The sequence below is a fragment of the Phalangium opilio genome, unplaced genomic scaffold, assembly GCF_054372755.1.
Source record: "Phalangium opilio isolate 3A_F unplaced genomic scaffold, DU_Popi_V2 ptg000043l_1, whole genome shotgun sequence".
Taxonomy (NCBI): Eukaryota; Metazoa; Arthropoda; class Arachnida; order Opiliones; family Phalangiidae; genus Phalangium; species Phalangium opilio.
The window spans coordinates 1734542-1805181 of record NW_028324167.1 but is presented as its reverse complement, the minus strand read 5'-3'; the positions used below and the strand labels follow the sequence as shown (position 1 = coordinate 1805181).

Genomic DNA, 70640 nt, shown 5'->3' with positions numbered 1-70640 from the left:
ACCCCACGCTTCACAGCACCCAAAGAAGACATTTCGCCGTGGAGAACCACTCGCTGGGTACGACCGCATAGGTACGACCTCAACCATTCCAAAGCGTCTCCAGTGACGCCCGCTAATTCCAGTGTATGCAGCAAACCAGTATGAGAGACAGTGTCGAAAGCCTTTGAAAAGTCCAAATATATTACGTCAACACCTGAACCATCGTCTAGCCATTTCGTCCACGTAGTTGTGGCAACGAGCAAATTGGTAATGCAAGACTTCGAGGAAGGAACCCATGTTGAGCCGGGCTGAAGAAGTGGATGGTTTCCAAATGAGCACGCAACTGAACGTGAACAAGCCGTTCGGCAATTTTAGGAATGTGATTCAACACACTTATAGGTCTGTAGTTTGAGGGATCCGTACGCGACCCATTCTTATGTAAAGGCGTGATGTTGGCCTCTTTCCACTGGTCCGGGAGAGTGCAAGTAGAGAAGGAATAAGTCAATAGCTGATGAACTGGTGCCAGTAACTCAAGTGCAAGACGTCGTAGCAAAAGAGGGTGAATACCGTCTGAACCAGGAGACTTATTCGTAGGTAATTGATGGAGTTCGACGAAAATAGCTTCAGGTAGACAATAAAAATGGGCAAGAGTACGGGTAGGTACAGTAGAGGGAAGCATAGTGCGGTCGACAAACGAGGGACAAGAAAGGTGACCAGAATCCGAAACCACCGATACGAAGAACTCATTTAAAGCATCAGCCGCATCCCGAATAGATGTGGTTTGAGAGCCATCTGATCGAGTTATCTGTGTAATTTTGTGACGGCATTTTCTAAAACGATTTATGTAATTGTAGAAACTTTTCGGATTTTCCTTTAAACGGGTGGCCAATATGTTTTCTTGCTTCCGTCGGAGTTTGCGAAGATGATTAGTGTTGGAGTTTCGAAATGTCTTATATAAATCGTACTGGGCATTCACAACGCGCTCACTGGCATGCTGACGCTTTAGTTTAGAAAGTTTATTCCAAGCTGCTTGCTTAAGTTGACGGGAACGAATTGTACGAGCAGCTGGTAAGGGCTTTGGCAATTCCCTGCGAAATGGGATAAAAGCAGTTATCCCAGCCTGCAATACCGAATGGAAAGCAGTCCACAAGGCATTGATATTGTCAGCGGAAAAGACGTTGCCCCAGTCAGTGTTCAAAAGGTAGCCGGAGAAGGAATCATAATCTCCCTGGTAGAAGTTGCGTGTAGGGCGAAAAGTATCGGACTTGGCACTAAGGCTGGTTTCAAAAAGCACAACGCAATGATCACTAGTACCCACAGGAGCATGTATCGTCGGGTTGAAGGATAGAATGGGATCCGAGCAGAAGATAAGGTCTAGGACAGAGTCATTCATAGACGCTCCGCCCAAACGCGTGGCATCCAATACGATTTGGGTCAAACTGTTGTCGATAATGCACTCTAAAAATGACTTGGCATGCTGGGAGGCCCCCGGGTAGGGAATAACCGATGTCCAGTCCAGTCCAGGGTAATTGAAATCCCCAAGAAGAAGAAGCATATGATGGTTAACGTCACAAAAGTCTGTGAGGGCCTTGATGTAGTTGGTAGTGAAGACATGATTGTTGTACATCGGATTCGGTGAGCGATAGACAACAGAAACAACCAATGTAGTTGACTCCAGTACAAGTAAAACGGCCAATGAGTCAACACCCGCATAATCACCAGCCTGAGGGAGAATAGGATCCAATGCCCGAGACTTAAAAGAGTCCAATAGGTATAGGGCAACACCACCACCTCTTGAAACACCGCAGCGGTCCGCACGGTAAAGCGTAAATGAGGGGATGTTGAATTCACTATTTAAATGCTCGGATGTCCACCAAGTTTCAGTTAATGCGACAATAACGGCGTTATGACGAGAAATTAGAGTCACAAGTTCAGTAAATTTATAGTTATTGGCGATACTGCGTGCGTTTGTTAACAACCCCGAGAAGGAAGACCGAGTATCATCACTTGATAGGCGCTGGAGCGGAAGCGACGATAGCGGTGAGTAATGCGAAAGAGAAGGTACTTGATTATGTCGTGTAAATTGTGGCGAGGAAGAACTGTAAGTCGACACGCATCGTAAGAATAAATCAGGTGAGGGTACGAAAGGTGTAGCGAGATAGTTTAGGTGAGACCCTTTCGAAATAGTAGCAAACGGAATTAGTTTTTTGGCGCAGACGCAAACGGTGGTAAACTTCCCAACGGCACAGCAGTTAGCGGTGTAGCACGTGACAACATAGACGTAGTGGTAACAGTAGCAGCAGTGGTCGAAGTTAATGTAGCACGGGGCGAATGAACGATGGATCCCTGATGTATTACAAGAGTGGTTTCGCCCCCTGCACTGCGACGTTTAAGCTCCTGGCGCAGTTCAAAAAATCTTCGTTGTTCTTGAGGCGGTCTATCCAGCGAATAAGAATAATTGAAACCGTAATGACGATCCTTGCGTAAGGCATGTAGGCGCGAGAAAAAGTATCGACGGTCATGAACTGTCAGAAAACGAAAAGCCAATGGACGCGGCCTTTGAGAATCCTTTGAAAAACGCCCCAAACGAGAAAAGTGAACCTGTTTGATGTCCGAGACGGTGTAACCGCAGTCACGTAGAAGGGTCCTGCAGAAGTTCTCGTCATCATCAAGTGAATCAGTATCAGCTACGCCATAGATCAAAATGTTACGCTTCCGCCGCTCAACATCAAAACGATCAGTGGTATGGGACCCATTAACGACGGATCTCCCATCAGCTCGAGGAAGTAGATTCTCAGCGCAAGGTGACGGAGTCGAACGAAGAGAAGCCTTGAAATTGGCCGACAATTCTTGTAGACCGTGCGAGTTTGATTCACTTTTAGCACCCACCGAGTGTATCTCATTTCTCAGGGACTTCATTTCACTGCGAAACTCATTCAGGTCAGATACAGCAGTTGAGTTGTTACAGGACTGAATATGTAGATGCAACGAACGAGAAGTATTCTCGCAAAGGACTCGGACAGAGTTAATGTCACCTTGCAGAGTAGTCAAAGAGGTGGTAATCGAACTTGAGTGTTTGTAAAACTCCTCAGAAAGGTTGGACAGGACCTCAGGCAGCTTCGCTATTTCGGGAGGCAAAGAACCTCCGGATGAAAGTCCGGCACTTGAAGTTTGAAGCGTTGCGAGAGATTCTTCGATGCGTCGTATGGCAGATACATTGTCATTCACAATTGTACGCAGGTCTGGAACCAGGAGAACACAACTTGGGCAAAGAAACGGTAAATGCTTTGCCTGGGTGGCATCCAGACTGCAATGGTCCTTGCAAAGGCTGTCAGGCAAATGAACGCATCCGGAATGGCAAAGAGAACGACACAAACCACAAGTAAACGCAGTTTGTCCATCGGCAACACTTAACGAACACATCGAGCACACATGATGGTCACTTGTGGTAGTACATGACTTGGTAGTGACGGACGACAACGCCCTGCGAACCGAACGACCCCGAGTCATAATGGTAACATCAAGGTCAGAATCCGCAAAAGTGGAGACAACCGAAGTGGAAAGAGAGCGTCTTCGAGGCATATTAATGGGTGCAAGGTTGTAAAATTGAAAGAAAACACTAAGCCTTGGCTCGAGAAGAAACGAGTTTGAAAGTTGAATTTAAACTTTTTTAAAAAACGGCACGAGCAAAAAAAACATGCGACCGCGCGCCGCGTGAGTTTCCCGCTCAATGACATCAAATTCCCTTCTAACAAACTCAATTTCAACATGGATAATTAATATACCCATGGATTAAATAACTCGACATTCAATAGTTTACAATTACGTTTCGGCTTAGATTCAATTTCTCGAGTTACCATTAATTCAGTTCTTTTTAAAATTAATTTCAATATCAAAATTAGTTAAATCCTCACGTTAGTCCTTATTACCGTTAATTTTTAGTTCTATTTAACATTAGTTTGACTATAAATATTAATTCTAACATACCGAGGCAACATTCATGATTAATCACAATTAAATATCTCAAACCAATAACCACTTTGTCAACGTGACCAACCAAGGCTTAACTACGCCAATTTTTTTCAACAAGCCTGATAACCGAGGCTTAGGTACACTTGTATTTTAAGTAAACAGCACACTCACTAAACATTGCAGATCATTCGTAACTAATAATTACGTGGCCCCTTACATACCCTTTCAATTTCAGAAATTTATGTTTAACCCACTTTTTAAAAGAAACGAAACCTTGGGCACTGCCATTCCAAGTAACTGCCAACTAACACTTTTTGCGACTCTAGTTCCAGCAACAATGAAAAGGTTATTTTTTTCACAACAATTTCTTTCCACCCCCACCCCCATAAAAAAGGGTGAAGCGCCACCTAATAGAGATATGTTACTGATCTTTAAAAATTCACATATCATTAAACATATTTTCCAAAAATAATAACAATTAACATTATTTGTTAATTAGTTTCCGTTCTGAAAAAAATAACCAGCAGTTCAAAGGTTTGAAACTTGTTAATATTACTTATGTTTTAAAATGAAATGTGAAAATTTTCAAATATAAGAATCTTCTGACACCTAGAACGTTCATGCTTCAAGTTGATATATAATTAGTATACTTTCGAACTTTTAAACTTTATCATTAGTTTTGGCTAAAATATACCCGTGTCTTTGACTTTGTGCTCCGCTTTTAGAAATATTCTTAGTAGTCTTTGTATCACAAGGTTGCTTTTAGAAATATTCTTAAAAGTCTTTGTATCATAAGGTTTTTAAATATTTTTAGGTTAATAGTTTCAAATATTTATAACTACAGTAGTCTTAAATGGGTAAATTTTGTTTAAAAGTTCTTTCTTTAAGGGAGACTAAATTTGTCAGCCATTTTTTATCGATTTATATTGATAAAATAACCTCAAATCATTAACTTAACAAAACGTTTGCGTTAATTATATATATATAGATGTTCAAAGTTTCAAAAGTTGAAATGCTGAGTTTAACTCTCATTTTTGGAAATAACTTTCTTCTACATTCTAGCTGCCTAAAATATTATTTCAACTTATGACCCATGGAGGGCAATGTTTCACTTGTTGCTATTCATGTAAAATTCAGCATTTGGGTAACTTATTCTAAAAACATTTTACCGTGAAAAACTGAGACATTTTAATAAAGGTTAGATAGACTTACCCCTGAGATATAGACGTCATTTTGATTTTTATTGAAGATTATTAAATAAATGTTGATCAACATTTCTTTTGAATCTTCATAAACACTCTTGGTAACAGAAATTTTTCCATACGGTAGTATATATCACAGTGTATTTAATTTGAGGGTTAATTAACACCGCACACTTTGTGTGATTGATGTAAAATTCAGCATTTAGGTAACTTAAAAGACTGATAACTGATAATTACGTGGCGCAATTATGGGTTCGACAACGTGACCAACCAACACGAATTTTCTCAACAACGACATAACCGAGACGACTATTAAATAAATGTTCATTAATTCTCACGTTATCAATTCAACAATTAGTGTTAACAACTCCGACAATTTGAGGGTTAATTAACACCGCACACTTTGTGTGATTGATGTAAAATTCAGCATTTAGGTAACTTAAAAGACTGATAACTGATATTTACGTGGCGCAATTATGGGTTCGACAGTGTTAACAACTCCGACAACGTGACCAACCAAGGCTTAAATACACCTATTTTTAAACAGCCGTTCAAACCGACCCTGTCCGTCAATCCGGTAACTGATAATGACGTGTCGCAATTAAACTATACTAACTTCCTCAATCGGTTAATTTTAATTTTAAACTTAGACTATATAATCATTTATAAAATTATCACTAATCTAGCTAAACTTGGGGTCTTGGACTGCTCGCTTAACTATCAGACGAGTTTGACTTTGACTCTTTATAAACACGTACCAGGGATGCCAGATTGAAAACCTTGAACCCGCCAAAATGAAATTGGAAACAAGCCCCAAAAAACCGCCAATCGGTATTTCGAAAAGAAGCCCAAAAAAACGGACTAAAATTCAATTCAATTCAATTCAATCAAGTGTTTATTGCGTGTCCATAACACCTTTCGGCTTTTTACAATGGGTCACGACGTCTTAAATTAAAAATCTAAAATTTAAATTAATGTAAAACAAAATGTAAACGTTTCGTATACAATATCTAAACAAATAAAATAAAAAAAAGAAAAGAAAAATATTCAATTAACCAAGTAAAATAATTTTCAATATAAAAAACAAAAAATAGGTCCAAATCTTTATAATCTTTCTAGTCATTAGTTTTCGTTGTTGCGGATTATTTTTTATTCAATTAAATAAGTTATCCTTCTTTTTAAAATATGTTTTTATATAAAAAATTGAGTGAGTAAATAAGTCTAGATCTTTATAAAGGTTTCCAGTTACTTGTATTCTAGAAATTGGATTGAGTTGCTGCGGTTTGTTGTAATAAAAATTGGATTTTAGGCGCGTGGGACGGTTAGGGACATTAATACAAATTTTCGATAGCAAATAAGGACTGTTTATTTTGCTTATTAATAATTTCTTTAAAAAACATAATTCAAGCATATGCCGCCTATATCTCAACGATTGGAGTCCCAAGTATTCCATTACCTTATTATATTTATATTGAGTTTCACATTTGAAATTAAAATAATAGTACTCTATAAACTTTCTTTGGACTCGCTCAATTTTATCCAGATTTGTCTTGCAACAACCTCCATAAATTAAAATATTATACTCAAGTATGCTTCTAACGAGAGACATGTATAATAGTTTAAATACTTTTCCTGAATTTAAAGATTTGGCAATTCTTAGGGACATTGATAGCGTCTTTAGACCACGAGAAGTAACTTGAGATATTTGTTCATTAAAGTGCAATTTATTATCAAGAATTGTACCTAGATCTTTATGGTAATCAACTCGAGATAAAACAATACCATCAAGAGTGTAATTAAATAAAAATTTATTAGTTTTTCGTGTATAAGAAACAATTGTAGTTTTCTGACTATTAAGAGGTATTTTGTTGTCTTTACTCCATCTATTAACGCCATCAATGTCACCTTGCAAGGCTAAGAAATCAGTATGCGACTTAATAATCCTATAAAGTTTAGAGTCGTCAGCAAACTGAGAAATCTCTGAAGAATTAATATATTCCGACAAATCATTAACATAAATCGTAAATAGTAAAGGTCCTAAAGCAGAGCCTTGTGGAACACCAACAGACGTAGCATACGACTGCGTAGTCATTTGTCCGTTACACTTAATTATATTAAGTCTGTTTTGTAAAAATGATTTTAAGATTTGCAAGATATCACCACTCATTCCATAATTGCCAAGTTTACTAAATAAGATTTCATGGTCCATTAGATCAAAGGCTTTACTGAAATCAAGAAACACACAATCGACTTGCTCACGCTTAGTCAGACTGTGTGTTACCTTGTCCATAAATTCCATGATATTAGTAGCTGTTGAACGACCCTCACAGAATCCATGCTGTGTTAAACTCATTACTGGTTTAAACCAGTAACTAATTGACTTGTGTAATACCATTTCAAAAATCTTGGCAAATATGCAGATTAGGGCAATTGGCCTATAGTTACTACTATCTAATTTAGAACCTTTCTTAAAAACGGGAACTACAACCGAAGTTTTCCACTTATTCGGAAATTTGCCTTGACTTAATGACTCATTAAAGATATGCGTCAGGATTTTAGCTAAAATATCCGAGCATCCCTTAATTATAAAGGCCGGTATACGGTCAATCCCTGTGGAAAACTTAGGTTTTAATTTAGTAATGGCCTCTCTTACATCCAATTCTGTAATTGTTAACTTATTGAGATAAGAGCAAATCTTAGGTTTGTGTATAAATTTACTAGTGTTAACATCAGTATGAGCGACATTAGTGATATTATTTACATCTTTCTCTAAATTAAATTGTTCACGAAATACTTCGGCAATTTCATCAGGAGCGGTAAGTAGTTTTTGTCCACTCTTGATCGATATGTTATTGTCAACTGGTTTCAGCCTGGAATTAGCATAGGTCCATAGTTTTTTTGGGTCTTTTTTAATATTATCGACTATTGTGTACGCATTCTGTTGTTTGTCGTTTTCTAACAATAAAGCCGCTTCCTTTCTTAGTGCCTTACATTTTAGAAAGTCAGCTTGATTTTTTCTCCGCTTAAATTTTCGATGAAATACTTTTTTCTGGGCAAGCACTTTCCTTAACTGTTTGCTAAACCAATGAGGGTAGCGAGATTTAGGTAAATATGATTTTACTGGAATATATTTCTTCATAGAATCGCGCACTGTATCAGTTAGCGTGGCCACCGCCACATCAATGTTTTTTTCACGCAGCGTTGAGGTCCAATCGAACTGATCAAGATACTGTACAGCCCATGATAATCGCCTGCTTTGTAAGCTAGATATTTCTTTGACTCGTGTTTTGGAGAAAATTCGGCTAGTATATTGATAATCATTGGTGGATGGAATTTATCCGGCTTAACCAAAGGCGCCGAGAGTGTTTCGCTACTGATATGGTTAATGTTGGTAAGTATTAGGTCTAGAATGTTACCGTGACTGTTACGCAACTCGTTAACTTGTGTTAAATTTAGTGTGTTTATAAATTCAAGTAAAAGCTGTGCCTTCGGTTTTACTGCTGATATGCATGCCGTTGCATCACCATAGTCCCAAACTACGCCCGGTAAATTGAAATCTCCAACAATAATGACCTCTCCTTCAAATGCCATTAATTTGGACTGAATGGATTCAAAATAGTTACCAAACTCCCATTTGGAGGCAGAGGCAGGTAAGTAATGATTGCCTATAAGTAGCTTTCCATGTTTACTTGTTTGAATCTCGATCCACACGCAGTCGTTTATATGTTCTAGGTCAGATCGGCGAGTTACTTGAATGTTATTACGGCATGCTATTAATGAGCCTCCGCCTCGAACATCTCTATCATTTATTGAAGGACGATCTGCACGAAAAACACGATAAGTGCTTGGGAAATAGTCTTCATTGAATGACGTCAAATTGAACCAAGTCTCAGTGAGACAGATGATATCACTCTCACTCAATGTAGCATTTAAATAGAATACTTTAGACTTTGTTCTTAGCCCACGGACATTTTGGTATGTTATACTTAATTTACCATTTAAGTTATTTTTTAATTTAGTCATAAAAGATGATGGCATATTATTCAAGTAAGGTTAGAGGTTCATATTCCTTTAAGATTAATCTTTTTCCTCTTCAGGGTTTGTAGAGTCAATTGATGTGTTACTTAGGGCTATTGGTTCTTCTAATATTAAAGGGTCACCTGTATTATTGTTGTTGTTTATAAAAGGTAATACACATGTTTCGTCCAATATTTTATCGTGATTTTCATTATATTTTTGACTTTGTCGGAGCCAGCCTCTGTATACGGAATATATAGAGTCACAAGGCCAAGATTCCTCGTTGTTCAGTTTATCAAATTCATCGTTACCAAGCGCTATGTGGTACGACGCGTAAGATGGAAACCTAGTTTTCAACCTTGTGACTACCTACGTTTTTAAAGAATGTTCTTTAATAAGCCAATTCTTAAAGTCCATCTCTGAAAGATTTGGATCAATACGTGATACGAAAAAAGCCTTTTTCCGAATGACTTTTATTCTTTCAGGCAAAGATTTTATAGCCGAAGATGTGTTTTTACCAATTGAGGTAGCATTTTTTTTCTGATTAGATATTGTTCTCGTTGCTGCGTATTTTGATCCATTATTATTAAACCCAGTATTATTATTATTAGAGTTTATTGTTCTCCTCAACGGCCGATGTGAAGTCTTGTTACTTACGGGGTTTTGTTTGTTTCTAGTTACCACGTCACTATATGTACACATTGGAGAAGTAATATCTGAGTCATCTTTTAACAAAACTTTAACAATATTATTCACACTATCTGTAAGTGTGCTAATCTGTCCCGTAAAGATGGAATTTTGTAATTTTAGTTCCTTTAGTTCGTTTGTAAGAGGATTCAAATCTGTAGACGTTTTTGGAGCTACCATATGACTAGTTGAATTATGTATTAATATGTTTGTTTGTGTTTTTAGTTCCTTGATTTCTGTATGAACAGCTGCTACGATTTTAGACAGATCATTGTTCAAATATGTGGTAATTGTTTTGTATAGTATAATATTAATTAAATTAAAGTATAATATTAATTAAATTAAAGTAATAATATTAATTAAATTTAAAGTATAATATTAATTAAATTTAAAGTATAATATTAATTAAATTTAAAGTATAATATTAATTAAATTTAAAGTATAATATTAATTAAATTTAAAGTATAATATTAATTAAATTTAAAGTATAATATTAATTAAATTTAAAGTATAATATTAATTAAATTTAAAGTATAATATTAATTAAATTAAAGTATAATATTAATTAAATTAAAGTATAATATTAATTAAATTAAAGTATAATATTAATTAAATTAAAGTATAATATTAATTAAATTAAAGTATAATATTAATTAAAGCATAATATGGTAAACTTTGCCTGCTTATTCGTTTCTCTCTACATTCAAGACTGATAAGGTATTAGGAAAAGAACTCTAAGCTTCAGACGTGACTTTGAGGCCGACTTAACGTCATATTAACGTGGTAGTGGGCGATTATTTAATTTCTCTCCCTTAGCGCGAAACACGCCTAGACTCGAGATGGATTTCTATCCCAGCTCATATCTTATAAAAGCACTTGTACCTTACAAGAAACGGTGGCGCAGTTCTAGCGTGCCGGGTTTCCGAACCGTAGCGTTGACGTTGGTGCGTTCGAGTCCCGTCGGGGATTTGGAAATTTACGAAATAAAATAATATGAAGGTTAGCTACCCTAGGTCCATCTGTTAGCGTTTTAGAGCATTATTTATGAATTATGAATAAATTTGAATAAATTAACGCGAAAATGGACAGGGTTAAGACGCCCAACCAGCCGTAACATAGGTAATAATGGGGGTAATATAGGGGGGAAAGGCACTAAAAAAAGGGGTAAATGGGGGTAAAAGAGGGGGGAAAGGGGGAAAAAGTGGGGGTAGTAAATCATCGGTATAAATGCATTACTTTTTAACGCCATCTATGGCGGTAAAAAGTAAAAATGCGATTCACTTGTCGGCGTTACGCTATCACGCGTTATCATAGCGCCAAATGTCGGGGATATCGTATCGCCATCTGTTTGCTAGCGTTAGAGCTTTATCACGAACGTTATAAAACGTTTTTCCGATATTATACCCGCAAAAATTCAAAATGGCTGCCATCCGTGATGCTTGTTCAATTATTGCGCGCTGATTAAATTGAGGAAAGAACAAATTTAAATAGAGAAAGAGTTTTTAGAGATGATACCCAAGCGTTTGAACTGCCGGAAAAATATTTTCGAATGATTTTTTTGTTAGCTACCACTAACCATAGTTTAATTGAGGCTCTGCGAGTCTTACTGGGCCAAGGCCCACAATTTTTCAATCGATAGTTCAGTAAGCATTTGTTTTCTGCTTTTATTATGTAGGTTCAATACTTATAATAGATTTAAAATGTTGCTATTTTATTATAAGAAGCTATTTATTATAGTACTGAATAATAATTCCAATGAATGAATGAATGAATATTTATTTTCTCTCCATTACTACAAATGGATCCCTTTTAGATCAGGGAGGAACAATGGTTCGCAAGAACGATATCAAAATTAATAAGCGTTTCATGTTACAGGTTTAAAAAATAAAAATAAAAATCGTGTACAATGAACAAACAACTGGGAAACCCTCTCAACATCAATAATTAGTCCGTAGTATTGCGGGAACGGAAATTATACCAAGACAATAGTATATTTTTAGCACAGTCAATAAAATCAAATTTCAAGTGTTGAGTAAAACCAAGAAACTGTTCCATATAAGCCCTTTCATTTTGACAAAGGATCTGAAATCAGAGTATGAACTTAAACTTGAGATTATAAAGGAATGTAGAAAAGAATTTCATAACGAAATTGACGAAGCGGCCATTGAACAGGCTGTCCGAGATTTCGAAAGTGAAGCTATTGAAGCTGATCTTACTAATATTCAATCTGAATTGGAACATCGAAATGAAAAAGATAGATCTTTAATTGTTGAAAATTCTGAATTTCCAACTAATACGGTTCAGGAGTCTATAGGAAATATTACCCGTGATATTCTTGATGGTAATGCGGAAAGAACTATTGCTCCGTCAGTGACGTTAGTCAGTGATTCTGAGTACAATGTACTTGTTAGAATGCTGAATGTGAAACAGAAAGAAATATTTTATGAAGTTCTGCATCATTTAAAATGCAAAGAAACGCCTTCACTGCTATTTGTTACCGGTGGCGCTGGTGTTGGAAAAAGAGTTTTGAAGCTGTTACTAGATTTTACATTAAGCAGCCAGGGTCTAATCCCTCGGAAGTTAAAGTTTTGCGATGCGCCTTTAATATAGGTGGCACTACTTTGCATAGTACCTTTTGTCTACCCGTTTGCCAATTTGCCGGAAACACTTCCAGGCTAGAAAGTGAAACTCTTCACAATTGTAGATTGATGTATGGTCAAGTGAAATTGGTAATTATTGACGAAATATCAATGGTTGGAGCCAAGTGTTAACGCGAGATTGCAAGAGATAATGGGTGGTCCAGATTATTTCGGTGGTGTATCTGAACTGTTAGTTGGAGATTTTAACCAACTTAGACCAGTCCGCGATCATTTCGCTTTTCAAGGTCAAAGTGATAATGACAATCCCTTTGCGTCGTTAATTGGAAGAACTCCAGTTTGCTTCATTTGCTGCAATTATCTCTGCTTCAGTGGTAGAGGATGCTACTGCTGCTTGTCTTTGACTTAACCAGGAGATTGCTCCTCCGGAGTACTTGGCTACAACCCCAGAAAATGAGCGTCCTGTCTTCAGACACAAAATCTTTAGGCGTGTTTTTGGTAGTGGTTTTTTCATGTCTGCGGTCTGTTGCTCCGTGAAGATTTGTTGAATAACAAGCTCTCCTTTGGATATCTTTTCTCGGATGAAAAAGTGCTTGATTGAGATGTGCTTTTTTCTACGATGAAATATCGGATTTTGTGCCAGTCCGACTGCTGCAGAATTGTCAACTTGAATGATTGGAACCTGTCTTAGTTTGACAATTCCTTCAAAGAGCCTGCTAAACCAAATTGCTTCTTTAGCTGCTTCATTTGCTGCAATTATCTCTGCTTCAGTGGTAGAGGATGCTACTGCTGCTTGTCTTTGACTTAACCAGGAGATTGCGCCTCCGGCGTACTTGGCTACAACCCCAGAAGTTGAGCGTCCTGTCTTCAGACATCCTCCATAGTCTGCGTTGCTGTAAACCTCCAGAATGCCTTTCTTTTTATCTTTATGATAAACTATTCCCAGGTCCAGGGTACCTGCTATGTAGCGAAAAACTCTCTTGACTCGTACAACACCTTCAGATGATGGATTTTCAAGTGATCTTGACATAAACCCTACGCTGTACGCCAGATCTGGTCTTGTACCGAGCATTAGGTACATCAGGGCTCCAATTGCTTGTCGATATGGGAATTTCTGAACCTTTTGCTCAGACTTCTGCTCATCTTTCCCAGCTTTAAGGTCTCAGAACCTTTTAGCATCGGAGTTGAAACTGGTTTACATTCTGTAAAATTGAAGCGCTCTAAAATTTTCCTTGCTTGCATCTTCTGATGAATTTTTATTAAATTTTCTTCTTGTTGAATTTCAAGTCCCAAAAAATACGATGCTACTTTTGAGACAATCTTGAATTCTGATTTCAACTTTCCAATAAAGCCATCTAATTCTTGTATGTCTGTAGCTGCAACTAGACCGTCATCGACGTAGATCACCAGTAGGATCCTTTGTCCATTCTCCTCTTTGACGTATAAGTATGGATCGGCATCACTGACCTTGAATTCAAGCGCGTGAAGGAAGGTTCCAATGCGCTTGTTCCAACATCTTGGTGCTTGCTTGAGTCCATATAGGTTCCTCTGAAGTGCAAAGACCCTTTCAGATCCGTCTTCGTAGCCTTGGGGCTGTTTCATAAACACTGTTTCTTCAAGTTCCCCATATAGGAAGGCTGTTTATACATCGAACTGTCTTAGATGCTGTAACGTTGACTAAATCTTTTGGCTACCACTCGTGCTTTGTACTTATCAACTGTGCCATCAGGATTCCTCTTCAGTCGGAAGACCCACTTACAGGGAATCGCCTTTTCACCCGAAGGAAGGTCTGTCAAGCTCCAGGTCTAATTGTTCTTCAGTGAGTCTATTTCTTGATCCATGGCTCTTTTACACTGACTCTTGTCCTCACTTGTGAGAGCGTCTTCGAAAGTCTCAGGATCTTCAGAGATGTTGACAAGCTCCTCGAGTGAAAGAGCGTAGTCGTCAAGATGTTTTGGCTTCTGGAGCTTTCATCTGTCTCTCAAAACTCGTCCTTTTGGAAGATTAGAGAGTTCCTCTTCTTCCGTGTCCGACGCATTGGTGGGTTCCTTTTCTTCAGTCTCGGACTTATCTTCGGTTTCAGATTCTTCTTCACTCTGATCCTGACTTTCTGGTTTGACATCTTTGATTTTTAGATCGGCTTCGTTATTGCGTACCGTTGATTTTTCTTGGAATTGAACGTCTCTTGATAAAATTATTTTATGCTCTTCTTGGATATAAATTCTGTAACGTTCGTCTCCGTCGTATCATACAAGGTATCCTTTTGTTGCTTTCTTGTCCATCTTTTTCCTCTTGCTTGCTGGAATATGAACGTAGCATGTAGATCCAATGATGCGTAGGTGCTTTATTCTTGGCTTCTTTCCCATCCATAACTCGTAGGGACTTACTCCTTCTATGGAAGACTTTCCTGTTCTGTTGAGAGTGTATGCTGCTGAGCAGCTGAGGACACTAACTCCGCCCATATAGCATGTGGAAAATGAACATCAGAATTTGAGTGTTTAAATGTCCTTGGCATCTCAACAATTGTTCGGTTTTCTCGCTCGCTAACACCATTCTGCTCCGGTGTGTATGGCTCTGTCAGCCTCTGTGTGATTCCTTCTTCTGCAAGGATTACTTTGACATCTACGCAGAAATTCTCCGCCAAAGTCGCTTAACAGTTCTTTTTTGTTGTGACCCAATGTTTTCGAATGCGCTAGAAATCGCTTCAGTGCAACGCTGACGTCAGACCTTTCTTTTAGGATGAATGCATAGCGAAATTTCGTAAAACTGTCCTTGAACACGACCAAAAATCGCTTAATATTGAAAGACTCTAGAAATGGTCCTACTACGTCCGTTGAGATCAGTTCCCCAGGATTCATTTTCTTTACTCTGGTTCAAAAAAGTGGACGATGTGCTTTGGCAAAGATGCATGGTTCACACATTTCTTTATTCTGTTTGACTGTGATTCTCAGTTCTTTCTGTAATAGCGCACTTTCATGCCGTTTGTCTTGGTGTCCCCACCTCTAGTGGTATAATTGTAAAGTGGAACTTTCTGCCTCAGTGATATTTACTGTTTCTACTTTTTCTGGAGGAACTGGTTCGATGGCTGCCTTGTAGAGATTGCCGCTTACTTCACGACTTCCATACAGTACTTTTCTCTCATTCACTTCGAGCCAGCACTCGGTTGCCTTGGAAGTGAATTTACTGTCTCTGTTCCGGTCTTGGGCTGCCAAAACAGAGAATAACTTTCTCGCGGTGTTGGGGACAAACCAGATATCATTCAGAGTCATCTTCAAGGTTTCTTCTCCTGTGAATGACATGATTTGAATGGTGCCTTTTCCAACGGCTTTGAGAGCTTCTTTTCCAGCTGCTTTGATGACGCATGGGCTTTTAAACTCCTTAAATTCGATGAATAGATCCAGACAATTTGTCACATGCTTCGTGGCTTCATTGTCGATCCACCAGCCTGTTGCATTCGTCTTAGCTGTGTAAACTTCGTTGCTGATGCTTTCGTCACAAGTAGAGACGAGTGCTACATTGCTGTCAAGGGTATTACTCTGAGGGGTGCCCTCTTTCTTCTGTTTTGGTGGTCGTCCGTCCACAATCCATTTCGTACAGTTTATTACCCAATGTCTTTTCCTTTTGCAGTAATTACACGCGCCCTTTCTTCGATCTCTGTGCACTTTTGTTAAGTGACTTGCCTGATTTTGCCACTAGCGATACTTCGTGAAGCTTTTCACTTGCTGCATTCTTCTTAAAGGTCCTCTCAAACATATGAAGCTGACTAGTTAACTCATCAAAAGTTTCGATAATAGCATCCAGCTTGACTGAAAATGTGCGAATTCACTTGGCAGAATTTGGAATGTTTTGCACATTAGAATGAGATCGGGAAGTGGACTTTGATCTCTTGCTCTTAGCCCATTGTTTAACTCAATCCATAGATTCTTTAACTTACTGACATCATCTTCAGTCACCCAACTGAAGGCGAAGAAATCTACTCAAATCCGGAACAACTCATCCTTTGACGTGGCTTAAAATTGCTGTTTCAAAGCTTCCCACGCCTCTAGTGCAGACTCTTTATCCATAATCTTTTGGTAAACTGCATCTGTCACAGAGCTTGAAATCATTGATTTGGCGTAACTATTTGCTTTTCGATACACAGTGCTTTTCACCTTGTGCTCTTTAGCTTGCACCTCACTTGCGTCATGCGACAGAGGGTTTGGTTTTTCTAATTTCTTGTCAATGACGTCCAAATCTCCCTCGTGATAGTCTAGCAAGTCGCGACTTTTTCTTTTCCAAATTGGCCAGTCTGTCTCACCGACCAAAGGTTTAATATGCTTTGTCATTGTCAACTCCACCTTGAAATGCTGGATACGAAGCCACGCTAGGCCTAACTTGCCTCACCCTTTTACTATAGTTTTTACTTCACACGACTACTGTTGCAGGGCTGCGTACACTGGTCCCATAACCTATTGAATTTACTTGTATAAATTATAACTCTACAAAACTCTCTATTTAGTAGAACTGTGTTTTATTTTTAGTACAGAGGAAAAGCAAAAATAATATAGATTCTTAAGAGTGGTGTTCGTACGTTCTCTTCCTTAGAGAGAGAGCGAGTTAACAAAAGAAAAGGTAAACAACATGACTTTGGTAAAACCTTTCGATTGATTTTGTTGTCGATATAGTATCGCAATCTACACGTAGAAAATTATCAACACTTTCCCTCGTTGACTACTTTTCTCAGACAAGTCCCATGTTTCCACACAAAATCTTTAGGGGTGTTTTTGGCAGTGGTTTTGTCATGTCTGCGGTCTGTTGCTCCGTGAAGATTTGTTGAATCCCAAGCTCTCCTTTGGATATCTTTTCTCGGATGAAAAAGTGCTTGATTGAGATGTGCTTTGTTCTACGATGAAATATCGGATTTTGTGCCAGTCCGACTGCTGCAGAATTGTCATCTTGAATGATTGGAACCTGTCTTAGTTTGACAATTCCTTCAAAGAGCCTGCTAAACCAAATTGCTTCTTTAGCTGCTTCAGTTGCTGCAATTATCTCTGCTTCAGTGGTAGAGGATGCTACTGCTGCTTGTCTTTGACTTAACCAGGAGATTGCTCCTCCGGCGTACTTGGCTACAACCCCAGAAGTTGAGCGTCCTGTCTTCAGACATCCTCCATAGTCTGCGTCGCTGTAAACCTCCAGAATGCCTTTCTTTTTTGTCTTTCTGATAAACTATTCCCAGGTCCAGGGTACCTGCTATGTAGCGAAAAACTCTCTTGACTCGTACAACATCTTCAGATGAGGGATTTTCAAGTGATCTTGACATAAATCCTACGCTGTACGCCAGGGAGTCAGACATCTATCAGACCTTTGAATACTAAACCACACGAGGTATACTACCAGATACGCAATCGACAACCATATCCGCGGTACTCATCGACAGGATATGTCCTACGAGTTAGTTAGCGTATAACCTTCGACAAGACGCAAGAAGTTGGGCTAAGGTTCTACATTAGAGCGCAGGCCGCCATGAAATCTGGACGGAAATCACTTCTAAAGGAAGGGTCAAATACATTCACATTGCATCGAGCCGCCTCGAGTTATTTCGCAAGAAACGCGCGCTAATTTTTTTAGAAAACCGGGCATTACCGACGCCAGCTAGGCTTACTGTTCCTACGCCTTGACGGGGTTCGGCCATTCTCAAGATGTATCCGAACCATGGCGGTATATAAACTACCTAAGAACTTGCCCCTCAGTTGCAGTGTCTAGGCTCACCAAAGGACTGGCAACGCAAGCGTAGCGGGCGTTTTTCGGAAGGGGGGGGTATGGCGAAGCCAAAAGTGCCGTTGGTTGGAAGACGACCCCTGAAATTGTTACTCTCATGCCGATGAACAACACAGAGCAGGACGCTTTACCACCAGGCAACTGAACGTTAATATTGAATTTCAATGGGAAGGAAGTAGTTAAGGTTTACTTGGGAGGTGACGAGAGGGGGCGGTTGGGTCATGTCACCTCCGGCAGTCGGCACCTGGAGGGCTAGGATCGCCGACACGTGTCGTATTCCCTCAAACTTTGTCGCCCAGATGCTTGGTTTACAGGAGTGCGCCAACTCTACTGACTTGAACGACTTTCACACTTTCGCTCGCAATTATTCGCCCGCCGACGCGATTTACAAATAATGCCGTTGCTTGGAAGTCGAACCCTGAAATGGTAACTCTAATGCTTTTGAAGCAACGCAGAGCAGGAAGCTTAACCACCAGGCAACCAAACGGTATATATTAATAAGCTCCTTTCACACTCTTGTGAGGGTTTGTACTTTGATAAGTACGCGCTGCCGCAGCCCGATGGGAGCCTCGAGAAAAGGAAGTAGTTTAAGCTTACTTGGGAGGTGACGAGAGGGGGTGGTTGGGTCGTGTCACCTGAGGCGGACACGGGGCAGTCGGCACCTGTAAGGCTAGGATCGCCGACACGTGTCGTATTCCCCTCAAACTTCGTCGCCCAGATGATTGGCTTACAGGAGTGCGCCAACTCTCCCGACACGTGAGGGCAAGTCAAGCTTAACAAATATTAGGCTGCGCGGAAAAGCCAAAGCTAGCACCGGCAAACCTGACGAACGTAGGAAGGACCGATCTCGCGTTTCATGTCGCTACTCAATAATCTCTAGGCAATGTGGACGGAATTGAGACCCTACGAAGTACCACTACGTCCGTAATTTCCGAAGAGATTTCAAAGGGGCTGGGCGGCTCCCGGAGAAGCCGGTTCCCCCTAGGCACGCTCTGATGTAGGATCGCAGCTTGGCTTTGTCAAAGGTTACAGCGCTGGGATTCAATCCCTTAGCTAAGGCGTAGGCAAATCCTAAGGACAAGGGACCTCAGTTAAGGACGTCTTGTTGATGCTGTACCCTGACAAACTCCACGTTTAAGACAGGGCCCGGATACTTGACGATATTGCATATCTGGTAATACGCTTTGTTCGAAAAGAAGCTGGGTGAAGTATTTAAAATCCGGACAGTTCTCTCGACACAACCAACTGTCGAGATAACCATCCAGTGATCCGCAATTAAACATATCGTCACGTACTGTTCGCAAATGCAAGCCCTGGCCCAAGACAGTGGGTTGAAAGACCCGTTTGTCGGGAAAACTATTCGCTATTAATTGGCAAAAGACATCGATAATGGTATTCGAATACAAACCGTCAGGGCTGTTGAGTATTTCCACTTCCTTTCGTAAGAGAGGGGCGCTTTTAACCGCGGTCCGGTCCTCTAAGACTTCAATTTCGGAAGAATCCGACGGGGGCCCTTTAGTACTTAGCAAGTTTCTTAACTTTTCCCCCTAATCTAGCTGACCCGAAAAGGAGAGCAAGACCTCGTATTCCTCCAACCCCTCATGGCTAACTACCCGCTCGAGAACCCGCGTGGCAATTAGGGTGTCGGTCTTTTGCCTGACAGTTAAATCGTGAGGTTCTATGATATTTGAGCCTGAGGAAATATCAGCGGCGCTAAGAGGCTCGAGTGGAAAACGGGCAAAACTGACGTAGAAGAAACTAGGTCATGATTATGAACTAAATTCGCCATGGCCATGGCCCACGCGCGATAAGCGCCTCTAATCCGTTTCAATGTAAAGCTTAACTTGCAATTACTTGCATTGTGGATTTTCCTATTAGCGCTAGTCGCTCGGTAATGCGCGCAAACGTAAGTATCCTTCTCGTACTGGCCTTTTCGCGACTTCATGAGCGAGCTTCTACGAATAACTAAATTATGGCGTTTAAACAACTCACCCGAACGGGTCTTGAAATCCTGGAACGAGTGAAATTCGTCTCCAACGGAAAAGGAAGTAAGAGGATTCATAATGGCAATCGTGAACAAAAGCGTCAAGCTCAGAAAGACTTTCTAGTCTCAATTTTAGTTTCGAGGAAACTTGAGACTTTCTAGTCTCAATTTTAGTCTCGAGGAAACTTGAGACTTTCTAGTCTCAATTTTAGTCTCGAGGAAACTTCGCCTCGATTCTTATCTCACGAATATCGCCGCTATCGTTGGTCAATCAAAAAAAATTCACATTCTTAAAAAAGTCGTTTCCGCTCTTTTAAAAACCTGCTTCCCCTGACACGTGACCTCTTCTTGTAAGCCAATGTTTTTTGGCCTAATTATTTAGAACTACTATACACTTGATATCAGCGTCTAAAAAACCCACCTTTAACAACAAAAAAATGAAGTGAAAAATGAGATGAAACACGTCGAATAAAGGGGAATGGTGGTTCTTTCTTAAGCGAAAAAACAGAATGAATAAATATTTTCGAATGTGAATCGTTTATTCCCATCTACTTTTGAATGTTTCTTTCTCCTTAGGCACTGACACTGCAATTCTTCAACGGATTTCAATGAATCATATAGTTAGAGGAAGATTTTTGACGTAGTTAATTTCGTGGGTACGGAGGTGAATTCCTCTTAACAAAGGAGACAAACCAATCTTGACCTTTAATTCAAGTACTCAAAGCTTATTTAAACCCTTAACGTCTTGTTTCAATTTTGCGTTGTTTCAAAAATTGTTCTTGGGTCTTGTTGAGGGTGGTCTATCGTATCTTTCTACTCCCAATGATTGTTAAAGTGTACAGCCACCATGCTTCTTATGGCGTAGGGTTTTACAACTTTTGCAGCAACGAATAACAATGTTCCGATAAAATATGCGGAGTTCATACAAGCCTGGAAAAACTCGAGGAAAACTCAAGGAGATTGTAAGCCTCGTTAAAGCTTAATTATAATTAAATACTTAATTTCAGGCAAGGGTATTCGGAATAGCTCTCTGACCGTAGCTCTTTTGATTGTAGCTTTAGGCGAAGAATGGGCTATTAGTTTGACATGGTGTGTAGAAGAAGAAGAAGGAGAAGAAGAAGATGTTTCGTTCGTTATTTTTAAATAGTACTTCGTAAAACCACTTCTAGGTGGCGCTAGCTCCATAATTTTTTTGTCAACGATTTTTAAATTCATAATATTTTTTTTTCTCCACCTTCACCGGGATTCGAACGCGGGACCTACGGCATGCCAGCCCGATACTATACTTCTTCCTCTACAGCCGCTTGGTGAAAGAGGGTTCCAGACATAGTAGGAGAGAGAACGAAAGTATATAAATACCGGTCCGAGCGGGCAAGATCGATTGGCAGGGAGGAGGGAACTTGACAGGCTGTATTAAAGTGAATAGGCACGTTCGTTCGCTTCGTGGCTAAACTCGTCTCTCCGGCGCTGACTCTGCCAACCGTCGTGGTGTCCGCGCGCTTACGTCAAATTTAAAAACCGGCTTTGAACTGGAATGGGAAGGTCATGTTTGAATTTCTGCCATGGTTAACTATAAGAAGCGTTGTTTTTTTAATTGTTGAAGTAACTCTAAGTATATAACAAAACCGGACATGGTAAATATCATTTTCAAACCATTTCCCAAACCTAAAACAGCTTGAAATTTATAAAAAGGCGATATAGTACAGGAAAAATAGGTTTTAACCCGGAACACATTGAAACAAAGCGGAAAATTTCAGATCTTATAGATGTTTGGGCGCTCTTTAACGTGGTGTGGTCTCCCACACTCTCCCATTGGAGGAATTTCCGCCATATTGGAAAATGGCGGACAAAATCGAAAAAACGTTTAATAACTCCGGTTTTACTTAGCCAATTAACACGTTATTAGGCTTCCTTTGTAGAATACCTTCAAACACATAATTCATCTTTAAACATATTTTGCCCTACAACTAACCGGAAGTTCACAATTTGACCCTGAAGATTAGACTCATATAAAAAATTGGAGATTTAAAGTTTTTATGGTTTCTATTTTCAGAATACATTTCCAAAATTAAGCATATAGTTCCTATTACTGACAAATTTTGTTTCTATTCTGACCTGAGCTATAATGTTTAGAACGGGAGAGGGTAAAACAGCCTTTGTATCATCATAAAACCTAATCTTTAAATATATACCATTGTTCGCCCACACTTGTCAATACGGCTAAAGTTGAGTTCAAGCGTGTGAAACGAAGTTTACATAACCAAGTGTATACTTTAAATGAAGATTATAGAATTGAGCTTTTGAATTAGCTTCTCTTCCACCAACAAGTGCGACAGCAAAGCAGCATTCAAATAGTTTATCACCAAGTTCTAACGTGCCTTTGAAGCAGCCTAAATGCTAGAGAATGGGGTTGGAGCAGGGTGGGCAAAAATCCGGATTTTTCTTGAAAAAGCCACTGGTATGGTTTTTTGCAGGTTTAAACCGGATTTTATTGGATTTATCTGGCTTTTTTTTAAACTACTCTCTAGTGTCTAATTTTAGCACTTCTTTTTACATTTAGCGCGCTAGTTGTCTTCTGCTAGACCGTCTAATTGAGAATAATTTTTATTGTACATAAAAGTTGATAAAACTATAGACATTTCCTTAGAGATGAGTAGGGCCCCTGATTTAATCAGGATTTTTCAATCCAACCCGACCCATATCGGGTCGGAAAATCCTAGGTGTGGTTTAGTTAGAAAATTACTTAAAATGTTTTGCTGGTCGAGTCGGGTAGGGTTATCATTCCGTCTACCCGGGTAGACATTTTTATTATCTTCAATGGGGCAGGGTTGGGCCCGGGTAGGCTTTTTTGTGATCTTCAATAGGGCAGCTAGGGTCGGGCCCGGGTAGGCTTTTTGTGGTCTTCAAAAGGGCAGCTAGGGTCGGGCCCGGGTAGGCTTTTTGTGATCTTCAATAGGACAGGGTCTGATAAAGATTTTTCTAAATGCGCGGTCCGACCCAAAAATATAGCGTTGCGAAAAATTCAACTCAGTATCACGAGTTTCGGATGGGCAGTGGGAGAAGGGCGCGTCAAACTAACCCACAACATATGGGAATCGACCATTTCGTTGAAATAAAGAGGTAAAGGCATGTGGGTCAAACGTTTCCTTCCATCTCACTTTATGGTGACTGCACTGTACTCTTTTATTATGTTTTGAAAAATCCACTGGCTTTTTCATCGTGGTTTAAACCGGTTTAATCCAGGTGGATAAAACCGGACTGGATACCAGCGTGCCAACCCTGGGTTGGAGACAGGTAGGATCTGAAGTTCTGAACTCAAACCAATCATTACCACTCTACAACCTGCTCCAGGTGAGCTCTTGCAGATGATCTCTCGTAAATGCAAGGAAGTCTGTGAATTGAAATGTGAATGCCGTAAAACTGGTCCAGTCTGTTCTTCAATTTGTAGACACTGCAAATGAACATAGAGAGAGAGGCTCAACATCAAGAAGAGGACTATGATTAATCTTAAGCTTAACCAATATTGATAAATATATCAATATACAAGTTGGTAAACCAAAATAAACCTCTCCGATTCGAGACGCAATTAAGAGGTTATTCTTAAATAATTACGAAAATATAATTGATATTAATTACTTTAGTCGTCAGTAGTTTAACGTAATTCTACTGATGTCATTTTAAGAAACTTAATTCCTAAAATAATTTTAAACATAGCTGTTGTTGACGTTTGAATTCTAGCGTAAGCCTCTTTAACAATTTTTGGAAATTTAGGGTATATAAGGCGACTGATTGACAATAAATGATAATAAATCCGCAATTGCATGAACTTTTGGTTGAAGCCCTGCAATTGGGAGGCTAGACGTTTCTTGTAACCCTAGCCGATCGCCACGCACTTCTTGATCCTAACGTTGGGAGTAGAAGCCAAAAACTACTAACTGCGAACACGTTTGCTCTGATATGCCAACTGCGAACCCGGTGACCGGCTAATACACCCACACGTCCAGTGTAATACCTCTCCGTGACGTCATCGTCACTCGGAGAGGTAAAAACGGATTTATGTACTAAGAACGTCGGCTCATATCTTTAGCCTCTAGGACCATCATTGCATACTTTATTGAGAAACTTCGTCTGCTTATATTTTAAACTCCACCCACAAGTTTTGTATATAGCGACTTCTAGTGGTCGAAAGTGTCATTCTTATCTCTATTTTCGTGGTTAAGTAATTTTTTATTTATTTTTTCGAAATGGCGCCAGTGGTAAAAAACAAAGTGGACAACAATGCGATATAACTCCAGATTTAGTGGAATTTAGTTTTAAAGTTAAGAATATATAAATAATTGATGTTTCTTTAAATATTCACTTTAAGTATCTGGTTTTTCTTTCTTTGTACTCAAATTATTATTGTAGTACATTTATAAGTTATTATTAATATTTACTTGCCTTATGCAGTATCTATATTTAAAGCCCAAAATATAAGAGAATAAGGCCGATAGATGGCGAGCGCGAGTTTTGAAATTATAAGCATCACATACACAGTAGTAGTCGAGGATGGGTAGGGAATTTGCTACGTTCAACGTTTTTCTTACATAAATCCGTTTTTGCTTAAAGTTAAACAAAACTTTTTAAACAATACCAGAGTGATATTTACAAAAATTATTTTGTTAGACCTCTACTCCTCAAACAACAAAATGGCGCGGATTTTACTAGGGTTTGGTGAAAAACTTCCAATATCCGCTGCCACAGCGCTAGTGTCAGGCGTTGCTCTAACCAAACCTAGCTCCCTTTTCAATTGCCTATCCGCTGCTGGCCCATTGGGCCGAATCCCATTAGAACGCATGTCCCATTGAATCGAATATAGCCAAAATGTGCGGGTTTATTATCTTAAAATTTTCAATGCTACCATTACCCTTAACACCGGATTTGGAATGCGTAGTGGATTGGAGAAAATTTCAACTGAATCGTTTAGATTTAGATATGGTTGGGCCAGCCTACTTCGCGTATGTCAGGGATGTTCAACCTTTATTCGCGGTGGTCCAAATTCAAAATTAGAGACCATCAAGCGGGCCACACAATAAAAATTCACCATTTTTCATTTATTTGATAAATTTTACAATTGTTTTTACCAGTTTTAGTGAGAAACCTGACATTTCTTTTGTTTAATTATCTCATCAATATTGGAATCCAGTTTAGAAGTTGAAATACGCAGGCAATTTTCAAGATGACTATTCGACAATCGATTTCTACCCTTGCTTTTGGTCTGTTTCATTCTTGAAAACACTTGCTCACAAATGAATGTTCTACCAAACAGTGAGCTCATAAATAGAGCGTTTTCGCGAATTTCTGGATATTTTTCATTAGTTACATACGTTTGTAGAACTCAATGAGCTCCGTTTTGTTGAATTTTTCTTTCAGTCTTGAATCACATTGCATGTCAATAATTTCCATTAGTAGGTTCTGTGGTACAGATTCAACATCCTGAGAAAACGGACGTGAATAGATATCGAGAAATAGTTTGTTTTCTCTGAAATCCTGGAATCGAAGTGAAAATTCTTCTCTAAGCCTCGATACTAATTTTGGGTATTCCTGGGGGGTAATGACGCGCTTCAGACCCGATAATGTGGGAAAGTTAATGTAATTTTTGACTTTCAACTGATTTTCCCACAATCTGAGTTTAACTTCAAAAGACGTGATATGTTCGAACATAGAACTGATTAGTTGGTTATTGCCTTGCATACGCGAGTTAAGCTCATTTAGAAAGGCAAAATCACAAATCCATTTTTCATCATTAAATTCTGCCACTTCCTTTCCTTTCTCTTCCATAAAAGTTTTGATCTCATCTTTAAGGCCAACTTATAGGTGGGCCCGTAGAATTACCTCGGCGGGCTATAAATACTCAACTGGGGCCAAATTAAAAAAACCTTAGTTGGACATCACTTGCTTATGTAGACGACACTAGTGACGAAAATGAGGATATACCATTCATGAGTAGGCATTCAGCTTTCAAATAAGATAGGCAGGCCATTACGAGGATTTTGTTGCTTCAAGTGACCTGAAAACTAAGCCTGGTGACGATTTTATTTTTATGCGTTCTAGATATTTTGCTTATCGGCAATTATTACCTGTTCAAATTCAGTTGGATGAACAATTAAAACTTATCTTTCATTTGGTTTTTAAATAAATTAAAGTATTAACACATGTTATCACTTGTTTGTCTCCTTTTATTTTTACCTCTCCGAGTGACGTATGTCACGGAGAGGTTCTAATTTCAACTTCACCCTCCTTTTGAAAACGAGAGAAGAAACGGGCACGAACTTCACGAAGGTATGGTACGTTCTTTTCGAGAACGAAATGTCCTTCAAATCTGGCCAAAATTGTGGCGTAAATCTTGGCATCAGCTGCTGACATGTTAAATGGCAGAAGGATGTCTTTGGCCTGATCCCCATCATATAAATAAGAGCACTTATTTGTTCTTCTGAATTTTTGCTGAGGCCAGTCGCGGTGCGAAACCGTTCTAAACGCCTTATCCACCGAGACCACTCACCCGGTGTAGAAAAAGAATATGGTTCCAGAGAACTAACTTGAAATGTCGGGGCTGGGTTAGCAGGGATGGTTGGTTGAGCCATATTGAAATATGACGCAACAACGGAAAACAATGGGAACGTGAAGCCTTGGCCAGTTTGGAACGAGTACGACGCTAGAGGTGGAGACGGCAAAAAACAATTGCGCGAACACTGGGCAAAATAATGCGGAAACTAATGGCACACTTCTGACACCATGTTATATTTGAAAGTCAATAAAATATATTTAAGTTAATGAGCAAAAGTATTAGGCTTTATTGAGAAGGCTATGACAATGGCTTTATGATTTACATGTCTAGCTTATACTAGAGACTACTACATGCATATATTGTCTGTACTAACACCTTTTTCTAGAGATGTCGCTTGAAACAGGACAAACTTGCTATACCGCCACTTTTAAAATTATTACGTAGTTGTGATTGTTTCCTGCTATATAAGTCGTTATTCGAGAAAAAAGAAGAAATATTGTAAGTCTGACTGTTGTTGTTTGATTTGTCTTATATTTTTGCTTTAAAACCACGGAGAAAGGTTTATAAATGTAGAAACTAAATTTACCGTATTGCCTGGTTTCATTAAGAACGTTCAGCTAGGTGTACCATTCCGTTACCGGTTCCGTATAAAAATTACAATCCGGCACTAAACCTAGTACTTGGTAGTGGTTGCTGAACGCACATACACTTTTCAAACGCTGACGCGAAAAACCAGTAAGCGAATTTAGTTTTATACTTTTTGTCATGGAATATGATTTTAAATGGAAAATTTATTAAAGGAATACCGAACTGATTTAAAAATTATCTCAAATTTAAAAAAACCTTACTTTTTTGAGAGTTTAAACTCTTCTGATTCCAAAAATATACTTAATAAATATTTAAATATGAGGGAAAACACAGAAAAAACACTTCGAAAACTTGAATTTTGGGGGAAAAAGCAAATTTGCGGAGAAAATATTTGGCGGCTTTTTCTCCTCGCTACGTCACTCACGGTATCTAGCGGAAAAGCCAAGCGCGTGCGCCCGAGACTGTTATAATAGGTCAATATTCTAAAAGTATTTCCTTATCTATTCTTATCAGTAGGCATCAATTCTTGTTATCTAATCTATACTTGTAACACTGATGTGATAAGGAGGTCAATTATTTTTCTGTCGGCTGCTACACGATGGTTAAGCAAGTTACTAGAAAGAAAACCTGTGTTGAGGCCGGTTCGTGTATTAATGAAATGAAAGATATATATAATAACTATTATACGGTGGAATAACGTATTAAATAACCGCGACAGTTATGTACTAATTAGAGATAATCATTTATATTAACTTTATTAATAAACTAATTTAATGCAAAGTCGGCTATGATTATTGGTAACGTTAACATAACAATTCAACATGGTAGCATAGCGTGGTTACCAATAATCTAGTGGTGAGTTAGAATTTATAACATCGCGGAGTTCATCTACGGTAGCCAGCATGTGTCGGGAACATTGAGGCGATAGTATCCGTGTGCGATATACAAGACAAAAATCGGGCCTTGGACATGATGAAAGCAGGAACGGACATAACCGAAAGCGAGCAACAAGGATGATACACGTGACCTAGGAGTGACATTGACTGGAGTAAGGTTCAACTGTAGATTGAAGATTAACAAGGTAACGAATTGCAACAAATAAGACTGTGATAGGAGACTCTTGAACAATGACAATAACTATACGTTACTTACAATAAGAATAATAGTAGTATGGTATGAGTATAAGACAATTTATATAAGACAATAGAATATATGATATTAGTAATCAGTTAAGATGTCCGACGACGAAGAGGAGTATGGTGCTTCGAATAATTCATTTTCATTTCGTAAATTACGAGATGGCAATTACGACTCATGGAAAATGAATATCCGAGCAGCTTTGCTAGATTTTGGATTATGGGGCATAGTTGAGGGTACGGTAGTAGAGCCAGCAAACACAGCCACGGCCACGGCAACGGAAAAGGAATCATATCAGAGACGAAACGAAAGAGCGTTGTCGAAAATAACCCTAGCCATTAGCGATTCAAATAAAAGGTTGATAGCGAAACAAAAGACAGCAAAAGGGGCGTGGGACGAGCTTGCTAAAATTTATGAACCCAAATCAAAGGCGAGGAAGGCAGAGTTGCGAGAGGCGTTTCTAGAATGCCGATATTCTAATAAGGAATCAATGGCATCACATTTGGCGAAAATTACCAGTATTGCAGAAGAACTTATTGACGCAGGCCTATCACTCACAAATGAAGAAATCGCATTTCAAATGTTGTTAAATTACCTGCTGAATATAATCAAGTATCATCGTTAGCGTATCATTGGAAGGACTCGGACTTTACCCTGACAATGTGAAGGCATTACTAATAGCGGAACATGATAGACAAAAACGATTAGAAGTAGCCGAGTTCAAGGAGCAAACACAGGCAGGTTTTTCTTCTTTGGCAAGAAACAAATCCAGAGGGCGTCATAATAGTAGGCATAGAAGTACATCTAGATCTAGAAGACAAGAAACTCCTAGACGATGTTACAATTGTAATGAAGAGGGACATTACGCTAGAGATTGTCGGAATACGAGGCAATATAAACGAACTGAGACAAGGGAAAGTAAAAGGGACGGAAGGAAAGCATTTTTTGCCTCAACACTAATTGTAGTCAAGAGTACAGAAGATTGGGTCCTCGACACCGGGGCAACCCACCACTTTTGTAATAATAAAGCTTGGTTCGAAAGCTATAGGGAAATGGAGTCGGAAGTAGAAATCGCGGAAGGTGGGGCGAAGGCACAAGGTTGTTTTGAAGTCTAAGAAGTAACGTAAAAAGGAAATATTTTTCCACAATACTTGACGATCGTTCTTCGCCTAAGCTTCCGTGGCGCAATGGTTAGCGCGTTCGGCTGTTAACCGGAAGATTGGTGGTTCGAGCCCACCCAGGAGCGTTGTTTTGAAGTCTTAGAAGTAAAGTAAAAAGGAAATATTTTTCCACAATACTTGACGAACATTCTTCGCCTAAACTTCCGTGGCGCAATGGTTAGCGTGTTAGGATGTTAACCTAAAGGATGGTGGTTCAAGCCCACCCGGGAGCGTTGTTTTGAGGTCTTAAAAGTAACGTTAAAAGGAAATATTTCTCCACAATAATTGAAGACCATTCTTGCTTAAGCTTCCGTGGCGCAAGGGTTAGCGCGTTTGGCTTTTAACCGAAAGGTTGGTGGTTCGAGCGTTGTTTTGAAGTCTTAGAAGTATCGTAAAAAGGAAATGTTTTTCCACAATACTTGACGATTATTCTTTCCCTAAGCTTCCGTGGCGCAATGGTTAGCGCGTTCCGCTGCTAACCGAAAGGTTGGTGGTTCGAGTTTACCCAGGAGCGTTGTTTTGAAGTCTAAGAAGTAACGTAAAAAGGAAATATTTTTCCACAAGTCTTGACGACCGTTCTTCGCCTAAGCTTTCGTGGCGCAATGGTTAGCGCGTTCGGCTGTTAACCGGAAGATTGGTGGTTCGAGCCCACCCAGGAGCGTTGTTTTGAAGTCTTAGAAGTAACGTTAAAAGTACATATTTTTCCACAATACTTGACGATCAATCTTTGTCTAAGCTTCCGTGGCGCAATGCGATAGCGCATTCCTCTGTTAAGCGAAAGGTTGGTGGTTCGAGCCCACCCGGGAGCGTTGTTTTGAAGTGTTAGAAGTAAAGTAAAAAGGAAATATTTTTCCACAATACTTGACGAACATTCTTCGCCTAAACTTCCGTGGCGCAATGGTTAGCGTGTTAGGATGTTAACCGAAAGGATGGTGAATCAAACCCACCCGGGAGCGTTGTTTTGAAGTCTTAAAAGTAACGTTAAAAGGAAATATTTCTCCACAATAATTGAAGACCATTCTTGCTTAAGCTTCCGTGGCGCAAGGGTTAGCGCGTTTGGCTTTTAACCGAAAGGTTGGTGGTTCGAGCGTTGTTTTGAAGTCTTAGAAGTATCGTAAAAAGGAAATGTTTTTCCACAATACTTGACGATTATTCTTTCCCTAAGCTTCCGGGGCGCAATGGTTAGCGCGTTCGGCTATTAACCGAAAGGTTGGTGGTTCGAGCCCACCCGGGAGCGTTGTTTTGAAGTTTTAGAAGTAACGTAAAAAGGAAATATTTTTCCACAATACTTGACGATCGTTTTTCGCCTAAGCTTCCGTGGCGCAATGGTTTGCGCGTTCGGCTGTTAACCGAAAGGTTGGTGGTTCGAGTCCACCCGGGAGCATTGTTTGGAAATCTTAGCAGTAATGTAAAAAGGAAATATTTTTCCACAATACTTGACGATCGTTCTTTGCCTAAGCTTCCGTGGCGCAATGGTTAGCGCGTTCGGCTGTTATTCGGAAGATTGGTGGTTCGAGCCCACCCAGGAGCGTTGTTTTGAAGTCTTAGAAGTAACGTTAAAAGGAAATATTTTTCCACAATACTTGACGATCAATCTTTGTCTAAGCTTCCGTGGCGCAATGCGATAGCGCATTCCTCTGTTCAGCGAAAGGTTGGTGGTTCGAGCCCACCCGGGTGCGTTGTTTTGAAGTGTTAGAAGTAAAGTAAAAAGGAAATATTTTTCCACAATACTAGACGAACATTCTTCGCCTAAACTTCCGTGGCGCAATGGTTAGCGTGTTAGGCTGTTAACCGAAAGGATGGTGGTTCAAGCCCACCCGGGAGCGTTGTTTTGAAGTCTTAAAAGTAACGTTAAAAGGAAATATTTCTCCACAATAATTGAAGACCATTCTTGCTTAAGCTTCCGTGGCGCAATGGTTAGCGCGTTTGGCTTTTAACCGAAACGTTGGTGGTTCGAGCGTTGTTTTGAAGTCTTAGAAGTATCGTAAAAAGGAAATGTTTTTCCACAATACTTGACGATTATTCTTTCCCTAAGCTTCCGTGGCGCAATGGTTAGCGCGTTCCGCTGTTAACCGAAAGGTTGGTGGTTCGAGTTTACCCAGGAGCGTTGTTTTGAAGTCTAAGAAGTAACGTAAAAAGGAAATATTTTTCCACAAGTCTTGACGACCGTTCTTCGCCTAAGCTTTCGTGGCGCAATGGTTAGCGCGTTCGGCTGTTAACCGGAAGATTGGTGGTTCGAGCCCACCCAGGAGCGTTGTTTTGAAGTCTTAGAAGTAACGTTAAAAGTACATATTTTTCCACAATACTTGACGATCAATATTTGTCTAAGCTTCCGTGGCGCAATGGGATAGCGCATTCCTCTGTTAAGCGAAAGGTTGGTGGTTCGAGCCCACCCGGGAGCGTTGTTTTTGAAGTCTTAAAAGTAACGTTAAAAGGAAATATTTTTCCACAATACTTGAAGACCATTCTTGATTAAGCTTCCGTGGCGCAATGGTCAGCGCGTTCGGCTGTTAACCGAAAGGCTGTTAAATCGAGCCCACCCAGGAGCTTTCTTTTGAAGTCTTAGAAGTAACATAAAAAGAAATATTTTTCCACATTACTTGACGAACATTCTTCGCCTAAACTTCCGTGGCGCAATGGTTAGCGTGTTAGGCTGTTAACCGAAAGGATGGTGGTTCAAGCCCACCCGGGAGCGTTGTTTTGAAGTCTTAAAAGTAACGTTAAAAGGAAATATTTCTCCACAATAATTGAAGACCATTCTTGCTTAAGCTTCCGTGGCGCAATGGTTAGCGCGTTTGGCTTTTAACCGAAACGTTGGTGGTTCGAGCGTTGTTTTGAAGTCTTAGAAGTATCGTAAAAAGGAAATGCTTTTCCACAATACTTGACGATTATTCTTTCCGTAAGCTTCCGTGGCGCAATGGTTAGCGCGTTCCGCTGTTAACCGAAAAGTTGGTGGTTCGAGTTTACCCAGGAGCGTTGTTTTGAATTCTTAGAAGTAACGTTAAAAGTACATATTTTTCCACAATACTTGACGATCAATCTTTGTCTAAGCTTCCGGGGCGCAATGGGATAGCGCATTCCTCTGTTAAGCGAAAGGTTGGTGGTTCGAGCCCACCCGGGAGCGTTGTTTTGAAGTGATAGAAGTAAAGTAAAAAGGAAATATTTTTCCACAATACTTGACGAACATTCTTCGCCTAAACTTACGTGGCGCAATGGTTAGCGTGTTAGGCTGTTAACCGAAAGGATGGTGGTTCAAGCCCACCCGGGAGCGTTGTTTTGAAGTCTTAAAAGTAACGTTAAAAGGAAATATTACTCCACAATAATTGAAGACCATTCTTGCTTAAGCTTCCGTGGCGCAATGGTTAGCGCGTTTGGCTTTTAACCGAAACGTTGGTGGTTCGAGCGTTGTTTTGAAGTCTTAGAAGTATCGTAAAAAGGAAATGTTTTTCCACAATACTTGACGATTATTCTTTCCCTAAGCTTCCGTGGCGCAATGGTTAGCGCGTTCCGCTGTTAACCGAAAGGTTGGTGGTTCGAGTTTACCCAGGAGCGTTGTTTTGAAGTCTAAGAAGTAACGTAAAAAGGAAATATTTTTCCACAATACTTGACGAACATTCTTCGCCTAAACTTACGTGGCGCAATGGTTAGCGTGTTAGGCTGTTAACCGAAAGGATGGTGGTTCAAGCCCACCCGGGAGCGTTGTTTTGAAGTCTTAAAAGTAACGTTAAAAGGAAATATTACTCCACAATAATTGAAGACCATTCTTGCTTAAGCTTCCGTGGCGCAATGGTTAGCGCGTTTGGCTTTTAACCGAAACGTTGGTGGTTCGAGCGTTGTTTTGAAGTCTTAGAAGTATCGTAAAAAGGAAATGTTTTTCCACAATACTTGACGATTATTCTTTCCCTAAGCTTCCGTGGCGCAATGGTTAGCGCGTTCCGCTGTTAACCGTAAGGTTGGTGGTTCGAGTTTACCCAGGAGCGTTGTTTTGAAGTCTAAGAAGTAACGTAAAAAGGAAATATTTTTCCACAAGTCTTGACGACCGTTCTTCGCCTAAGCTTTCGTGGCGCAATGGTTAGCGCGTTCGGCTGTTAACCGGAAGATTGGTGGTTCGAGCCCACCCAGGAGCGTTGTTTTGAAGTCTTAAAAGTAACGTTAAAAGGAAATATTTTTCCACAATACTTGAAGACCATTCTTGATTAAGCTTCCGTGGCGCAATGGTCAGCGCGTTCGGCTGTTAACCGAAAGGTTGTTAAATCGAGCCCACCCAGGAGCTTTCTTTTGAAGTCTTAGAAATAACATAAAAAGGAAATATTTTTCCACATTACTTGACGAACATTCTTCGCCTAAACTTCCGTGGCGCAATGGTTAGCGTGTTAGGCTGTTAACCGAAAGGATGGTGGTTCAAGCCCACCCGGGAGCGTTGTTTTGAAGTCTTAGAAGTATCGTAAAAAGGAAATGTTTTTCCACAATACTTGACGATTATTCTTTCCCTAAGCTTCCGTGGCGCAATGGTTAGCGCGTTCCGTTGTTAACCGAAAGGTTGGTGGTTCGAGTTTACCCAGGAGCGTTGTTTTGAAGTCTAAGAAGTAACGTAAAAAGGAAATATTTTTCCACAAGTCTTGACGACCGTTCTTCGCCTAAGCTTTCGTGGCGCAATGGTTAGCGCGTTCGGCTGTTAACCGGAAGATTGGTGGTTCGAGCCCACCCAGGAGCGTTGTTTTGAAGTCTTAGAAGTAACGTTAAAAGGAAATATTTTTCCACAATACTTGAAGACCATTCTTGATTAAGCTTCCGTGGCGCAATGGTCAGCGCGTTCGGCTGTTAACCGAAAGGTTGTTAAATCGAGCCCACCCAGGAGCTTTCTTTTGAAGTCTTAGAAGTAACATAAAAAGGAAATATTTTTCCACATTACTTGACGAACATTCTTCGCCTAAACTTCCGTGGCGCAATGGTTAGCGTGTTAGGCTGTTAACCGAAAGGATGGTGGTTCAAGCCCACCCGGGAGCGTTGTTTTGAAGTCTTAAAAGTAACGTTAAAAGGAAATATTTCTCCACAATAATTGAAGACCATTCTTGCTTAAGCTTCCGTGGCGCAATGGTTAGCGCGTTTGGCTTTTAACCGAAACGTTGGTGGTTCGAGCGTTGTTTTGAAGTCTTAGAAGTATCGTAAAAAGGAAATGTTTTTCCACAATACTTGACGATTATTCTTTCCCTAAGCTTCCGTGGCGCAATGGTTAGCGCGTTCCGCTGTTAACCGAAAGGTTGGTGGTTCGAGTTTACCCAGGAGCGTTGTTTTGAAGTCTAAGAAGTAACGTAAAAAGGAAATATTTTTCCACAATACTTGACGAACATTCTTCGCCTAAACTTCCGTGGCGCAATGGTTAGCGTGTTAGGCTGTTAACCGAAAGGATGGTGGTTCAAGCCCACCCGGGAGCGTTGTTTTGAAGTCTTAAAAGTAACGTTAAAAGGAAATATTACTCCACAATAATTGAAGACCATTCTTGCTTAAGCTTCCGTGGCGCAATGGTTAGCGCGTTTGGCTTTTAACCGAAACGTTGGTGGTTCGAGCGTTGTTTTGAAGTCTTAGAAGTATCGTAAAAAGGAAATGTTTTTCCACAATACTTGACGATTATTCTTTCCCTAAGCTTTCGTGGCGCAATGGTTAGCGCGTTCCGCTGTTAACCGAAAGGTTGGTGGTTCGAGTTTACCCAGGAGCGTTGTTTTGAAGTCTAAGAAGTAACGTAAAAAGGAAATATTTTTCCACAAGTCTTGACGACCGTTCTTCGCCTAAGCTTTCGTGGCGCAATGGTTAGCGCGTTCGGCTGTTAACCGGAAGATTGGTGGTTCGAGCCCACACAGGAGCGTTGTTTTGAAGTCTTAGAAGTAACGTTAAAAGTACATATTTTTCCACAATACTTGACGATCAATCTTTGTCTAAGCTTCCGTGGCGCAATGGGATAGCGCATTCCTCTGTTAAGCGAAAGGTTGGTGGTTCGAGTCCACCCGGGAGCGTTGTTTTGAAGTCTTAAAAGTAACGTTAAAAGGAAATATTTTTCCACAATACTTGAAGACCATTCTTGATTAAGCTTCCGTGGCGCAATGGTCAGCGCGTTCGGCTGTTAACCGAAAGGTTGTTAAATCGAGCCCACCCAGGAGCTTTCTTTTGAAGTCTTAGAAGTAACATAAAAAGGAAATATTTTTCCACATTACTTGACGAACATTCTTCGCCTAAACTTCCGTGGCGCAATGGTTAGCGTGTTAGGCTGTTAACCGAAAGGATGGTGGTTCAAGCCCACCCGGGAGCGTTGTTTTGAAGTCTTAAAAGTAACGTTAAAAGGAAATATTTCTCCACAATAATTGAAGACCATTCTTGCTTAAGCTTCCGTGGCGCAATGGTTAGCGCGTTTGGCTTTTAACCGAAACGTTGGTGGTTCGAGCGTTGTTTTGAAGTCTTAGAAGTATCGTAAAAAGGAAATGTTTTTCCACAATACTTGACGATTATTCTTTCCCTAAGCTTTCGTGGCGCAATGGTTAGCGCGTTCCGCTGTTAACCGAAAGGTTGGTGGTTCGAGTTTACCCAGGAGCGTTGTTTTGAAGTCTAAGAAGTAACGTAAAAAGGAAATATTTTTCCACAAGTCTTGACGACCGTTCTTCGCCTAAGCTTTCGTGGCGCAATGGTTAGCGCGTTCGGCTGTTAACCGGAAGATTGGTGGTTCGAGCCCACACAGGAGCGTTGTTTTGAAGTCTTAGAAGTAACGTTAAAAGTACATATTTTTCCACAATACTTGACGATCAATCTTTGTCTAAGCTTCCGTGGCGCAATGGGATAGCGCATTCCTCTGTTAAGCGAAAGGTTGGTGGTTCGAGCCCACCCGGGAGCGTTGTTTTGAAGTCTTAAAAGTAACGTTAAAAGGAAATATTTTTCCACAATACTTGAAGACCATTCTTGATTAAGCTTCCGTGGCGCAATGGTCAGCGCGTTCGGCTGTTAACCGAAAGGTTGTTAAATCGAGCCCACCCAGGAGCTTTCTTTTGAAGTCTTAGAAGTAACATAAAAAGGAAATATTTTTCCACATTACTTGACGAACATTCTTCGCCTAAACTTCCGTGGCGCAATGGTTAGCGTGTTAGGCTGTTAACCGAAAGGATGGTGGTTCAAGCCCACCCGGGAGCGTTGTTTTGAAGTCTTAAAAGTAACGTTAAAAGGAAATATTTCTCCACAATAATTGAAGACCATTCTTGCTTAAGCTTCCGTGGCGCAATGGTTAGCGCGTTTGGCTTTTAACCGAAACGTTGGTGGTTCGAGCGTTGTTTTGAAGTCTTAGAAGTATCGTAAAAAGGAAATGTTTTTCCACAATACTTGACGATTATTCTTTCCCTAAGCTTCCGTGGCGCAATGGTTAGCGCGTTCCGCTGTTAACCGAAAAGTTGGTGGTTCGAGTTTACCCAGGAGCGTTGTTTTGAAGTCTAAGAAGTAACGTAAAAAGGAAATATTTTTCCACAAGTCTTGACGACCGTTCTTCGCCTAAGCTTTCGTGGCGCAATGGTTAGCGCGTTCGGCTGTAAACCGGAAGGTTGGTGGTTCGAGCCCACCCAGGAGCGTTGTTTAGAAGTCTTAGAAGTAACGTTAAAAGTACATATTTTTCCACAATACTTGACGATCAATCTTTATCTAAGCTTCCGTGGCGCAATGCGATAGCGCATTCCTCTGTTAAGCGAAAGGTTGGTGGTTCGAGCCCACCCGGGAGCGTTGTTTTGAAGTCTTAGAAGTATCGTAAAAAGGAAATATTTTTCCACAATACTTGACGAACATTCTTCGCCTAAACTTCCGTGGCGCAATGGTTAGCGTGTTAGGCTGTTAACCGAAAGGATGGTGGTTCAAGCCCACCCGGGAGCGTTGTTTTGAAGTCTTAAAAGTAACGTTAAAAGGAAATATTTCTCCACAATAATTGAAGACCATTCTTGCTTAAGCTTCCGTGGCGCAATGGTTAGCGCGTTTGGCTTTTAACCGAAACGTTGGTGGTTCGAGCGTTGTTTTGAAGTCTTAGAAGTATCGTAAAAAGGAAATGTTTTTCCACAATACTTGACGATTATTCTTTCCCTAAGCTTCCGTGGCGCAATGGTTAGCGCGTTCCGCTGTTAACCGAAAAGTTGGAGGTTCGAGTTTACCCAGGAGCGTTGTTTTGAAGTCTTAGAAGTAACGTTAAAAGTACATATTTTTCCACAATACTTGACGATCAATCTTTGTCTAAGCTTCCGTGGCGCAATGGGATAGCGCATTCCTCTGCTAAGCGAACGGTTGGTGGTTCGAGCCCACCCGGGAGCGTTGTTTTGAAGTGTTAGAAGTAAAGTAAAAAGGAAATATTTTTCCACAATACTTGACGATCGTTCTTTGCCTAAACTTCCGTGGCGCAATGGTTAGCGTGTTAGGCTGTTAACCGAAAGGATGGTGGTTCAAGCCCACCCGGGAGCGTTGTTTTGAAATCTAAGAAGTAACGTAAAAAGGAAATATTTTTCCACAATACTTGACGATCATTCTTCGTCTAAGCTTCCGTGGCGCAATGGTTAGCACGTTCGGCTGTTAACCGAAAGGTTGCTAAATCGAGCCCACCCACGAGCTTTGTTTTGAAGTCTTAGAAGTAACGTAAAAAGGAAATATTTTTCCACAATACTTGTCGATCATCCTTTGCCTTAGCCTCCGTGGCGCAATGGTTAGCGCGTTCGGCTATTAATCGAAAAATTGTGGAAAAATATTTCCTTTTTACGTTACTTCTTAGACTTCAAAACAACGCTCCCGGGTGGGCTCGAACCACCCGAGAGCGTTGTTTTGAAGTCTAAGAAGTAACGTAAAAAGGAAATATTTTTTCACAATACTTGACGATCGTTCTTCGCCTAAGCTTCCGTGGCGCAATTGTTGGCGGGTTCGGCTGTTAACCGAAAGGTTGGTGGTTCGAGTCCACCCGGGAGCGTTGTTTTGAAGGCTTAGCAGTAATGTAAAAGGGAAATATTTTTCCACAATACTTGACGATCGTTCTTTGCCTAAGCTTCCGTGGCGCAATGGTTAGCGCGTTCCGCTGTTAACCGAAAGGTTGGTGGTTCGAATCCACCCAGGAGCTTTCTTTTGAAGTCTTAGAAGTAACATAAAAAGGAAATATTTTTCCACAATACTTGACGATCATTCTTTGCCTAAAATTCCGTGGCGCAATAGTTAGCGCGTTCGGCTGTTAACCGAAAGGTTGTTAAATCGAGCCCACCCAGGAGCGTTGTTTTGAAGTCTAAGAAGTAACGTAAAAAGGAAATATTTTTGCACAATACTTGACGATTGTTCTTCGCCTAAGCTTCCGTGGCGCAATGATTGGCGCGTTCGGCTGTTAACCGAAAGGTTGGTGGTTCGAGTCTACCCGGTAGCGATGTTTTGAAGTCTTAGAAGTAACATTAACAGGAAATATTTTTCCACAATACTTGTCGATCATCCTTTGCCTTAGCTTCCGTGGCGCAATAGTTAGCGCGTTCGGCTATTAATCGAAAAATTGTGGAAAAATATTTCCTTTTTACGTTACTTCTTAGACTTCAAAACAACGCTCCCGGATTGGCTCGAACCACCCAAGAGTGTTGTTTTGAAGTCTAAGAAGTAACGTAAAAAGGAAATATTTTTCCACAATACTTGACGATCGTTCTTTCCCTAAGCTTCCGTGGCGCAATGGTTAGCGCGTTCCGCTGTTAACCGAAAGGTTGGTGGTTCGAATCCACCCAGGAGCTTTCTTTTGAAGTCTTAGAAGTAACGTAAAAAGGAAATATTTTTCCACAATACTTGACGATCATTCTTTGCCTAAACTTCCGTGGCGCAATGGTTAGCGTGTGAGGCTGTTAACCGAAAGGATGGTGGTTCAAGCCCACCCGGGATGTTGTTTTGAAGTCTTAAAAGTAACGTTAAAAGGAAATATTTCTCCACAATACTTTAAGACCATTTTTGCTTAAGCTTACGTGGCGCAATGGTTAGCGCGTTTGGCTTTTAACCGAAAGGTTGGTGGTTCGAGCCCACCCGGGAGCGTTGTTTTAAAGTCTTAGAAGTATCGTAAAAAGGAAATGTTTTTCCATAATACTTGACGATTTTTCTTTCCCTAAGCTTCCGTGGCGCAATGGTTAGCGGGTTCGGCTTTTAACCGAAAGGATGGTGGTTCAAGCCCACCTGGGAGCGTTGTTTTGAAGTCTTAGAAGTAACGTAAAAAGGAAATATTTTTTCACATTACTTGATTATCATTTTTTGGTAAGCTTCTGCGGCGCTGTGGTTAGATCGTTCGGCTGTTAACCGGAAGGTTGGTGGTTCGAGCCCACCCAGGAGCTTTGTCTTGAAGCCTTAGAAGTAACGTTAAAAGGAAATATTTTCACAATACTTGATGATTATTCTTTGCCTAAAATTCCGTGGCGCAATGGTTAGCGTGTTCGGCTGTTAACCGAAAGGTTGTTAGTTCGAGCCCACCCAGGAGCGTTGTTTTGAAGTCTTAGAAGTAACATTAACAGGAAATATTTTTCCACAATACTTGTCGATCATCCTTTGCCTTAGCTTCGGTGGCGCAATAGTTAGCGCGTTCGGCTATTAATCGAAAAATTGTGGAAAAATATTTCCTTTTTACGTTACTTCTTAGACTTCAAAACAACGCTCCCGGATGGGCTCAAACCACCCGAGAGCGTTGTTTTGAAGTCTAAGAAGTAACGTAAAAAGGAAATATTTTTCCACAATACTTGACGATCGTTCTTCGCCTAAGCTTCCGTGGCGCAATTGTTGGCGCGTTCGGCTGTTAACCGAAAGGTTGGTGGTTCGAGTCCACCCGGGAGCGTTGTTTTGAAATCTTAGCAGTAATGTAAAAGGGAAATATTTTTCCACAATACTTGACGATCGTTCTTCGCCTAAGCTTCCGTGGCGCAATGATTGGCGCGTTCGGCTGTTAACCGAAAGGTTGGTGGTTCGAGTCCACCCGGGAGCGATGTTGTGAAGTCTTAGCAGTAATGTAAATGGAAAATATTTTTCCACAATGCTTGACGATTATTCTTTGCCTAAAAATCCGTGGCGCAATGGTTAGCGCGTTCCGCTGTTAACCGAAAGGTTGTTAAATCGAGCCCACCCAGGAGCTTTGTTTTGAAGTCTTAGAAGTATCGTAAAAAGGAACTATTTCTCCACAATACTTGAAGACCATTCTTGATTAAGCTTCCATGGCGCAATGGTTAGCGCGTTTGGCTTTTAACCGAAAGGTTGGTGGTTCGATCCCACCCGGGAGCGTTGATTTGAAGTCTTAGAAGTATCGTAAAAAGGAAATGTTTTTCCACAATACTTGACGATTTTTCTTTCCCTAAGTTTCCGTGGCGCAATGGTTAGCGCGTTCGGCTTTTAACCGAAAGGATGGTGGTTCGAGCCCACCCGGGAGCGTTGTTTTGAAGTCTAAGAAGTAACGTAAAAAGGAAATGTTTTTCCACAATACTTAACGGTCATTCTTCGTCTAAGCTTCCGTGGAGCAATGGTTAGCGCGTTTGGCGGTTAACCGGAAGGTTGGTGGTTCGAGCACACCCAGGAGCTTTTTTTCTGAAGTCTTAGAAGTAACGTAAAAAGGAAATATTTTCCACAATATTTGATGATTATTCTTTGCCTAAAATTCCGTTGCGCAATGGTTAGCGCGTTCGGCTGTTAACCGAAAGGTTGTTAGTTCGAGCCCACCCAGGAGCTTTGTTTTGAAGTCTAAGAAGTAACGTAAAAAAGGAAATATTTCTCCACAATACTTGAAGACTATTCTTGCTTAAGCTTCCGTGGCGCAATGGTTAGCGTGTTCGGCTGTTAACCGAAAGGTTGTTAGTTCGAGCCCACCCAGGAGCTTTGTTTTTAAGTCTAAGAAGTAACGTAAAAAGGAAATATTTTTCCACCATACTTGACGATCATTCTTCGCCTAAGCTTCCGTGGCGCAATGGTTAGCGCGTTCGGCTGTTAACCGAAAGGTTGGTGGTTCGAGCCCACCCAGGAGCGTTGTTTTGAAGTCTAAGAAGTAACGTAAAAAGGAAATGTTTTTCCACAATACTTAACGGTCATTCTTCGTCTAAGCTTCCGTGGAGCAATGGTTAGCGCGTTCGGCTGTAAACCGAAAGGTTGTTAGTTCGAGCCCACCCAGGAGCTTTGTTTTGAAGTCTAAGAAGTATCGTAAAAAGGAAATGTTTTTCCACAATACTTGACGATTTTTCTTTGCCTAAGCTTCCGTGGCGCAATGGTTAGCGCGTTCGGCTTTTAACCGAAAGGCTGGTGGTTCGAGCCCACCCGGGATCGTTGTTTTCAAGTCTTAGAAGTATCGTAAAAAGGAAATGTTTTTCCACAATACTTGACGATTTTTCTTTGCCTAAGCTTCCGTGGCGCAATGGTTAGCGCGTTCGGCTGTTAATCGGAAGGTTGGTGGTCCGAGCCCACCCGGGAGCGTTGTTTTGAAGTCTTAAAAGTAACGTAAAAAGGAAATGTTTCTCCACAATACTTGATGATTATTCTTTGCCTAAAATTCCGTGGCGCAATGGTTAGCGCGTTCGGCTGTTAACCGAAAGGTTGTTAAGTTCGAGCCCACCTAGGAGCTTTGTTTTGAAGTCTAAGAAGTAACGTAAAAAGGAAATATTTCTCCACAGTACTTGAAGTCTATTCTTCCTTAAGCTTCCGTGGCGCAATGGTTAGCGCGTTCGGCTGTTAACCGAAAGGTTGGTGGTTCGAGCCCACCCAGGAGCGTTGTTTTGAAGTCTAAGAAGTAACGTAAAAAGGAAATGTTTTCCACAATACTTAACGGTCATTCTTCGCCTAAGCTTCCGTGGAGCAATGGTTAGCGCGTTCGGCGGTTAACCGGAAGGTTGGTGGTTCGAGCACACCCAGGAGCTTTGTTTTGAAGTCTTAGAAGTAAAGTTAAAAGGAAATATTTTCCACAATACTTGATGATTATTCTTTGCCTAAAATTCCGTGGCGCAATGGTTAGCGCGTTCGGCTGTTAACCGAAAGGTTGTTAGTTCGAGCCCACCCAGGAGCTTTGTTTTGAAGTCTAAGAAGTAACGTAAAAAGGAAATATTTTTCCACCATTCTTGACGATCATTCTACGCCTAAGCTTCCGTGGCGCAATGGTTAGCGCGTTTGGCTGATAACCGAAAGGCTGGTGGTTCGAGCCCACCCGGGATCGTTGTTTTCAAGTCTTAGAAGTCTCGTAAAAATGAAATGTTTTTCCACAATACTTGACGATTTTTCTTTGCCTAAGCTTCCGTGGCGCAATGGTTAGCGCTTTCGGCTGTTAACAGGAAGGTTGGTGGTTCGAGCCCACCCGGGAGCGTTGTTTTGAAGTCTTAAAAGTAACGTTAAAAGGCAATATTTCTTCACAATACTTGAAGATAATTCTTGCTTAAGCTTCCGTGGCGCAATGGTTAGCGCGTTCGGCTGTTAACCGAAAGGTTGGTGGTTTGAGCCCACCCAGGAGCGTTGTTTTGAAGTCTACGTAAAAAGGAAATATTTTTCCACAATACTTGACGATCATTCTACGCCTATGCTTCCGTGGCGCAATGCTTTGCAGGCGCGTTCGGCTGTTAACCGGAAGATTGGTGGTTCGAGCCCAGCCAGGAGCGTTGTTTTGAAGTCTTAAAAGTAACGTTAAAAGGAAATCTTTCTTCACAATACTTCAAGATAATTCTTGCTTATGCTTCCTTGGCGCAATGGTTAGCGCGTTCGGCTGTTAACCGAAAGTTTGGTGGTTCGAGCCCACCCAGGAGCGTTGTTTTGAAGTCTAAGAAGTAACGTAAAAAGGAAATGTTTTTCCACAATACTTAACGATCATTCTTTGTTTAAGCTTCCGTGGCGCAATGGTTAGCGCGTTCGGCTGTTAACCGGAAGGTTGATGGTCCGAGCCCACCCGGGAGCGTTGTTTTGAAGTCTTAAAAGTAACGTTAAAAGGCAATATTTCTTCACAATACTTCAAGATAATTCTTGGTTAAGCTTCCGTGGCACAATGGTTAGCGCGTTCGGCTGTTAACCGAAAGGCTGGTGGTTCGAGCCCACCCGGGATCGTTGTTTTCAAGTCTTACAAGTATCGTAAAAAGGAAATGTTTTTCCACAATACTTGACGATTTTTCTTTGCCTAAGCTTCCGTGGCGCAATGGTTAGCGCGTTCGGCTTTTAACCGAAAGGCTGGTGGTTCGAGCCCACCCGAGATCGTTGTTTTGAAGTCTTAAAAGTAACGTAAAAAGGAAATATTTCTCCACAATACTTGAAGACTATTCTTGCTTAAGCTTCCGTGCCGCAATGGTTAGCGTGTTCGGCTGTTAACCGAAAGGTTGTTTGTTCGAGCCCACCCAGGAGCTTTGTTTTTAAGTCTAAGAAGTAACGTAAAAAGGAAATATTTTTCCACAATACTTAACGATCATTCTTCGCCTAAGCTTCCGTGGCGCAATGGTTAGCGCGTTCGGCTGTAAATCGGAAGGTTGATGGTCCGAGCCCACCCGGGAGCGTTGTTTTGAAGTCTTAAAAGTAACGTTAAAAGGCAATATTTCTTCACAATACTTCAAGATAATTCTTGCTTAAGCTTCCGTGGCGCAATGGTTAGCGCGTTCGGCTGTTAACCGAAAGGCTGGTGGTTCGAGCCCACCCGGGATCGTTGTTTTCAAGTCTTAGAAGTATCGTAAAAAGGAAATGTTTTTCCACAATACTTGACGATTTTTCTTTGCCTAAGCTTCCGTGGCGCAATGGTTAGCGCGTTCGGCTGTTAACCGAAAGGCTGGTGGTTCGAGCCCACCCGAGATCGTTGTTTTCAAGTCTTAGAGGTAACGTAAAAAGGAAATATTTTTCCACAATACTTGACGATCATTCTTTGCCTAAGCTTCCGTGGCGCAATGCTTAGCGCGTTCGGCTGTAAACCGAAAGGTTGGTGGTTCGAGCCCACCCGGGAGCATTGTTTTGAAGTCTAGGAAGTAACGTAAAAAGGAAAAATTTTTCCACAATACTTGACGATCATTCTTCGCCTAAGCTTCCGTGGCGCAATGGTTAGCGCTTTCGGCTGTTAACCGAAAGGATGGTGGTTCAATCCCACCCGGGAGCGTTGTTTTCAAGTCTTAAAAGTAACGTTAAAAGGAAATATTTCTCCACAGTACTTGAAGACCATTCTTGCTTATGCTTCCGTGGCGCAATGGTTAGCGCGTTCGGCTTTTAACCGAAAGTTTGGTGGTTCGAGCCCACCCGGGAGCGTTGTTTTGAAGTCTTAGAAGTAACGTAAAAAGGAAATATTTTTCCACAATACTTGACGATCATTCTTTGCTTAAGCTTCCGTGGCGCAATGTTTATCGCGTTCGGCTTTTAACCGAAAGGTTGGTGGTTCGAACCCACCCGGGAGCGTTGTTTTGAAGTCTTAGAAGTATCGTAAAAAGGAAATGTTTTTCCACAATAATTGAAGACTATTCTTGCTTAAGATTCCGTGGCGCAATGGTTAGCGCGTTCGGCTGTTATCCCAAACGGTTGTTAGTTCGAGCCCACCGAGGAGCTTTGTTTTGAAGTCTTAGAAGTAACGTAAAAAGGAAATGTTTTTCCACAATACTTGACGATTTTTCTTTCCCTAAGCTTCCGTGGCGCAATGGTTAGCACGTTCGGCTGTTAACCGAAAGGTTGGTGGTTCGAGTCCACCCAGGGCCTTTGTTTTGAAGTCTTAGAAGTAACGTAAAAGGAAATATTTTTCCACAATACTTGACGATCATTCTTTCCCTAAGCTTCCGTGGCGCAATGGTTAGCGCGTTCGGCTGTAAACCGAAAGGTTGGTGGTTCGAGCCCACCCGGGAGCCTTGTTTTGAAGTCTTAGAAGTAACGTAAAAAGGAAATGTTTTTCCACAATACTTGAAGACTATTCTTGCTTAAGATTCCGTGGCGCAATGGTTAGCGCGTTCGGCTGTTAACCCAAACGGTTGTTAGTTCGAGCCCACCCAGGAGCTTTGTTTTGAAGTCTTAAAAGTAACGTTAAAAGTAAATATTTCTCCACAATACTTGAAGACCATTCTTGCTTATGCTTCCGTGGCGCAATGGTTAGCGCGTTCGGCTTTTAACCGAAAGGATGGTGGTTCAAGCCCACCAGGGAGCGTTGTTTTGAAGTCTTAGAAGTATCGTAAAAAGAAAATGTTTTTCCACAATACTTGACGATTTTTCTTTCCCTAAGCTTCCGTGGCGCAATGTTTAGCGCGTTCGGCTGTTAACCGGAAGGTTGGTGATTCGAGCCCACCCGGGAGCGTTGTTTTGAAGCCTTGAAAGTAACGTTAAAAGGAAATATTTCTTCACAATACTTGAAGACTATTCTTGCTTAAGATTCCGTGGCGCAATGGTTAGCGCGTTCGGCTTTTAACCGAAACGGTTGTTAGTTCGAGCCCACCCAGGAGCTTTGTTTTGAAGTTTTAGAAGTAACGTAAAAAGGAAATGTTTTTCCACAATACTTGACGATTTTTCTTTCAATAAGCTTCCGTGGCGCAATGGTTAGCACGTTCGGCTGTTAACCGAAAGGTTGGTGGTTCGAGTCCACGCAGGGCCTTTGTTTTGAAGTCTTAGAAGTAACGTAAAAAGGAAATATTTTTCCTCAATACTTGACGATCATTCTTTCCCTAAGCTTCCGTGGCGCAATGGTTAGCGCGTTCGGCTGTAAACCGAAAGGTTGGTGGTTCGAGCCCACCCGGGAGCCTTGTTTTGAATTCTTAGAAGTAACGTAAAAAGGAAATGTTTTTCCACAATACTTGAAGACTATTCTTGCTTAAGATTCCGTGGCGCAATGGTTAGCGCGTTCGGCTGTTAACCCAAACGGTTGTTAGTTCGAGCCCACCCAGGAGCTTTGTTTTGAAGTCTTAAAAGTAACGTTAAAAGTAAATATTTCTCCACAATACTTGAAGACCATTCTTGCTTATGCTTCCGTGGCGCAATGGTTAGCGCGTTCGGCTTTTAACCGAAAGTTTGGTGGTTCGAGCCCACCCGGGAGCGTTGTTTTGAAGTCTTAGAAGTATCGTAAAAAGGAAATGTTTTTCCACAATACTTGACGATCATTCTTTGCTTAAGCTTCCGTGGCGCAATGTTTATCGCGTTCGGCTTTTAACCGAAAGGTTGGTGGTTCGAACCCACCCGGGAGCGTTGTTTTGAAGTCTTAGAAGTAACGTAAAAAGGAAATGTTTTTCCACAATACTTGACGATTTTTCTTTCCCTAATCTTCCGTGGTGCAATGGTTAGCGCGTTCGGCTGTTAACCGAAACTTTGGTGGTTCGAATCCACCCGGGATCGTTGTTTTCAAGTCTTACAAGTATCGTAAAAAGGAAATGTTTTTCCACAATACTTGACGATTTTTCTTTGCCTAAGCTTCCGTGGCGCAATGGTTAGCGCGTTCGGCTTTTAACCGAAAGAATGGTGGTTCAAGCCCACCAGGGAGCGTTGTTTTGAAGTCTTAGAAGTATCGTAAAAAGAAAATGTTTCTCCACAATACTTGACGATTTTTCTTTCCCTAAGCTTCCGTGGCGCAATGTTTAGCGCGTTCGGCTGTTAACCGGAAGGTTGGTGATTCGAGCCCACCCGGGAGCGTTGTTTTGAAGCCTTGAAAGTAACGTTAAAAGGAAATATTTCTTCACAATACTTGAAGACTATTCTTGCTTAAGATTCCGTGGCGCAATGGTTAGCGCGTTCGGCTTTTAACTGAAAGGTTGTTAGTTCGAGCCCACCCAGGAGCTTTGTTTTGAAGTCTTAGAAGTAACGTAAAAAGGAAATGTTTTTCCACAATACTTGACGATTTTTCTTTCCCTAATCTTCCGTGGTGCAATGGTTAGCGCGTTCGGCTGTTAACCGAAACTTTGGTGTTTCGAATCCACCCGGGATCGTTGTTTTCAAGTCTTACAAGTATCGTAAAAAGGAAATGTTTTTCCACAATACTTGACGATTTTTCTTTGCCTAAGCTTCCGTGGCGCAATGGTTAGCGCGTTCGGCTTTTAACCGAAAGGATGGTGGTTCAAGCCCACCTGGGAGCGTTGTTTTGAAGTCTTAGAAGTAACGTAAAAAGGAAATATCTTTTCACATTACTTGATGATCCTTTTTTGCTAAGCTTCCGCGACGCTATGGTTAGAGCGTTCGGCTGTTAACCGAAAGGTTGTTGGTTCGAGGCTCTACCGACTCATTAACCTGATTAGAAGTGGAACCATTTTCATTTTTGATAAGCACCAGCAGGCATTAAAACTAAAAAGTATTTATTCAAACGTTATAGAAAGTTGTGGTACACAATTAAACACTATTCTCTCGTTGTACCTCAATAATAGCATTAATAATTGCTAGCTTTTGTCCATACTGAAGCTGATTTGTCTCTAGCCTCATAAAAAGAGAATACGCACAAATATGGAAGCTATTAATCGTCTAACTGCGGCCATTAAGTCGGGGTCGGGTCCCTAGGTTCAATTGAAGGACCTAAAACTATTTAACTGTTTTTACGGATCACGCTAAATCGTTAAGGCCTCTCTAGAGAGGTCCATAGAGAAGTTGAAACTCAACGTCAATTTTAATCCTATTCCTCTTAGTTCACGCATTGGGTGTCTTAACTTTTCGGTCCAATCCGAACCGATAAGACATCAATGGGAGGAATAAATTTAAGCATAACTTTGTTAACTCTCAAAAGATGCTCTTGGAAGGTCGAAATGAAACTGAATTTTATAGCTACACAACTTCTAAAAGCATCAAAATTTCGCACGATATTTCTCATAGTTTAATTTAGTATTAAAAATATTTAGTTTGGTATGATTCTTTAAAGTGGAGTTCGAATATTTTGAATGGATGGCGCTCAGATGAGCGGGGAAAACTCCACTCGCCTACCTTTGAAGTAGGGCTTATAGGGGAAATTTAAATGCTTTTTTTCCTATAAGCTATCCCATAATTGGAATTCAATTCTTCTTACTCATAATTGGAATTCAATTTTTCATATCCATATTTGGAATTCAATGATTATCACCTTCATTACAGGGAATTAATTTTCGTTTAAAACGGTCGCTAGGTTTCTCGAAGTCACTAAATTAACCACTGATGTTCAAAAAGAGCTGACTGGATTCTAATGTGGCATTATCACTAGAAATATGAAATATTTCACACTTGGGTTTTACACGCTTCTGTCAGAACAGGTTATGTCAGTCTGACTCTGCGTATTCTTTAGTAAAGCAGTCACTTTTTCTTTTTCTCTATGCGTTTCATTGGGGCTAGGCCCAAATACGATAGGGTGTGTACAAGGCTTAGTAGATAACAGACCTATATCTTCACTTTTCACTTGAGTGCACTTGAAACAAACCTCTTTTAATGTAAGACCACATTGAGCGAATTGATTTTTCACTCCGACTAATTTTTTAAGAGGCATTTTTATTGCAATTGAAGGTTGTTTACTCGGATTCTTGTTAATCGAAAAACCGGCGACCAAAAACTACAGAGTCAGTGATGCCAGACTGCAAAAAAAGTAAATCCTCTACCCAGCTCTTTAACTTTCCCTGTGGAACCACAATTTCCCTACCAGAAAACTACTTTTAGTGATGTAATTGCTTTGAAGTAAGATTGGCTGCTCTAAACGGAGAAAAGTTCGAATACCACCAATCTGTTTTGACTTTATCTTTTACGCGTCGTCTGCTCAAGAGTTTTCTTTAAAAAAACCAAGAAAAGGCGCTCCAGACTTCAAATTCTACCATTTCTGTACGTAGTAGCCATTCACTTTTGTCATTACCAGGTATAACATTATCTAAAAGCGGTGCCTCCACAATGATCTAGGCCTGTGCGTGTCGATTTTTAAGTGGGGAAATATCCAGTTTCATAGAGGAAATATTTTCACCCAGTGTGTGTACTAGATGGCGCTTCTACCTCAGTTTCGAACGGGGTCTTCCATAAATTGTTGTTCATATTTTAGGGGCCAATTATTAAAAATTTATATAAGAGAAAGGTTTCACCCTTAAATTAACGTAATAGCATGATTTAGGGCTATTTATTTTTTATTGAATCACGGGCCTAGATATCTCGGAGGCTCCGGTTGATTATTCCGAGTTCGTGTGTATATAGGTCCATTACTTTCATCCACGTATTCTTACAATATTCGGACCATTTTTATCGTAATCCTCGATATTCAATCTAGAAATTGAGCCCTTTAAATGGAATTTGAGCCGCCCAAAAATTAGATAAAAATATTTAAAGAAAAAGGATTCACATTTAGAATCGTTCACATTTACCAGTACGTACCAACTCTACCCTAAATTTCCAAAAATTATTAAAGAGACATACTCTTGAATTTAAATGTCAACAATAGCTATGTTTAAAATGATTTTAGGAATGAAGGTTCTTAAACCATTTAACTAGAATTAGGGTAAATTAATGCCGATTAAAATAATGAATATCAATTATATTTATTTAATTTATTTTTATTTAATTTACAAAGCTACTTCTACCATTCAAATGGCCATAATTTTCTTAAACAATTTCATTATTTGCGAGCTCGTTAATAATTGAAAAGAGACATTTCAAAATATCCTTGCCACCCGCGCGTTTTGTTCAAAAGGTTTCGTGACACGTAAGACTGAGTTGTCTCTTATTTATCTGGCGCTCTCATAAAGATGGTTACTAACCCTTTACTGTCACTCGCTATAACTCACTAAAAACATTCCACAATTTCAGCACGGATGAATACTACTTAGCTACCGCGAGTATTCGGACCTCAAACACTTCTCGATAAATAAAAAAAATTAACACTGAATCGCATCCTGGTTCTAGAATTGATTTAAATACCCCCTACCCTGAATATCTCATCCAGTAAGCCCCTTCGATGTAAGGAAGGTGGTAATCAACCCTCAGTATCGAGTTGTACAAGACGGTTGACCCTTAGCCGTCTCTGCGCACTCTCAGGACCCAAAGTGCCAAAAAGTGAGATGGAAGTCCCCTTGCAGATAAGAGGCTTATTGCAAAACAAAAGGAACAGACCTTGAAAATGAACAGTTAAGGTTAATTTTCGCCAAGTTGATTTCTTTAAAATTCGGACTGTACGCTGACTGTGATTCTATGAAAACGAACGCTGCTACTCGTTTTGTTGCGCGATCTGACCTATGACGAAGAGGAGATTAACGATTTATTCCAGGCTTCACGAAGCGAACTTACATAAAATGTTTAATCTCACTAAGAGGTCCGTTTGCGTGCCATTACTATGCATATATATTAAACAAATGCACTCTTTGTTTACCCGGAAGAGAAAAATCGTCATCCTTGAAATTGTTGAAATGGGCCTCATTACAGCAAAATGAGTAAATTCAAGAAGGGATTTATATAAGAAGGCATAAGTCGCGATATTTTACGCTAATACTCTTACGCCAGTGTCAGTGGACAAGAAAGCCCCACACCTTTCATGCCCGTCATTGCTCTGCGCTTTCCTGTTGGATCCCTTGGGGATAGGTCATACAGTCGCGAATGACGTATTCCGACTAGAGAAAAAACAAACCTCGAGCAAAGAAAACAGAAAATGGAGGCTGCCGCCGTTGCTGAAACGGTAAGACGGTTGTTTTTAATTGGCATTAAGTAGTTAGTTAAAGATTTTGAACCTATCTTGAGAGATTTTGACTATGCGTCTCTACGTGAAAGTCGTTCGTTCTCTAATTGTTTCTAAATCGAATCAAGTGTCCTATATTTATGATTTCGTGGGTTCCAAAACCAAACCAAGACTTAACGAAAAGGTAAAAGAGATGAATGGTGGAAAACATAAAGTAAGATAAAATATTAAAGTCCCGTCTCCGATTCCACCCCCACCCATGAAGAGGGGATTGTCGACTATCACGCGCGCACCGAACGCTATCATAAGCCTTCTTATATAAATCCCTTCTTGGTATATTTTTATTCCTTCAGATTTTAGTATTATTACTCAAACCATTACTATGCATATATACTCTTCAAATGAGCTCTTTGTTTACCCAAGAGAGAGATAATGATCGTTTTAAGTATCTTGATTTGAAATGCGCGATCAACCCTCAGACCTTTAATGTCTCGACGTGGGACAAAAATTACCAAGTGCGCCTAGGCAAATAGTTAAGCAGCACTGATAGAGTAATGATGAGGAACTATTTATCGCATATGTGATTCGGTTTAGTACCCTTGCTCCATAATGTTAAGGGATGTTGGGAAGAGTTACGTTACACTTACCCCGCTTTTTGGTACACTTCTCTCAAAGGAAAGTATTATATACGTCTGCAGTTACTGAGATAAAGAGAAAATAAGAGAGTATAATGCTTGAGTCAAAAATTAAGTTTAGCCCTGCTTTCTAACTTGCATGAAGGTCTTCCTGTTTTTCACTTTTCTAGGCCTTCAAGTGGCCAATCAGGAGGCTAAAGGTTGGATATTGTGTTTCTGGAAAGCAGCGCGAGCCAGTATTTTTAATAATAATAGCTAAAAAACTACTTAAGGCATCGAAATTCCGATAAACCTATCCTTACCTTACAAGGCGAAAGAAAACCCAGAATATACTACTTTTTATCCCAAATATTTGGTTAATTGAACAGTGTTTCGGAAAAGAACTATTTAGTCGGTGAACCTACGAATCAAGTCGGGACCAATTGATTTTAAAACGGCATTTTAAAGTCGGGCATAAGGTTATATTTCGGACAGTCATTAGTCGCCACTATTTTACAATTCGTTTTTCAAAGGGGCATCGCTAATTAGCTACAGTACATTCGGCATTTTTTATAAATATAGTTTTTTCTATAATCAAAATAGAAATTTAGCTTAGCAAGTTAAATTTGCAAACATAAAAATTGAATAAAAATTACGAAAATACGAAAATGTTTTAATATTATATTATTGATCTAATTTGATCCAAAAATTAATGTCTGGTCATTTCATTCTCACTTTAATGGTAACACATGCATGTGACTATATCGTTCTGTTTCGTTACTTGTTGAATTTATCGTTACAATGTTCAAATGGACAATTTTCAAAGGATGAAAGTTCAAAAAGTTGCACAGATGGTATGTACAATGGCAAAATTAGCCATTTAAATCGGGAAGCCCTCAGATGAGCGGTTCCCGTATGAGCGGATTCCATAATAGCGGTCCTCATATCAGCAGTTCCCTAAATAGCGGTTTCCCGAAATGGCAGTTTACCCGTTACAACAGTTACCGATACAGCGGTTCTCGTAAACGCGGCGTACCATTACAGCGGTTCTCGTAAACGCGGCGTACCATTACAGTAGTTCTCTAAAGAGCAGAAAAACAGGAATGCGAAAAACGACTGCTCTTTTTTATGGTGTACGCGGTGTTATATGAACTTAAATTGAACTAGGTCAGATATGGTTAGCTTCGAGTTGATTATTTGAACCCCCAATAGTGTTAGGTTAGGTTTGGTTTGGTTAGGTTTGGTTAGGTTAGGTTAGGTTAGGTTAGGTTAGGTTAGGTTTGGTTAGGTTAGGTTAGGTTTGGTTAGGTTAGGTTAGGCTAGGTTAGGTTTGGTTAGGCTAGGTTAGGTTAGGTTTGGTTTGGTTTGGTTTGGTTTGGTTAGGTTTGGTTAGGTTAGGTTTGGTTAGGTTAGGTTAGGTTTGGTTGGGTTGGGTTAGGTTAGGTAAGGTTGGGTTCGGTTGGAATTTTTAGGTTTTGTTTCGATTGGTTAGACTTAGGTTGGTAATATTTTGGAAAAGGTGTAACAATTTTACGCCTTTTCCAAAATATTGTTGTTTGTTATATTTCACTTCCCAAATAATAATATGCCTTTTCCAAAAAAATTACTCTTTACAATTATCTACTTCCGAAATAAAATAAGCTTTCTTGAAATATTTTCTATTCTGGTATTAGAATTGTAAACTGATAGCGCCTGAAGAATAGTGTAATATTTAAGTGTACTTTAAAACACGATCCGTTAGTAAGTCACATTACTGACTAAATGATCACAGAAAAAGGTAGTTTTCCAAAACAACGAATATAACTGTATTGTTAAGAAATACTCGAAACTGAAGACAAACACTGCTATTTCCCAAAATAGCAGCCGCTATTTCTAAAACAGCGGCCGCTATTTCTAAAACAGCAGCCGCTATTTCTAAAACAGCAGTTTTGAAGAACGCCGCTGTCTTATTGGAATCGCGGCTGCTATTTCGAGAACTGCTCTACCGGGAACTGCTCATACGAGGTACACCCTTTAAATCAACCCCTTTGGAAGAGCCTAATTAAATACTAAGACTAGGTTGAGATTTGAATATAGTTTTTCATCAAATTTTCAATAAAGCCTTTTAAATAGTAGATAAACAATCTTCAGAGGAAGAGGATAATTTGGGAATAACGCGGATGGTAAATGTACAAATAAATAAGCATTTATTGACTAATTTTTTCGAACGATCGAAGCAAATGCTTCTATTTTTTTTAAATTTCAATACCTTTCTGTTTAATTAAATAATCCATATTCCTTAGCAAATACCGAACGGGAAAATATAAATTAAGAAAGCTCGGAAAATATCGCGTATGGTAAGCTCCATGCTAAATTAGCATTTCTTGACCCTTTTGGAAGGGTCTTATTAACCGCTAAGACGTGGCTAAGATTTGTATATCTTAGTTTCATTTTATTTAAAATCTAATTTAGAAACCAACTCTGCTCAGCATGAAATGGCTTTTATTAAAAATATCAATAACAATGATGGTTAGTATAAATTGTGTTTCTAATGGTGGAAAAATAGTACAAGTTACAGGCCAACTCTTTTTTCATTCAAATAAAAGCTGGTAACCGAGTCCAGGACCTTCCATTTAGCAAGTTTTTTGTAATCCAACAAGGGTTGTAAAAATGTGTGACGTTGTCGTTAATTTTGATTTGATTTTCAAAGTTTTGATATTAACCCTATGCAGCAATGAAATTTGAAGATTCCCGAGAACATTATTTATTTCTTTGAAGAATTTTCCATCTTCAAAGTTTCCTGAAAAATACAGTTTCACTTATAAAGCTAATATCGGAACGTTGTTCATTGCAGTTTTGATTGATTTCAATCGAGTAGATTGTTAAGCGCTCCATAATGGTATGTGTGACTGATTTTAACATTAATATCAATTCTTTCTTCAGATGATGTGATTTTAATGGTAACATGTAATAGAAAATATATACTAATAACTAGAAATCTCAAATGAAGCTGGTTTTGTAGCGAATTTCAACGCCGATGTTGTAAAAACATGTTCGAATATTTTGAATGTGGCAATGAACGAAGTAATTGCTGAGTATTTTATCGTACTTCGATAAAATATAGCGCCGTAAATATATCTTTTCTAGGATCTACCAACGAAAAATCACATCCAGGTGAAACTAGTAAGTTTCGTAATTTAATTTTAAGTGAGTCGCATGTTGGAAAAATATTAGTTAAGGTCATCTTTTGAGCGAGACGTTTCAAGAATCACCGCTGGCCAAAAATATTTGAAAATGCTTTTCTACTGATTAGTTCATGCAGAAAATGAGAGTTATTCAGATTTAATAGTTAGTGATAATTTCAGTTTATTTCATAAACATTTTTCGTATTCATTATTATTGCATGATAGCGTTAGTGTTTGTTCAGTGAGTGTATTTAATTGGGATTTTGAATTACTTCCGATTTCGTCGAGCTTGTCTTATTTTCAAACGTTCATTGCGATGGTTTCAATTACGCAGTTTCAATGCAAATTGAATTCAAAGTCCACGGTGAGGAACCATTGAAGTAATTGAGGTTTAATCGGATAGTGATGGAAAGGGTTATGGGGTATTTTACCAACCTCGAACACGGGGTAGTCAGTTCCTTTAACTTCAAAAAAATCGCAAATCGCGGTATTTTCGAAAAATTAAAATTAGACATACTTTAAACTAATTGTTCTCAAAAAAAGTTGAAAAGGACCAAATATAATGATAAATGTTCTTTTAAAAATGATTTAAATCTAAGAAATGCATATTTTTTTTTTGTAAAATATGTTCCACAATTTGAGTTTTTTTTTAAACATTTCGCATGTTATTTCTATGGGAATTTTCGAGTTTTTTGCCAAAAGGCTGATTAACTTTATGTATATAAAAACCACCCTTAGCAACTTTATTTTTATAAATTAAACAAATAGATGGATCTCTTTGAAGTTTTAAACATATATTAACGTCCCGAATCATAGTTCTGTGAAATGTTTTCAAAACAGTTAGCAAAACACAAAAAAGCTACATCCAATCAAAAAACCTTCCTTATACATTAGAAGCAGTATGAGTCTTATCTAATGCGGCCTACAACTTCTAACGCGAAAGCAATATGAAATTTGGTAACTTCATTTCGATATCGCAACAGAGTTGAATTACACTTAACCATTTTAAGATTAAGTTTTTGCCAAAGAAGCATGCATTGACAAAGTAAGTGATGGTATATAGTCTCATTACGTTTCCTAACGGGCAGAGAAAGTCTTTTATTATACCATTGTTACATAGTTTGAAAGCGGCAACAAGACATAGGTACGTGCTCCATTTCGGTGCACTGTAATATCATGGGTAAAATAAGGCAAAAGTATGACCTTTTAAATATAATGTTTCACCTTAAAAGTTAAAACTAGATAGGCCAGTTACAAGAAACTCTAAAAACTGCATTAAAAATAATATTTACCCTTACATATAGTCTACATCACCAGTCCAGCGGTAACTTCTTTAATCGTTTTGATAAATTGAAAGTATGCAGAAAGATTTGTTTAAGTAGGAACAAACCTTTATTAACGTGTTTGAGTTTCATACGTTTATTTGTAATGTTACTTTTGATATGATATATAAATATTTCTCTCGACAAGTGTTTTACTGAGGACGCCTTTTCCGGCTGGTTCAGAATCTCACGGTATGCCTTTAATAAAATATTAAATTTGTAATTATGTAGATACTGGAGCTCGAATAGGTTTGTTCGAATGTCTATTTCTAGGCATGGTACAAAGCAATCATAGAGCATATGCTTCACATAAGTCGATTATAATTGCTTACCATAATTGGGCCTTTCTACTTAACCAGGATTGTATAATTAGAACTTAAGAATGGACATCATGGCTCAAACCTTTCAAATGAAGGATCGCAGAACGAGTGGAGCAATGTCAGTCGATCATGAAAATTTAAGTTTAACACTTACAAAAATGTCACGTGTGCACAAATTAAAACCCCCATATCTTGAAGCTAGAATCTGTTTTACTACTGGCATTGCTACCTGTTACTAGTATCATGTATCAATAAATTAATAACCTAACCAATTAAACCAGACTCTGTGCTAATTAATGATTCACCGACACTATATTCCAATATTACCGGTACTTTATACCAAAAATAAATAGGGGAAAGTGTTGGACTGCCATATTATCCTGCATTTGCCTTAGCTTGACATGCACTTCGAGACGCTCAACGGCGCGAGAGGTGTTTAAAATGGTATCAGCCAATGAGATTTGTATTTGATGTCATTCTTCCCGAAAATAACGCTCGTACGCCACCAAACGGGAGAATTTGGCATAGGCCTATCTCAAGGAAGAGTTACAACCTCCGCGCTTTGTTCTATTTTCTTTAGTGTTATTTTCGCGTTTGAACGGGGTTAAGGTTTGTTTAAAACATTAGCACGTCGAAATTATATTAAAAATGCCGCAGATGTTCTTGAAATCATTTAATTCAAAATACTCATCGTTAAAATCCTTTCGAATTTCGTTTAAACTTAGGCCCTGGGTCGTCATTATAAGATAAAACGTTTTAATATTAGTGAATAACATAACATCAATATTCGCAAACTAAATTAGTACAATCATGTACATCATCAAATTAAATTGTGGCGATAAACTGCAGTGGCCACGGTTAGCCTCAGTCAAAAGCAGCTAATGTAAAATAAAACCGCACTATTTCTTCACGCGCAATATCACAAATTATCTTAGGTACGTGGTCAATAGGCGAGGGGGATGAAACAGATTTCGCGAGTATGCATTCACCCCTCCAAATGCATGTCACAGACGAAGGAGAGAGTCCGACACTTTCCCCTATTTATTTTTGATATTAAGATAAAAGGATTTAAACACACTTATTTGAACAATGGGTGTCGAAAATAAGAGTGGAAATTGTTCAACAGAGGTGCAGTTTAACACCTTTTCAACTCGTCTTTCGTACTAAAAGAAAATTGTTACTCTTTTATGTGTATGCGCAATTCGTTACAGGATGTGTCTCAACACCTTTGCGAGCTTAAAATAACACTTTAAAGCGTGTCGCATAACAACTTTAAGAGTGTCACGTAACGCCTTTAAGAGTGTCGCGTAACGCTTTTAAAAGTGTCACATAACACATTTAGCAGGTTTTATAAACCTACCATACCACCTGATCGCCAATTTCTTAGCTACGTTTTACTCAGGGATAAAAATATTTTCTTAAGAAAATATCATCTTTAAAAAATGTTGTTTTATTTAATTTAATACGAACAATTAAGTCGTTTTCCTTGACTTTATAATCTTTGGATTGACTTCAAAATTAGAACATACGGAAGACCTCATTTAAAAGAACACTATTGGCAAAAATTAAGTATTTTTATTCTGATTCTTAATTTTAAAATATGCCGCCTTGAATTTTTCCTGATTTTTTGAAGCGCTATTTATAATATTAAACAATATTTGAAGTTTTGTATCCAAAACATGCATTTGAATTCTGATAAAGCGACCTACCGGCCAATCAGCGCCCGCGATTCATAAGAGTCAACCCCCAAAGGTTTTCTCGGGCGAGTCTCATTTGCGTCGTCTGCATTAGGTTCAGAAATATGTATTCTACTTTTTAGCACTCGAAAGAAAGACGTGTTTTCGATCGTCTAACGATAAGCGGATTAGGAACTTTAGTAATTAGCCGGTTTATGCTTTTATGCGTTTCACTTAAACTCAAATTACCCTCGTAATCTTATTATATTAAAATGTGGCGGCCCGTATTTTGTTGTATATCTTGAGTGTCTAGTTATTAGCCTTTGGAATGGGAAGATCTGTGTGATCTTCGAGATGGAAAAAATTAAAAAACCCATCTTTAACACCTCAAAAGTGTCAAGCTGCAACACAATTACTATCCTCCTCAAACTTTAGTAGACGACGGGCACCGCGGAGTCGCTGGTAACGAGCCCACTCTAAAAAATACTTATTTCCCGCCCTTGGGAACTCGGCTTTTCCTGTTAGAAGCAGACAACATACCACTTAATATTTTCTAGCCCTCACGGGATTGGCTGATTTGGCTCTATCCCTAAAGAGATTTTTATTGGCCGGTAGGTAAGTGCGCTAAAATCGAGACCCATTGCTAAGCCTAACAAATTTAAAAAAATTTAATTTTCATTGAAAAAATTGTTTGAAAAATCAGAAATAAATTTGAGACTTCATATTTAATTGAAATGAACCAGGAAAAAATAAAACATGGCACTAAGATTTTCAGCTGAGAGTCTCCCTTTAAGAAACAAACGCGCATTATTATTATTTAATTTCCATGTTTAATTTCAAACGGTGTTTTAAAGGTTTTTATTACCGAATTTACACTTTAAATTGTCCGGAAAACTCAAGGCGACGAAACTCTATTTTGGGTGTTTTTAATTTGTAAAAAAAGTATTTTCTTAAATTACACTCTTTTGAAACTTCCATTTCACTAAATATTAATTATCCACAAAACTATTTCATATTAATGTTAATCATAATCATAAATCAATGAAAAAATGCGAAATTGTTTTCTCTCGCGTTATTGTATGGTACTGTATGAGACATTTTAACTATATATAGCATTGAAACATTTACAGAATTGTGCTAAAAAATACCAGTTTATAAAATTTAAAGTCTGAGATCTACCCTTATAACACCCTTTTTGAGAAAGAGGAGTAATTCCAGATAGATTTTACACCTTTATTAACCAAGCTTTTTGTCGTAGATAATGGTCACCTTTAAAATACCAATATAACACCGTTTTTGTTATTGATGTGAAAATGTTAGGTGTTATATAGATGTATTTAAAAAGTACACCATTTTCACTCCAAAGAAACACTCAATAGCTCGTTCCATAAAATCCGGCAGAAGTGATTTCCCCCCCTGTTCCAGGCAAGGTGGGAATCTATGACAAAACTGAGCCACAGGGCTGCCATAGATTTAGCGTATTTTCCTAGAAAATATTTCCCAACTGAATCTCCAAATTTCCCCGTTTTAAAAGTGGGCGGTGCCTACTATGACGGGAGATTTTACAGCTGTTAAGTTCGGCTGATTAAGTCCGAGGCTTTATAAATTATAACTGAAATTGAGGGTGTCAGACTGAAAAGGTATGTAATAATTTAATATAAATAATTAACTGCCAACGTCAAGGTGATTAAAATGGATAATTTGTTAATGTAGGCCTACTTATTTATGGAGAATTTGGGTAGAAAAGCTGTAGACAAAGTCTCCTGTGATAAGCCTAAGCTAGTGTTGCAAGAAAAAGACCTAAATCAAAGATCTAAAAGAAAGGCTGAAAATCAACTTGATAAAAATGCGACACGTTTAAAACTACATTTTTTACCCAGTGGACAATGGACAAAACAGTTAAAATGTCTTCCGAAAAGTTTTACCATGAAAAGCATTATGGACTACTTTTATCTACACAAAGCGACGAAGCATCTAGAAGATGGGAACAGAATGGTCAAAGCGAAGAAAGTTGGCAAAGTGTTCCTGTGCTCACCAGTCTCTACTCTTGATTCGTTATTTGTAAAGTGTGTGATAATTTCTTCCTATAGTTCAAACAATATGACGTTCAACTTGAGATTGATTGTGGAAACGGTCTAGTTTTAAATGGGTATTGCCAATGCCCTTGCGGGACTGCCGGTGTCTGCAAACATGTCTGTGCATTATTGTTTCATTTATGGGACTGTAAAATTGATAAGCTCATGATAAATCTTGTACAGAAGGTCCCAGGCAATGGGGGAATACCACGCCTAGAACCTCGAAGCTGGTATCTAAAGATTTTTCAGATTTAGAGTTTGTGAGGCATAAATTATTGCATCGTTTCAATGAACCAAAAATTATACAAACATCTTCCAAGGTGAAATTTTTTACATCTTTACCAAACTTGAATGAAGCCCAAACAGAGGAAGATAACATCAAGCTACGTGAAAGACTAGAAAAATTTGTAAACAAATCTTCAGAAAAGCGAAGAATGCTAAGAATGATCATCGCTGAAAATTACTTTAAACCAACGGCAATAATCAAATCAGCAGTGCCAGAATCTAGTCTTGAAGAAGCTAGTAGCGAGTTAAAAATATCAGAACCAGCAATTCCATTCCCTAATCTGTTGCCATCTGAATATTTAATTTTTCCACCCAATTGCGTAATAACAATAGAGCAGGCAAAAGAATTAGAAACTTTAACCAGAGATCAAGCAGATCAGAAATCCAAAAATTGCCAACTTTGGAAAAGCGAGCGGGAAAATAGATTAACGGCGTCCAAATTCGGGGAAGTAATAAAACGAAGGAAAGAGGTAACACCCAAGTACATAGAAACGCTTAAAAAACGAACGGATTTAAGCTCGAATGTTTATGTTCAAGAAGGACTGAATAACGAGAATAAAGCTGTTGAAATGTATTATGAAATGAAAAAAGGAGAGGTAGTTACTTTCAAGGTTGGATTCTGCGTTAATCCCTCCATACCAATTCTTGGAGCTTCCCCAGACAGAATTTGTTATGATAAAACATGTAATGAATATGGACTTATAGAAATTAAGACCCTGTCAAAAGCTAAAAAAGAAAACTTGACGATAAAAGAAGCTATTTTAAATAGAGCTGCACCATGTTTAAAATTAGAAAAAAATGGAGAAATAAAATCATAACTATTTTTGCCAGGTTCAGGGTCAACTTGGTGTTACAGGCTTCAAGTGGTGCGATTTTTTTATAGTTACTGAAAAAGATTCATTTTGCCAAAGAATAAATTTTGACAAAGAACTTTTTCACTCAACGATGGTTCCCAAGCTATGTGATTTTTACACGAAACACTTTTAGTATTCCTATTATTGATGTGATCTCAGTAAAAAACAATGTGATGAAATAAATAGTACAAAAATTTGCCAAATTCATTTTGTTTTCTTATTTATTGTAATTTGCATATAGATAAGATTTACTGTGATAAAATAAAAGCTACAAAAATTTACAGAAAGTTGGCTTAGTTTAATTATTTGATACAATTTTCAAATTCATCACAATTTTAGGTATTTTTTACAATGACCCGTTCAAGCATTGGTTCGTTGATGAAATTTGTTAAATATCCGCAAATCGTCCAAATTTTGTTAAGTTGGATGTGCATAGAATTTGGAAATACATACATAAGTATCCTGTTATTTTTTATTTCCCCTATCACACGCTCAATATGGATCCTCAAGTTAGCTATTTCTCTGGTTTTTTCAACTTCTTCTTTTGAAAGTTGCGATCGTTTACCTAAAAATGGGGGGATATTCAATTTTCCGCCTTTACTCCTCAATTCTTCTTCAATTATAAAACCCCTATCTGCCATTATTGAGTCGTCATTTTCTAAGAGGTCTAACAATCCACTTTCTATTGTAATTTCTTTATCGGAAATTCTTCCAGGGGATAATTTAGAAACGAGAGTAACTAGTCCGTTAGGAGAAATCCCAAGCAATCCTTTCGCCGTGTTGTGCTTTTTATACTGAGAGTATGTGTCACTCTGCGTAGTATAATGGTTTGGTTTTTCAATAAAAAGTTCTGTGCAATCTATTATGACACGTGTAGATGGATACAGCGTTTTAAAGGATTCAGTCATGAATTCATCTATAACTTTTCGGGAGGGCCAAATGGGCACACGTGTAAGTCTTCTGTAAAGGAGATCCACCCACGTTATCCATATATTGCTTACTGTCGTTTTACTAATACCAAAGCGATACGCAAGATCTTCCTCTAACAATCCAACTCTGATCCGACAAAGGGTTAAAAACATTTGATTTTTAAAATCAAGGCTAGCAGGTCTCCCTTTCGAACATTCATTTCGTGGAGTTTTTCTTTCGTAGGCTTTTGCGCTATTGTAAAAATTCAAACTTGGCAAATCATCTTTTACAAACTCAAATAAATCATTGAAATCTTCAACAGAGTGAGACCCAGTATAAAACTTGAGTTTTTGAGCATTTGTAGAAATATTATCAAAACTGAAATCTTGAGCACTCTTATTTTTGGTTAATTCATCCTTTTTCACTATCAATTCTTCCAATTGCTTTATTTTGTCTTTCAGATGCCTGTTTTCTTGTTCTTTTCTTGACAGTTTATCTTCTAACAAAAGTATTTTCGCTTCAAGCTCTCTGTCACTTCTAGCTGAAGTAAAACTTCGTCCCCCATGAAACCCCTCGCTCGAATATATATGGTCTAAAATATTTTATGCGTGTTATAGTCATTTTTTGCCACAAAATGAAACTAACAATCATACCAGAAATCCTTTTCCTTTTTTGGTTTGGCATTATTTCGGTATCTACAGTCTCAAATGCGGCTACTTCCGGAACATCACTATACTCTACAGTAGTAGCAATTAGTTTTCCCTGAGGAAACTCGTAGTCACCAATAAAAATTGGATACAAATCACCGCTTTTCTTCTTGCCACCTCTTTGAAAATGTAACCCACACACCAAATGAGTTTTTGCTGGCACCCAATTCAAAGGATTTTTGACTGGAGTAAGAGCCCGGGTTTTCGTTTTTCTAACACTTGGACTTGGCGAATTACACATTTTTAACGCCACGAAACGAATTCTTCTAATCCATTCGTTTCTAATTATTTCTTCTTTTGGGAAAAGATGGAAACTTACACCCTCCGAAGACACATCATTGCTGTAACAATTTGGGATACAACATGTATTTTTTTTTTTTTTTTTTTTTTCCACCTACAACACTAGTGCTTAGCCGTTAGGCCTTGAGCACCAGGAAGAATTGAGCGGGAGACCCTACGCGGCCCAGCACTGACGGGGGCCGTTAGGTCGTATGTGTATAAGCAGGGAAGGAAATGAGGTTTACTTGGGAGGTGACGGAAGGTGGAATTGGGGTAAGTCACCTCCGGCGGACACGGGACAGTCGGCACCTATAGGGTAGGATCGCCGACATGTGTCGTATTCCCTCAAACTTTGCCGCCCAGAAGCTTGGCTTACAGGAGTGCGCCACACTCCCGGCTACACCATGTATTACCCGTCTTTCTGTTATTACTCATTTTCAAAACAATCCCCGACCGATGACCCGCGAGCAGACGACATAAATGAATCTTACGTTGACTGGCAGCCATGTTTACTATAATTCCCCTAAAAAGCAAGGACTACATGAATAACGACAGTTTCCCGTCCAACATCTAATAGGATACAGCCTCCATGTTACGACTATGACAGAATTTTATGGATCGAGCTATTTTTTTGTGTGTATTAAGTTATTCCAGTTCTTGAAGATTAAATTGTACCAAAGTCTAAATTGTATAAATAAAAACTACCATCATTATTTTGCCAAATCAATATAAAGTTAGAAGTACACATTCGTTACCTACAGATGTCAGAAATTCCCAGGTTCTACCTATACGATAATTGCAGAAAAGAGACGAAGCATTAGGCTGTTTCCAGCCTTAGAAGAAATAAAATTAGTTTAGAAAATCCGTTTGTATCTATATTTATCTCTACTTCTTTTAGCCTTGTAAAAGCCTTTAGTTACCATACAAAAAGTTATAAACCTTATTGATCATATTGTCTGGTTGCAAGTAATCATATGACATGAATTTACTTCTACATTGAGTGTAGCCACATTTCTCCAAATAACATATCTTGATACATAATCCAGCAGACGCTTTTTAATGTTCGGAAAGAGAATGGTTAAGGACAAACGCAGTTAGCAGGTTGTTAATGACGGATTACCCAAATTTGAAATATTACTTATGAAGATATACAAGATTCCTGCCTTCAAAAGCAAGTACAATTCTTACAGTTCTCTTCGATTATTATAGCTTAACTTCCAGGCTTGTTTATTTTTCTCTTTCCCTAATGGATTAGAATTCCCTAATTTTGCATAAGCTTAAATTTTCACACAGGATGGGTTCATAACTATTTGTTGCATAATAGACCTTTTCGATATAAAATGAAACGTAGGCAACCCTCAGTATCGGGGCGTAATAGAGGGTTGATACATGGCCATCTGTCTATGCACACTCTCATGATACCTTGCCGTCTATGCGCACTCACATGATACAAAATGACTACAGCGAAGGCCCCAAAAAGCGAGATGAAAGGAAAAGTCTTACCCCTTTGTATTTCTCTCTTGGTTACATAGAACCATGACTTGATTTTGCACAATTCTTCACTCACACAGAAGCTAGTCAAAGCTAGGGTACTCAGTACTTTCCGGCAGACACACTTTGCGTGGCTGTTATTTGAGTTACATAACAAAAATAATGATGATTTATTTTTATTGATATTAGAACTTAGACAGTCAGAGGCTTCTTGTTTCAATATAGCTAGAACGAACAACAACTTCCGTTTTAACAACCCTTTTACCATAAGTTCATAAGATATTTTCCATTAGTTTGTCACTGGTTATTTAGAGCTTGTTATGAAGTGACGTGGGTCATAGATTCTCGTAAAGCGACGCATGGTGAGACGCTATCAAGGCTTAGTACAGACTAAATAGGAAGATGAACTGCAAAACTAGGTGTAGTCAATTATCGCGTCGTTCTCGAACTAGCTCTCAGTAAGTCTCTACCATTACGAAATATAGGAATCTAATAAACATATGCTTTCACTTATAAAAAACGAGAAATCTATCAGCGACTCTTTACAGCCTATAAAGGTTTCGGTTAGTGGAAGCTAGGATTTCCTGGTAACTCCAATAATGGCACTGAACGAACTGGAATTTATGGGAAATAATCGATATTTTAAATACAGGTACAAATTGCATTTTAAAATCTTTAATGTTATTGCCGATTTGAAATTTTATCTAAATTATAGGTACACCCAAGAGACTCTTGTAAACGTGACGACACTGCAGGTGAATTTTGAGTGTTATTTTCTTTTTGGCAATTGAACTTTAAATATCTCTTATCAGGAGTCGTGGGTGATGGAGAACCAAGTATTACGATACAATGCCATAGCGGATTATTTGAAAAGATCCCTTAACATGAAGTATTTTTTGTATTCCTTGAAATAAGATTCGAGTAATTGGGTTGGGTCAAAGGGAAGTGCTTGTGTTTTAACTTGCAACTTCATGGTTGTGGGTCGAGTGTGGGAATATTCGAGAATTTTAATATTATTCGCCAGTTTCGACTCGTTTAATTTGAACGTTAAAAACCGGCGATTATTCGAAATTTCTAATCCTTAATCGATGAGTTTGGGTTTTCTTTTAAATACTCGATTAAGTAAATCCGTTTTCGAATGGTGATCTTATATTTCCAGATAAAACCAAATTCATTCAATAATATCATGTTTATATCTTACTTTAATATAATTTTTTCAATCGTGTTTAGGGTAATTTACGAAGGGAATAAATTGAACTTTGACGACTTTTCCAAATTAATTACTTCGGCTGATGTTTTCATAGTGCGTTAAAGAGAAATGAGACCAAAATTTAACTCTAATGATAAAATAATTTCTCATAATCCTTAATATTTGTTAGAATGCTCCTTTTATTCTGTTTCCCATGCCACGTGCATTATTCGGTGGCCGACATGAATATTTCAGTCCGTCTCCGGTGTTCGATACTGCCAGGACGATTATCGTGACCGGCGCCCCGAAGAGAGTCTTGTCAACTTCCTTGTCTTTCTTAAATATGGAAACTCCAGTATTTTTCGCACCATAAACATTTCATTCACCACCCAATTCATTAATTTCAATTCTCGATTCAATTAGGTGTTGATTTTTATTGTGTTCACTTTGGTTCTTCTGTCACTTTTGCTCGTCGTTCACTCCATCGTAACCAACAAATACAAATCCATGCCCACCAAGAATGTTTTCAAGAAAATGGCCCGAGAAACCCTAGAAAATGCCTGGGAAAACGCGTCGCTCTTCTGCGCTGAACGTACGCGATTAGGCACTCGCTTAAATTTAAATAATCAGACATAATTATGTACCCTACAGCGATTCCCTCCGTTTTGCCCCACATTACTTGTCGGTTGCTCTCTGAGTCCTGGCTGATCGGAGTGACTTTCATTCTGTTTTTCTTGGGTTGTTTCTTACGGACGGAGTTCACGACGGAAAGCTACAATCGCATCGACACCCTCTCGGACTTGATCAAATCGGAAATTCCAATTATAATTGTGAAAAATGGCGGAGCTTTCGACAATCTGAAATATTTGGTGAATAGGCGTTAAATGATAAGTTCTTCTATTTTTCTGATTTCACTGGTTTCGTATCTACAGGCTGCCCAGGACCGAGAGGTTAAGAAATGGCTATACGCACTTGATCAGGAGAAAATGGTCACTAGTGTTTCGGATTACCTGACTCGTGATGGATACCTGCCTATTCGTTCTGGGAAGAATGCTATCATCCTAGAGGACATCTATCTGACTTGGATAGCGGGAGAATTCCTCAAATTAGATCCCGAGAGTAAAAAGTTCTTTTCGGACAATGAAGGATTCTATTTTTCGGAGCACGAAATTAGCTTCGAGTATTTACACTTCGTTTTCAACAACTCTTGGCTAAGAAGTAGTCCGCAATTACAAGAAAACCTCCAATTGAGGTCGATAATGTATTAATTTTAAACTGATTAAGGGGCTAGACGAATGTTTTCATTACAGCGTGGAACCGATGTTTGAAACGCAAGCATTGAATTATCTGGATTTTGAAAGGCATCATTTAATTGAACAAGTCAAGTGGAAGAAACCGTCAAAAAGCACGGCTGATTTGAACCTGAGTAGCGTCACGGTTCCTTTCTACTTTTTTTTCATACTATTATCAGGAACAGTAGCCGCAGTCACCACCGAAATAATCTTCAACCTCTTTGCTTAAAGAAGCAAAATCTAGCAATGAATGTTACGAAATCGAATTTTGCGACAACGCAAAACATATATTTTAAACACCAAATTGTAATACACGTGTTACATTACTTTTAATCCTAACTTATAGACGATAGTAGTGCACTTATGATGTCAAACATTTTCACTCTATTGTGAACTTAATTAGCATTCGAAATAAGAGTAAATTAATTCGATTGCTTTAATTAAAATTGTCAATGATATTGTTATGGTTTTCATTTAATCAAAGAACTTAATAAAAGTTTTTGACTCGTACGGCAAAATTACGTTGTAGTTACCGCTTGAAACTTGGAAAATGACACAAACTGAATTTTAATTTCTTGGTAACGATAGATACAAAAAATAATTACATTTTCAAATGTAATATACTATTAAATTATTCAAGTTCTTGGAGAATAAATAGTACTAAAGTCTAAATTGTAAAAATAAAAACCTGCCTCTATTATTTTGACTAACGTCTAGAAGTACACATGCGATACTTAACACATGTCAGGAATTCCCACGTTCTACCTTTACGATAACTGCAAAAAAGCGACCAAGCTTTAGGTTGTTTTCAACCATCGAAGGGATAAAATTAGTTTAGCTTTTTGGGCGTTCACTGGAGAGTTTCTTCACGGGAGGTTTTTGGATGTATAATTTTAAGAGGTTTAAATCAGGTTTACCTGCTATTTAATCACGACGTTAATGTACTGGTTAAATCAAAATTTCAAAATTATAATTTAACAAATTATTTTTTATTATATGTTGATGTTCAATAGCACTATAATTTGCCAATTTTTTCTTTAGTGTTATAATTCTTTAGTCGATTTTCTGTTTCCGAAATTAGGTTCGTAATTTGGATTTTTCCAGGAACAAAAGAATACACAGACACATTTTACGAAAAATTACCAGAAAATGGAGAATATAGCTAAACAAATTTACTTACTTAACTAACGGATTAACTTTTTATCGCCGGCCGCGTTTAAAAATAAAATATTTCCTAATGTCGTTTTCATAGGAAATTATTTTTGGGTACTCATTTTATGTTCAGACTTCTTTTCAGTGTTACATAATGCATATGACTTAAAAATAATAATAATAAATAATAATCAGTTTATAAAGGTATATTTCTTCGAATTAAAAATATTCCGTTCATCTTGACTATAAAGTTTGCTTATTATTTTACGAAATACTTGGATTTAGTGCTCATTTTACCTAGCCACTCAATTGCTATATGTTAGATGTTTGCGGCAAAGATAGACTTTTTGCGTTCCCGTGAATTGTTATTTTCAATTTCATCGGGAACATTTAAGCCAAGATGTGTGTTCCATTGGACAAAATTACAAATCCGATAAATTGCGGGGATTTTCGGCGGAATTGGAATAAGGTCGTATGGGAGGCAAGCGGTTTATTACCATAGAAATCAACTTAAAATGCGGTAAATAGGGTACTGAAATGAAGTAAATGTGGAGAATAGAGGTTCAAATAGGATATAAGAGCTAATAATATTTTTAAGGGCGTGAATTTATCACAAAACTGGTACACCAAAATCGTTCTTGTCTGAAAGTAAAAAACGCTCTCGTTTGAATGTTAATCCAATCCTATTATAATGCAAAAACTGTTACCTATGAACGCTAATTCATTCTTGTTTCATAATCAAATCCTGTTTTAATGCAAAAACAGTCTCATTTGAATGCCAAAATCACTCCTGTTTGAACGACAAACACGCTCTCGTTTAAATGTTAGTGCAATCGTAGTTGATTGCTTCATTAGCGTGATTTTTTGAATATATATATTAGCGTTCAAAATGAACATTTCGTTAACGTGTACAATTGAATACCACATTATGCGTTCAAATATGATTGCTAACGCATACCACCACAGTGGCACGGTATTGAACGCTAAAACATTCAATTTCGAATGTTAATTTTTTACAGTGTTGAACCTGAGTAGCGTCATCGTTTCTTTGTACTTTTTAATGACGATGCGGTCAGCGACAGTAGCCGTTGTCACCAAGAAAATTATCTTCAACTTATTCGCTTAAACTATGACAATGAAATAGATTACGACATAAAATCCTCAAAAAATGTAGGAAACTTTTCATTCTACACGATGAAAACCACCGCGAGATATGTCACTTCAAATGTGCTATTTCACTTCTAATTCTGCATTTACGACACAAATGTATTTAAGCCATTGCGCTATAATTAGAATTAATTAAAACCACCACATAAATAATCTTGTTGATAGAAGGGGTTTATGACCTTTATAAGGATCAAAATTTGAAAAATGGCGCAAACCGAATTTAAATCGCTTGTAAATTATGGACCCAATTAAAATCATCATTTGAAAATCTAAAATGATATCGTTGATTCTGAAATTGTGTCAGTTATTATAGGTACGTCAAAGGTACTCAATAAACTGGAACAAAATGTCAATATTCTGATTCAACACTTTCAAAGGGACATTATTGACAGAAACTAAATTTTTTAATTCTGATCCTTAGATAAGGCCTGATGACGGCTCTAATGTATTAGGAAGGTTTTTTGATTGGATGTTACTTTTTTTGTATTATGTTTAGTGTTTAGAAATTTTGCCACTGAACTAAAATCCTGGCCCATAATTTGTGGTTAAAATTTCAAGGATATCCTTCCAATAGTTTATTTTATAAACCATAAAGTTGCTAAGGGTGGTTTTCATTTGCATAAAATTAATCACTGGAAAATCGCCATAGAAATAACATGGGAAATTTTCCAAACTTACCCATTTTGTAACTACCCATACAGAATTAATAAAACGTTTCTTAGATTTGAAAATGGTCTTGAATGAGAGTCTCATGTTTAGAGTTGGCGCCTATTTTGTTTTCATTAAGAACAATTAAGTTTAAGTATTGTTTTTAACAGTTTTAATTATCATATGTTTTATCATGGGTTAAGTCATGTTTAAAACCACTCTTGGACTTACGTTCTATTACCACAAATCATAACACTGATTATAAAAAAGAGACTACCGCCATGGATTTAGTATAGAACCTTAGGCTTCATGGATATATCACTGT

The 70640-nt window shown here is 38.9% G+C and overlaps 2 protein-coding genes and 13 non-coding genes across 15 annotated transcripts; 13 read left to right on the top strand and 2 right to left on the bottom strand.

Moving 5' to 3' along the window:
* Positions 1-6079: 6079 nt before the first annotated feature.
* LOC149677323 (uncharacterized) lies at positions 6080-9191 on the bottom strand. Its single transcript, XM_089837271.1, has 4 exons — positions 9149-9191; positions 8502-8974; positions 6781-8382; positions 6080-6112 (listed from the first exon to the last, which is right to left on the bottom strand). Exons 1-4 carry the CDS (start codon positions 9189-9191, stop codon positions 6080-6082), a joined length of 2151 nt encoding a protein of 716 aa, XP_089693397.1.
* Positions 9192-30791: 21600 nt separating this feature from the next.
* Positions 30792-30864, top strand: TRNAN-AUU (transfer RNA asparagine (anticodon AUU)). Its single transcript has one exon. It is a non-coding gene; the product is annotated as a tRNA-Asn (tRNA).
* A 6291-nt stretch (positions 30865-37155) lies between these two features.
* TRNAY-GUA (transfer RNA tyrosine (anticodon GUA)) lies at positions 37156-37228 on the top strand. Its single transcript has one exon. It is a non-coding gene; the product is annotated as a tRNA-Tyr (tRNA).
* A 650-nt stretch (positions 37229-37878) lies between these two features.
* On the top strand, positions 37879-37952 carry TRNAS-GCU (transfer RNA serine (anticodon GCU)). The gene has a single exon. It is a non-coding gene; the product is annotated as a tRNA-Ser (tRNA).
* Positions 37953-40978: 3026 nt separating this feature from the next.
* On the top strand, positions 40979-41051 carry TRNAK-UUU (transfer RNA lysine (anticodon UUU)). Its single transcript has one exon. It is a non-coding gene; the product is annotated as a tRNA-Lys (tRNA).
* Positions 41052-42740: 1689 nt separating this feature from the next.
* TRNAI-GAU (transfer RNA isoleucine (anticodon GAU)) lies at positions 42741-42813 on the top strand. Its single transcript has one exon. It is a non-coding gene; the product is annotated as a tRNA-Ile (tRNA).
* A 1242-nt stretch (positions 42814-44055) lies between these two features.
* Positions 44056-44128, top strand: TRNAY-GUA (transfer RNA tyrosine (anticodon GUA)). Its single transcript has one exon. It is a non-coding gene; the product is annotated as a tRNA-Tyr (tRNA).
* Positions 44129-44495: 367 nt separating this feature from the next.
* On the top strand, positions 44496-44568 carry TRNAY-GUA (transfer RNA tyrosine (anticodon GUA)). Its single transcript has one exon. It is a non-coding gene; the product is annotated as a tRNA-Tyr (tRNA).
* Positions 44569-44788: 220 nt separating this feature from the next.
* Positions 44789-44861, top strand: TRNAK-UUU (transfer RNA lysine (anticodon UUU)). The gene has a single exon. It is a non-coding gene; the product is annotated as a tRNA-Lys (tRNA).
* Positions 44862-45375: 514 nt separating this feature from the next.
* On the top strand, positions 45376-45448 carry TRNAY-GUA (transfer RNA tyrosine (anticodon GUA)). The gene has a single exon. It is a non-coding gene; the product is annotated as a tRNA-Tyr (tRNA).
* Positions 45449-45668: 220 nt separating this feature from the next.
* TRNAK-UUU (transfer RNA lysine (anticodon UUU)) lies at positions 45669-45741 on the top strand. Its single transcript has one exon. It is a non-coding gene; the product is annotated as a tRNA-Lys (tRNA).
* Positions 45742-46256: 515 nt separating this feature from the next.
* TRNAY-GUA (transfer RNA tyrosine (anticodon GUA)) lies at positions 46257-46329 on the top strand. Its single transcript has one exon. It is a non-coding gene; the product is annotated as a tRNA-Tyr (tRNA).
* A 220-nt stretch (positions 46330-46549) lies between these two features.
* Positions 46550-46622, top strand: TRNAK-UUU (transfer RNA lysine (anticodon UUU)). Its single transcript has one exon. It is a non-coding gene; the product is annotated as a tRNA-Lys (tRNA).
* Positions 46623-47577: 955 nt separating this feature from the next.
* On the top strand, positions 47578-47650 carry TRNAK-UUU (transfer RNA lysine (anticodon UUU)). The gene has a single exon. It is a non-coding gene; the product is annotated as a tRNA-Lys (tRNA).
* A 14166-nt stretch (positions 47651-61816) lies between these two features.
* Positions 61817-63883, bottom strand: LOC149677309 (uncharacterized). Its single transcript, XM_089837249.1, has 3 exons — positions 63753-63883; positions 63044-63438; positions 61817-62982 (listed from the first exon to the last, which is right to left on the bottom strand). Exons 1-3 carry the CDS (start codon positions 63881-63883, stop codon positions 61817-61819), a joined length of 1692 nt encoding a protein of 563 aa, XP_089693375.1.
* Positions 63884-70640: the final 6757 nt, after the last annotated feature.

Coding starts and splice junctions, on each gene's coding strand:
- LOC149677323 (XM_089837271.1), bottom strand. CDS start 9,191: ATGCCATCATCTTTTATGACTAAATTAAAAAATAACTTAAATG. Junction 8,383..8,501: donor AAACACTCTCGGCGCCTTTG/GTTAAGCCGGAT, acceptor TGGGCTGTACAG/TATCTTGATCAGTTCGATTG. Junction 6,113..6,780: donor AATCTTTAAATTCAGGAAAA/GTATTTAAACTA, acceptor TTTAAATTTTAG/ATTTTTAATTTAAGACGTCG.
- LOC149677309 (XM_089837249.1), bottom strand. CDS start 63,883: ATGGCTGCCAGTCAACGTAAGATTCATTTATGTCGTCTGCTCGCGGGT. Junction 63,439..63,752: donor CGGGAGTGTGGCGCACTCCT/GTAAGCCAAGCT, acceptor AAATTGTTACAG/CAATGATGTGTCTTCGGAGG. Junction 62,983..63,043: donor AAAAAGGAAAAGGATTTCTG/GTATGATTGTTA, acceptor AAAATATTTTAG/ACCATATATATTCGAGCGAG.